Below are 72,089 nucleotides of genomic sequence, written 5' to 3'. Positions count from 1 at the left end.
AACACTGAACTCTGAAGTGATTTTTAATGAGCGCAAATGGAAACGATTGTGTTGAATTTGCCAATTAGTAAATGCTTGCAGTGCGTTTTGAAGCACATCCTCAAAGGCCTTTACACACTAGTAATTACAGGCCAATAAGGACCACCACCTCTCCTCAAAGGCTGGATTCATGAGTTGGGGGGGAGTGATCAGAGTCCGGCCTCAAGAGCTTAGTTTAGACTCTGCTGCGGCCGGTGCACACTGGGCCTCCCTGTTGTGGGCTTAAACTGAGCAGTTGTCTTCAGGTCAGCTCTACAGTGTACACTGAAATGCACATTCTTCTGTATTTTCCAAGCCTCCACACTTCCTTATTTTGCCTTGAGAAAGCGCTGACCTTAGGCACAAGGGCGCCGTGTGTGTGTGAGTGTCGCATGCTCTTGGCAACGCGCCGAGGGCCTTCATTCACCAACACAGCGATCTTTCAGTTGCTGGGACTGAAAGGCAACTTCTACGTATCCGGTGGCTGTTTGGGAGTTGAGTCTGAGTGAGTGAGCTCAAACATCAGCTGCTGGCGCATATCTGCATTCATGAGCACCTTTTTGCTCTATAAGAGTCACATGTCTTGTCATTGACCACTTAGACCCACAGACCATCATATGAATGAACCCCTTCGCTTAGACCAGAATGTTCCTTTCTGCAGCGGATACCAAATAGGGTATTTTGAAATGTGTGCACCTAATAATAAAAACAAGGTGATCTCAAATATATATTTTCCTAATAAACCGTTTATTGAGATTCAAACTATATGAGGGAGTTTAACTTGTAAAAAAAAGTCGCATGCAACAGAAGTTTCCAGCTCATGTCTTCCGTAGACTAAATAGTGATTAAAGTCGAGTATCAAAAAAATCTGCACAAAGGACACACGTGACCACTAGATGGCGCCAACTACACTCTCGGTAACGAGACCCACGGCGTTTTAAGTTTGTTGGTTTTCGCGGAGTGCAGCTCAGGTGAGCCGCACACAGCAGCCTCTGAGCAGACCCAGTGAGATCTGCATGGTTAGAATTCAGCTCATGTGTGGAGGTCACTGCTCCGCTATGCAAATCCGCCCTCTGCTCCTTAAGGGCCCTCTGTTCTGCTCTGGGGGTCACCGCGGAGGGCCAGGCCGCCGAAACACCAGCGGTTGTCAGGGGAAGCTCTTGAGCAACACGCTCGTGGAGGAGGGAGGCTGAATCTCATTAGATTGTCTCCGAAGAAGAAGGTGCATTGTGTGGGAAGTCCAGCATCCAACAAGACGAGCTCTGGAAGTCAGATGTGGAAAATATTCAAAAGAAGCCTGTATGCCCCACAATTCTCTTTTATATCCATGCGCTCACCCGGTTAGTATTTATTGCAGCCGGCGGCATCATAAAGCAGCGGCATGTTCACAGCCAACACTAATCATAAATGTGGCATGACGATCAGTGCGCATGGTGCTTTTCGGTACCTGCGCCACGTGTGTCATCACTGCATGCGCGCAATAACGCTTTAGTAGAAACAACAAAGCTGCAGTTTTGTGAAAACATTTTTTGGGTCAATATATTTGTAAATTTAGTGTCACCATCCGTAGCAGAGTGGTATTTTAATTACGGAGGGCTTCAACTTCAAACGCCTATAGAAACCTCCCCGTTCAGAGGCCACTCGAGCCGGAGCAAAACTGTGAAAAGCAGTTAATTGGCGCGGCGGAGCTTTGAAGCTGAGGTCTGAAACCCGAGGAGACGAACTAGCGAGGTGCCACAAAAGGTAGAGAGGAAAAAGAAAACCCACAGAGGAGAGCTGAAACGCGTTCAGGATCATCCCAAGCGTACATGTGACATAAAAACAAAGTTTGGGAGTTGCGAAAAATGTAGAGAGAGAGATAGAAAGGGATGAGCGAATTGGTGCGCGCTGGGAACCATCCGGACGAGAGCTGAGAGACGGATATTCCCTGCCTCAGGACACACCCTCGATGCTCTCTCTCTCTCTCTCTCTCTCTCTCTCTCATTGTTTCCCACACTGACTCTGTCGCCGCCGGGCTTTGTATCGGGTTCCACCGGCTTAGATGAGAGAAGCGCAAAGTGGAATCATTCCGCTGGAGAGACGCAACTTCGGTGCCAGCTTTCATGCATTCATCGCGAAGTAGGACGAAACATTGATGGGGTATTATTTATTTTTTAAAGTCTTTTTGCGCGTGAATCAGGTTTGAAGAGAGACAGAAGAAGAGGAAGAAGAAGAAGAAGAAGAGGAAGAAGAAGAAGAAGAGTGTGAGCTAATTTGGATGAGAGTTCAAGTCAAGTGAGCCGGCAGATTGGACTATTAAAGCCTCTTAACTCAGGTGGTGGGAGGAAAGCAGCGCAAAGGGGAGCGTGTTTGTGTGCATGTTTCATTCCCAGTGGAAATCCACCCCGGACACAGCGGCAAGGGGTTGATCGGGTGTGTGTGGTTCGGTGGGTGTGCGGGGGACGAATCCAAGCGGAGACAGAGGCAGTTATGGTTTCTCTGACCTGGACGCGATGAAGTGGCTCTGCGTGAGTTTCAGGGTTTAATACTGGAGAGGAGGAGAGCTGGGCGGACGGACGGACACGGGGAGGAGGAGGAGGAGGAAGAGGAGGAGGAGGAGGAGGACACACCGCCAAGGCGCACAACACGGTACCCAATCCCCTGACGCAGGGATGGAGAGCACAGGAGCGCACAGGGTAACTCGACTCGATCCCAGAAACGGGAGCGGAAAGATCACTGCGAGGCCCGGCATGAGGAGTCACCGACACCGGGGACACCTCCACCTGCAGCGGACTGTGGTTTTTCTCGTCTTGCTCACGATACAACCGCAGGTAAGCCACCGATTAAGTGCTATTTCGGGCGGCATGTACCTAAACCCCCGGAGCTGACTTTTAATGTGCTTCAGTCGGTATTTCTTATCACAGCTGCGTGGAAACAGTCAATAATGGAGTCCACACACACACACACACACACACACACACACACACACACACACACACACACACACACACACACACACACACACACACCCTCACCCTCCGTCCCTTCCCTCTTTGTGCTGCCCTCATTCTGCTCCTACATGGCGCTGTGCCCACCTGTTGTTTCTGCCCGCTGGTGTCTATTATCCCACGCAACACTAGAACTACTGTAATCCTGTTTTAGAAGCATGGGCTGCAAATATCACAGCAAAAATGTGTGTTGGCATATGAATATTTAAGCAAAATCACGTTTTTTTTTGCATTATAGAGGTCAGTGTTTATTACTCCACTGTTTGTAAACACATAGTATAAAACGAGACAGACACAAATCAAGCATAATAACAGAATAATATTTAGATAAAACCATTTTTTTAGGGACTGTGATGCCTCCTCAGTGAAAACGATAAATATCACCTTAATTACGCACCACACACCCTCTGTCCAGTGTCCACTGCAGTGACTGCATCTTCTTTGCTTCTCCATCTTTAGCAAGTTATTTATTTTATATTATCTGCATTACAGACACTTCCCTCAATCTTAATTTCTCATTGACTTTCTTCTGTGTGTTACAGTGCTTTCTAGAACATAGCATCACTGCAGCAACTTGTAGGTGATTCAGACAAGCATTAGCTTAAGGCATTTTGGGCATTATTTTGAAATGCTTTGGCGATGCCAACATAATATTGGGCATGAAGGTGCAAACACAAAATATCTGTTCTGTTGTTTGCCCTGCGAGCTGTCAGCTGCTATCAGGATGTGTGACAGGATCCAATAGTAGCAAGAACAAGCCCAGAGGTGCTCCAACCTGTGTGTGTGTGTGTGTGTGTGTGTGTTGTGTGTGTGTTCTTCTTCTAAACACTGAGCTCATACAGCATCTGTGTCTTGGGTGTGTGTGGAGCCCGGGGCCACAGCCGAATAAACTCCAGGTCGTGTGAATGTTGAACGTTCGGGCAGCTCTGCATGTCTCTCTCTGCACCTCTGCAACCTCCTCACAGCGGAGGAACAACACACTCCACTCCCTCCATTCTCTGACTGCACTGCAGTGAGAAACACACACTCTGGATCCTCTGCTGTTGGGGACTATTTATCAATGCTTACAGCGTGAAGCTGTTGCCTGTCCAGCATGATGTCTGTTGTCCAGGTGTATCATCCCCAAGGCTCAGACTGCAGTGCAGTGTGAGCCTTGGGGATACCGTGACAATGTGAGTTTCAGTTTGTCAGATTCAAAAGGTTACATTTGGTTATCTCCACTTCACCATCAGCTTTCTCTAAGATGTGTCACGCATCAGGAGCATGAACTGTTTCACATATACCAGAGCTTGTATTTGTCATAAGTGATTTAAATTCTGAAACCTGTTCTTCTAACTGGAAATCCCTCCGGACATAGTTGTGCTGAGGTGTTGAGATGCTGACTGAAGCTCATTGGTACATACTGCCAATATTTGTATTATCAATAAATCTGCCAAAATAGGATATATTATTCGTTCAATAAAATGTCAGTAAATAAAATACTGACACAAGTCAAAGGTAACTTCTTTAAAAAGCTAATTTTAGCTGAACAATACTTCTAAACTCAAAGATATTCAATGACAAGGAAACACATTCAGTCTATTTCTAACCATACATTTTCAGTTGATCAAACAATAGATTAAGGAAGTAATTGTTTCAGCTCATTGACATTTAAAGTACCACCATTTTTTTTTTTTTAAAGTAGTAATGTTTTTCCAAATAGAATTCTATGTATTTACACGTATGTGCATAGGATCTCAGTTTAGCTGTTCACAGCAATGGTCTGTGGTTTATTGTGTAGCCCTGTCATATGCAATGCACTTGACGCATATTAAACAGATTTAACATTTCATCTTATTTTATTCTGTTTGTTTGCTCTGTACTGTTTGACTGTGTTGTAATGTGAGCAATAGCTGCAGCCCTTTTCAACTTTTCCTATAGACTTGCATTCAAACTGCTGCTTTCTACCGGTTCACCTACATGCAGTTAAAGAGAGTTCAGAAAGAGGAGTTGTTTGTGAGCCACTCTGAGTTTTGAGTGTAGTGATCCTTTAACTACCCAACGCTCCTGCAGAGATTCAGCTTTGCCTCTCTCTCTCTCTCTCTCTCTCTCTCTCTCTCTGGTGAGACTGAGCGCTGAAATGCTGGTATGCAGGGAATGGCTGGGGCAGCGAGAGGAGGAGAGGAAGAAAGGAGGATGTAGAGTGATGAGCGCCACTGTATCTCCACAAGCCTTTTGATGTAGACCAGTTCCCCTCTGCTCTCCATGCCTCAACCCCTCCCACTCACCCCCTCAACCCCTCGGCTCAGGGACAGGGGCATGAGAGGGACACACAAACCAAACACAATGGGGCGACTGAGATTCTGGCTCGATGTTGGGCAGCAGACACATGAGAGCTTGTTGGTTGGAGTGATTTCTGTCCACGGTGAAGCGTAGAACACCGCTGGTGAAACATGACTCTAATTCCTGGACTTAATGAGCAATAATTAAGCTCAATGATTGTGCGAGGATGCCGGAAAGGGCTGTGAATTATTCAGATTTATTCATCACTTGAGGTTTCATGGCCAACTGAGATAACAGTGGCTCAATTTGTTTTGCGTTTGCAATTGTTGGAAGAAGCCAAAGCTTAATTCTGCTACAGTGACACACACACACACGCACACACACACACACACACACACACACACACACACACACACACACACACACACACACACACACACACACACACACACAAACATGCATGCACGCACATATCTGACCCCAATGCTCTGAGCCTCTCAGGGGGTCTTGTTAACTCTAGTGTGTGTGTGTGTGTGTGTGTGTGTGTGTGCGTGTGCGTGTGCGTGTGTGTGTGTGTGTTTGTCCCCTCCACCCATCTTTAAACAGGGAGGGGACACAGAGAAAAGAAAGGGAGGTGGATGAAAAGGAGCAGGGCAACAATGCAGAAAAGAGTTGATTACCACAGAAAGAGAAATGACAGGAGTGTTATAGCTCGTTAGAGAAAGGAGGAGGAGGAGGAGGAGGAGGAAGAGGAGGAGGAAGAGTCTCCTCAGTGTCCTCTCCTGGGAAGAGAGAGTGAGAAATAATAAGGGAGTGGTGGTGACACAAAGGTAGAGTGAAGAAAGAAAAAGGAAGACAAGGAAGTTGAGAGATAGATTGTTTAATTTCAGGCAGTGTGTCTACATGATTTGGATGGAACAGTTAGATTTTTAGAGCTGTGGGAATCAGTCATGTCCACATTTGTTTTCTCTCTCTCTCACTTGGTTGTCTGACGACTGTTGTCTTGTTACATACTGACAAACAGAGGATACAGAGGAGACATGCAGGCTGCTGCAGATCCACAGAAGTAGTGACACAGCACATTGCAGGAAACATGAACATTTAGAAACACTATCAATTGAAGTATTTTTTATGATGATGATGAAAAATTGAAGTTTTCAGGTGACAATGAAGGACAAGATGGACAAGAATTCTGGTTCTTGTCTCGGTTTACAGTGTTTGGTCCCATGCATCATTAATAACGTTGCTGATTTTTGTGTCATTGTGAAAAAAAAGGATGGTTATGCACAAAAGTTTCCAAATCACCATCTGAAGTTTTGTGGCCAAAATGGGATTTAGTGTCCTGGTTGTTGCAAGAGACCACTGCAACTGAAGGTTGGCATGTCCTGGCAGTGGTCATTCATTATTTCTGATGAGCAGCAATACCAGTCCTCAACAACAGCCTCCATGTATTATTACACACCAACAATTAGAGGAATAGCTCAACATTTTAGGAAATACACTTATTTCCTTTCTTGTGAAGACTTCGTTAAGTAGTTTGATGCATGATCTCCTGTCTGTACGGTAAATATGAAGCTACAGCCATTAGCTTAGCGTAGCATAAAGATTGGAAACAGTGAACCAGATTGCCTGGATCTGTCTAAATCTGTTTTATAGCACCTCTGAAGCTCATTAATTTATACGTAAAATCGGTTGTTATGTGCTGGATATGACTTGGCCGATGATTATTCTGTCATCACTGCTGAAAGTCACATCTTCACATCTAACTCTTGGCCAGAAAGCTCAAGCGTTTTCCCAACATGACGCAATATTCCTTTAAAAAAGTTCTGTTCTACAGAGACTAGAAATCCTTTCCATGTTCTCACTGAAACCTTCTTTTACCTTACTTCTTAAATGTCTTCTGTCCATTTTCGAAGCTTAATGGGTATCTACAACCTTCCTAGACAGCCACACTCGAATAGCTCTTGCTCTTAAAACCCACACCACCTAACCCACAGCCTAATCTCCTCCAACATCAATGCAGCCATCTTTAAAATGTCCCTCCGCACTCCAATTAACCTGACTTTAAAGTGTACAGTGTGTGTACTGCCCTGCATTTTCACACATCCTAAAAACACCCGTAAATTTCAGTTGTTGACGTTTGGTCATTTTGCATCAGTGAGAACTTGCATATTGTAATTGCTTGTGTTTCCATGCATGTGTAACGCCAGATACTATATTAATGTAACTTTCTCCTCTCTCTGGACTCAGGCTGTGTGTGCAGTCGGCATGTTCGAGCTTCAGATCCATTACTTCGAGAACCCCCTCGGACTTCTGCTGAGTGGAGACTGCTGCGACCTCCAGGCCAGCGGCGGGCAGCGCTGCTCTGCCAGGGACCAATGTGACACTTTCTTCAAGGCCTGCCTCAAGGAGTACCAGGCCCGGGTCATGCCAACTGGAGCCTGCACCTTCGGGTTGGGCAGCACGGGGATCCTGGGTGGAAACTCCCAGTCGCTCCACCACCGAGGACACGATAGAGGAGGAGGAGGAGGAGGAGGGGGAGAGGACGGGACTAATGGACACATTGTCATTCCCTTCAAATACGCGTGGCCAGTAAGTACAGGGGCAGTGCTGGTTATCAGTATGGTTACCAAGGGAACAGGCTAAGCTTCAAGTACAATACACTCAAACTGAAGCTAGCGTTGAATAACAATGACACTCAGAGTTCAGACTCACATGCTTTTACACCTTCTCTGTCCTTCTCTGGGGACGGGTGGAAAAAAACCATCTGAACCAGAGCACCTTTTTTAAATGTATATATGGTGTATCACAATATTTTTTTAGGTATGGGGGATACCCTTGTATAGGGATGGGTATCGTTTGGGTTTTTCCCGATACCGGTGCTAAAACGCTACTTTTAAAACGATGCCGGTGCCTAAACGATGCCTGAACCGATACTTTAAAACAAAGAAGCACAAAACGATGATTGACAACACTAAGAAAGGCTTTTTTTTAATCGCCAAGGCAATTGTTTTTCTTCAAATTGAACAATATATTAACTGTTTAAAGTATACTGTAATATAAATAAATACAAAACACTTGACTTCAAACTACAGCTTCAAACTTTTTAACTTAAACTATGAACAATCAAAAAAAACAACAGACACAAGCATCATTGGGACCGTGTGCAACAGACCTCCACTCAGAAACTGTTGGATTCTACAAACTGCTGCTCTCCTGGACTACACGTCATCATTCATATCGACTGAGAGCTTTTCTGAACCAGACGGAGCTGCTCTTGAATTCGGCAAACACCAAATGAACCGAGGAACAAACACGTCTCCTAATAATCTCACTTTGTGTCACGGCTTGGAGCGTTTCTCGTCCAGATTCCAGCATTTAAAACAGACGTTTCCTCATTGAGGTTTGGTGGAGAAAACGGAGTGTTTGTCTCTTGGAGTTCGTCTTTTCTTCTTTACACTCAATGGTTTTGTTGCATTTGCTGCACGTCGCATTGTTCGAATCGTTTTTTGCGAAATACAATAGCTACTTTAGCTATTCTAACGGTAGGCTATCGTTAGCTGCTGTCAGGGCGGACTCATCAGAGTAAAAAAAGTATTTCAATCGGCTCAGGAAGCACCGAAATCTGCATTGCGTTTCGGTCCGTTAGGTACCGGTCGTATAGGTTTTCGGTACCCAACCCTATAGCGTTGTAGAGTTAATGTCCACGTGTCACACTGGACTGTAATAGAAAGTCAAATTTCAGAAATCATTCATGGAGAAATTCGATTTTTCTTTGTGATTGCCTTGATTCATATAGTGAAAACCAAATTGTTGCAGAGGTGGGCCATCTTGCCAAAAACAAAGACCACCACCACAAAGAATGAATACAATTTCCTAAAATCGAATGTATGTCCTCATACAGTTATACTGGTGTACCTGCAAAGCCAATCACATGAGTATTTAGCTCAAAGCACGACGTCATTTTCTCTTCTTCAGATCTCTACAAATCATTCACATGAAACCATTTTGGGGTTAACTAAGTTAACTCTTTGCTCACACTAAGGTCATAACCGTGTCAAGGGATCATAATCATCATTCAACTTTCTTTTAAAATGTCAAAAGCAATAAACCCTTTAGATGTAATCTCAATGATGTAATCCTCAGATAAACATTTACCTGGATTCACAAAAGATTTATAAAAAAAACCAATTTGATTACAGTGATAAATGATAAAAGAAATTACTCCACAATATTACAGAATCTCAATAGTAGTTTGCTATTTTCAACCATCGAGCAATGGCTTCGATCAGACATCCCGCAGCTGGCTGCTTCATCTTGTGTCCTAATGAAAGAGCAGACCAATTAATCTGAGTGTGGCCGAGAATCAAATCGATCATTCAATCCACCTCTCTCCTCCTCACGCCCTCCCTCTCTCTCTTCTTTTGGGTTTTCTCCAAATTATTCAGGAAGAAGCTAAAAAAAACAAACGTGAGTAAGTAAGTAGGGGTGAAGGAGTTTTTATCTGGCCGCTTCAAACTAAATAGTGATATCTAAAAAAAATGAATATTGATCCCCCCCCCCCCCTTCAATAATACAGTCCCTCTTAAACCATGCTTTACAGTTATGGCTACAGACCATTATTCAATTAACTATTTTTATAATCGCTAAATTGTTTCAGTCAATTTTAGCCTCTCAAACTTGAAAATGATGTTACATTTTTGATGATACAAAACTGAACCTTTTTGGGGTTTTTGGTTGTTGATTGGACTAAACAAGCAATTTGAAGACATCAACTAGGTTTAACTATTTTCTGATGCTTTACATATCAAACCCTAAAAATAAAGGGTAATGAAAATAAGATGCAGTCCTACTATATATATATATATATATATATATATATATACATATATATATATATATATATATATATATATATATATATATATATATATATATATATATATATATATCTTTACACAAATGATCATATGACAGAGCTCTTGAAGTCTAAAAATCCACCAGTCCATCCCTCCATCATCACCAATTATAGCGGCTCCTTTACTGGACTTTAATGCTTCTCTATCAATAACAATAGAGTCAGAGAGTCAGAGGAAATCCCTTCAAAGCGACTTGGCAGGGACAAGAAGGAGGGAGCCCTAATTTTTCTGGGGATTGCAGAGGTTTTGTTTGCTTCTTAGTTTTCCCTCCTGCAGTCTTTCCTTTCTTTTAGCCCTTGATCGCTCTCAGCATGGTTGACTTCTTTCTCATAATGAAAGTATAACAGAAATGGCAACAAAAGGCCTCGTGGCTCTGATTTGATTCATATTGCAGTGTAATGATGTTTCTGCTTCAGCACATCACACTCTCACACACACACACACCTAATGTCTCCAACCCGGCATGGACACACACACAGTTGACTTTGGTTTCTTCTTCTCGATTAGCATCAGCCCATTTACCTGTGAGACTCTCTGTCCCAGAGCCAATTATCTTCCCTTATCTGTGTGTTTGCTTCTGTGTGCGCTTCAGTGTGTGTGTGTGCTTGATGCATACTGCGTGTGTGTGTGCCACACTGTGTCTCCCGTATGTTGGAGAGGTGTGTGATTGGCAGGTAAAAGAGTGTGAGAAGGTTCTCCATCAGAAAGTCTACCTGGATCAGTTTCAGGGATGGGCTGCAGGGAGGGAGAGAGGGAGAGAGAGAGAGGGAGAGAGAGAGAACACACAGTGGCAGCATGCATTTGGGGCTGAAAGACTCCCTTTATCTGCATGGCCATCTCTGAGAGGTGGAGGAAGGGAGGGGTGGATGGAGGGAGGGAGAGCGATCCCCTGCCCCAGGTGAGGGGATGAACAGGTGAGCGTAGTCATGATGAGGAAAGGTGAGCTCTTTCTGTCCCCTGCCCTCCCTCACTTGTTCTTTCTCCCACATTTCTCTTCAGGGAAATGTGCGCAATGTGCAGCTCTGAATGTGAGCAAAGTTGTAATTCGTTGGGTTTGTTTGCGTATATTGTCATCCAGATTGCAGGGGGGCTTTATCCCTGTCAGGCTGCTGTAAGTCTGTGCTGTGATTGCTCTGGTGACTGATGTCTCACTTTTACCAGCCAGTTACTGTAAACAACTGGTTTTCTTTGTTCTTCTGTAACATGTGAGTCTCATAGTCTTAATACACCAAACTAAAGATCCGGTGCCCTGTCTTAGGCAACGGCAGTAAATGAACACAGTAATGTATATGGGCAGTTAATGGCACTAATATGCTTGTGTAAGAATACTTTATATTGAAAATGGAATAGTCTGTATAGGCTATGATGATTGATAATCATTACTTTTCTCTGGCCTCAAAAAGGGACTCTTTTTTTAAACTGTGGACTGAACAAGTCAAAACATCACATCACCCTCAGTAGCCTCTTAAAGACAGTACTGGAAGACCAGTTTGATTTAGACGAGATGACTGGCATCACTCTCATGTCCGTGCAACGGTGTGCAGCGACAGCCAGCAGCTGGTTAGCCAACACAGCAGTGAACAGCGAGCCAAGCTCTGTCCAGAGTTTAAAGACTGGCTAGAATCACAGACAATCAGATGTCTGGGATGTTTTAGCTACTGCGCCTCCGCTGAGACGGAAAAAGTTCATAAATGTAAGGTCATTTCTTTAAGCCCTCTCTCTGCTGCTGGTCTTACTGTTGAATCTGTTTGGATGACGTGGGGAACGGAGCAAACTGCCAAGAGAGAGTAGAGTGCTCAGTGTGTTACAAAAGTGTTCACAAGTCAGTGACTGAATCAGGAGGATGAATGGGAAGTTAAAGAGAAGGAAAGCTGCCAGGCACACAGTGCAAAACAATGGTGACCAGGTGGTGCTTATTCTTCTGTGTGTCTATTCTGCGCATTGTGGGAACTAAATCTGATGTTTCCTCAACTTTGTCCTTCAGAAGTAGTTCATCAAGCTCTGGTTAAGGCCTTCTCTTTTTAAAAGGACCTGTGACAAATGACAATATGATAGGCGCTATAGAAATACTGTTAACGGGAAATGAATGGAGTGAAGTCCCACCATTTATATTATCCTCATGTCAAGTTTAAAACTCATCCAGCTTCACTGCCAGAGGCCATAGCTGACTGTGTGTGTGTGTGTGTGTGTGTGTGTGTGTCTGTCTGTCTGTCTGTATGTGTGACCCTTGTCATTAAATGTCACTTGTGCCTTTGCATAGATATGAGTCTTATATATTTGTGTTATCACATTTTGAGCCGAATGCTAATTCATGCAACACATTCGGAACATGAAGAAGAGAAATACATTTATCATTTTGTTTGATGTTTGTTATCCATAAGAAAAGTGGAGTTTTAGGCCAAAATATTAAAAAAAGAAAATCTTTAGAAATGAATAAGGCTCAGGTGGCCAAGTGTTTCAGTCAGAGATCATATACACAAGTCATCCTCACTGAAAAACGGCTGTATATGTTGTCTCATATACTGTATACAATTTAAATACCGAGAAGTACAGGTGCCTCAAAATACTATGAATAAATAAATGAACCTTTACACCACTGGGAGGGATTTCTTAACCTCCACGCCCCCATGTTTTCTCTCTCAATCTATACTGTCAACAATCCAATAAAGACAATTATACTAACTTGTGCAATTTTAAAAACTGCAATCCATAACAAGTTTTCCTTGGAACTTCTTCACTGTTTTTCCAAGCAGGTCTCGGTCTGTAGAATAGTATTGTCTCTGAAAAGACATTGTTGTTGAGTTTGTTCCACGTTGATGCTTTGAGCTCCACAGATCACATTCCTTTCATTTGTGTTGTGTTGCCGTGTTAGATGCAGATCACTGGGAACCTCAACATATAAAATGTAAAGCAAACAAGTTATCTTAGGTTTGCATTTAGGTGAACTAAGCACTTCCTCTTGAGTGAAATTATTGTCAGGCAGCTTCTTGTCGCAGCGCTCTGAGTTCAACATGCAAAGTGCGGCCATCATGCAAATAAGTTCAGGTGAAGCTGCTGTGAGTCTTCCTATCAGTCTGTGTGCTCTACTGTTATTCTACTTCTCTTTTGTTTCCTGAGAAATATAAATAGAAAAAATCCTATAATAAATCCCACTTCAGTAAAAGTACAGAAGTAGTATCAGCAAAATATTATTAAAAGTATCAGAAACGGTCCCTATGATTGACTGATGTATTATTGTATATTATGATATTGTTAAAGCTGATGCATCAGTGCATATTGTATGTAATTTACTTCTGTAGACGGTTGAAGTGAAGCAATCTTTTATTATTTTTATGGTTCGCTAATTTAGAACAGTTGTTCCCTGCAAAGTGTCACAAGACAAATCTGAGCGGTTGTGAGATAATTAATGGGGTAGAAAAAAAGGTTTTGTAACACAAACAGAATTATAACAAACACATTTCATGTGACTACCTTATAATAAAAGTCAACTTATGTTTCCCCAGTTAAATCCTTCAAATGTGAAGCTGCATCAGTAGGAAATGTTTGGTTTGAATTAGCAGTAGCTTTGCCACAGACACTGGCTTCTTAATACTGCAAATATGTAACCATTGCAATACTTTCATCAGTGGTGCATAAGCTCAATCACCATTGTTTTACCTCCTTTAGCGTGTGATAATGACTTAATAGACATTTTTTTCAATGAAAATCATTTTGATTGTCATTTTATTTAAGTTTCAAACTGTTTAGATTGAATCATCTGAGATGTTTATAATGAAATGCTCTCTTTTGGTGGAGCTGCTAACAGCCCAATGTAGGTTAAATAAATTCAGAGACAATAAATATTCCGGCACCTTTTTATTGAAATGAAACAAATGATATATATATGTGTTGAGTTACTGATTAGATGAGCAAGTCGGTGGATTCTGTTGCCTTTGCACAGAGCCAGGCTCAATGTTCCAGTTTGAATCCTTCTGGCGTTCGCTTCATAATACGCGTAGAAACAAGAGAGAGGTGTCAATCTTTTCATTTAACTCTATGCGAGAAGGGAAATAAGCATTTTTCACAAAATGTCAAAACTTAACTTGAAATGTTAATCTAAAAGTAACCAACAGGCCTAACTATAGTTGTCAGGTAAATGGAGTAAAACACACAATCGACCAGTTCAATATAGTCCCTGAGTTAATGTTTCCTTCCATCACGGAAGCTGATCAGAAGAGACTTGATCATATCAGACACACACACACTCTCTCTCACACACACATGTGTAACCTGTGCATTCCTGCTGTGTGGGAGCCGAACAGGAGGGAGTCAGTGAAGGGAAACGAAAGGAGAGGAGAATAGTTGGAGCTTTCTTTCTTTCCTGAGTCTCTCTTTCACTCTTTCTCCTCCTGACGTTTGTGCTCTCCTCTCTTTTGTCCCCTAATTGACTCTCCTACGCAGCCTTGCATACCTGCATGTACGCTGATACTGTTGTGCACAGCGGTTGTACACACACACACACACACACACACACTTTGAGTCTACTCCCAAACACACAGATGAGGAATTCATCAGCCGACAACACACAAAACACAAAGAAGGTTAATTCTTTTGGGATCTGAGCTTGTGTTTTTTAGAGATAAGTTAATAACTCGGGGGGTAAACGTCTCAAGGGAAGCGTGTTTTAATGATTTCATTTGTGTGCAAATTGGATTGAGGTTGGGAGTTTCTTTATTAGGAGATAAAAGAGGAAGAGGTACCTTGATTTACATGATTCCAGTGAAATTACAGTCTCTGGACGTCATTGTGTGTCATTGAAGGGATACGATCATTTAAATGGCTACATGGATGTAATCGCAGCAAAAAGTTGACTTTCTTCGCTATCGATCTCTTTCTCTTCTTGTCATATCTCATCACCCTCCTTCCTCCACCTCTCCAACATCTCCCACACACATCCTCCAACGCTCCCCCTCTCTCCTTGTAAGCCCTCTGTTCTCTGTGTCACTGCCCTCCAGTGATGCTCAGCCACATCACGTCCCGGTGGATTACACTGAGCAGGCAGAGATATAGTATAGCTGTCATAGATCCTCCATCTGCTCTCTCTGTGGTTTCTTGTGTTGCCCAAAGCTTGACAGGAGGAACCGCAAACATTTCATAGAGCCGTCATCACAAAACATATTCTGTCCAGAGTCCTCAGTAATGATTTTAACGCGGTCTCATGATGCCTCTCCACCTCCGCTCTGTCATTCCACTGAGATACACAACGTCCTTATTCACTGAAGCGAAATACAGTAGCACATACAAACTAATCTGTAATTAGCCATCTATCTACTAGTTGGTTGAACAAAGCAAAACATTTAAAAACATCACTTTCGGCATGAGTATTTTTCTTATGCTGACAGAGACTCTCTATGTTTTGAGAGGAGGTGCAGCCATTGTTTAATGGAGAGTAGGTGACTGGATTCCCAATCAAGGAGAATAGTTTCCTTGGCGATAGCGAGAGACGAGCGTAAAGATGTAATGCTCGTTATTATGAAGTCTGACAGGTCGCCGGTAAGGCAGATGGATGATTTGATGAAGAACACAATCGTTGGTTGCAACCGATATCTATATATTTAAACCAAGTGGTGTTTTCATGCAAAGTACTTTGATTCCACCGTTGTTCTTTTCTGTTTTTCTGTCAATTTGAGACCAACAAGTTTAGGTTGTCATAGAAAATTGTTGCGCATCCTTTTAAAAAAAGATAGCAAACGTGTTGTTGAGTTTGGATTTCACAGATTGGCTCAGACAGTCAAAACAACACATGCCCATCTTCATAGAGATCCCTTAAATGTAAGATTCCTGCTTTTTGTTTATCAAGAGTGTGTAAACACGAGCACACACACTGTGAACACACACTGTCCTGTGCAGACACACACCACTCCCAGACTATGTTCTCACTCATAATGTCTCTCTCGGAAAGTTCAGCCGTGGATGTGAAGCGTCCAGACATGGTCATTTCCTGTGGAAGTCGGAGAAGAGGAGGGACGGGGGTTTGGAGGGTATGAGGGCGATCGGTCTGGGCTGCGCCGTGAAGGAGGGGTGGAAGGTGTGAAGAGTTGAGAGTAATGAGCCAAAGGGGAAAGTTGATTTAAGCGCTGTGGAGGGGAGACTGAGTAGCGAAGAAGGAAGTGAGAGTCGGGAGGGTTTAGTGGACGATCTCAGTGTGGGGCACAGGTGTCTAGGGTGGGGGAGCAAATGTGTGTCTGTCATAACATCTCACTCCCCCTGTTCGAGAGCAGCAGGAGGTAAAGCAGGGGAGAGATCATGGGAAGGCCCGGCTGGAGAAGGGGCAGGACGACATGGCGGATGAGGGTACGGTATGTTGAGAGGCCTCTGTTGTTCCACAGCATAGTTTAGTTTAAGTCAATTAACTCTGCAAGAATGTGACCGTCAGAGAGGGGCAGACAGTGGTGGAAAGTAACTCAGGGATTTACTCTGGTACAATTCTGAGGTGCTTTGTACTTCTACTCCACTACAGGGGAATATTCATTCAATACTCAGTACATTTATCAGCTTTGGCAGCTTCTAGTTACTTTAACTTAACTAAGCACTCTTTAAAGAACCTTCTGATGCCTCTGAGTTGCAGTTCCACTAGAGTGGGATTTCCTCTTTAAATGGTTTAGACAACATGTCCTCAACATTAAATTAAATAATATGTACTTTGTTGATTCCCTTTAGAACGACATATAAATGTGTTTCTTTCTGACAGTTTAAGGATGTGACAACTCTCTCCTTAAAGTTTGGCGGTTTATGAAAAGATAATTTGGGTTGAAATACGTACTTTGTTGAGGTTCGGGGACCATCGTCATGGACATGACATCTATTGCTGTGTCCATCCGGGGAGAGGAATCCTCCTCTGTTGCTCTCCTGAGGGCTTCTTCCCCTTTTTTCCCTGTGAAAGGGTTTTTAATATCTTCATTTGGGGGAGTTTTTCCTGATCCGATGTGAGGTCCCGGGACAGGGATGTTTGATTGTAAAGCCCTCCGAGGCAAACTTGTATTTGTGATGTTGGGCTATATAAAATAAACTGAATTGAAAAAGTTACAATAATAACCGGTTAAGGTCAGGGAACTGTTCATGACTTAATGATGTAAAATTATCCAATATTTCTAAAAACCAAAAAAAAGATTTGGAGGAAAGTCCAAAGGTGAATACAGATGTGTGCAGCAGAAGTTAGATTTGTATTCTTTACAACCACGTTAATCATTTCACAACTCCTCAAATATATCCGGTGATTCTTTGGACGGGCCGATCGGTTGAAAGCCGCTGGACTAAACCTAACTAGTGAAACGTAGATTTACCTTCAGCAGCTACAACAATAAAGGGCTTACACAATGAAGAAGCCATCTCATAATGTTGTGTTTAATTATACAATCACCAGGGAAATTGTACTGCAGAATGAATACTTTTACTTTTGAAACGTTGATGTCTCTGACTTGTACTATTCTAATTAAAGTCTTCTTCAACTACTGGGTACGGAGAGTCTGAAGGATTATGATTAGGATGGGATCTAGTGGTGGGTCAGTGAGGCCGAAGAGCGACTGCTAATTATGTCCAGAATAAAAGAAAAACGTCAAGAATGCGAGAACAGAGACATTTCATTATGGGGCCGGGGTCGTGGGAGCAGGGCGGGGTGCGCGGCTGCACACCGGGGGTCTGATTCCACATCTCATGTGTTTTTCACCTGAGGGCAGGGAGATGGATAATACCCGCAGAGACTTTGGAAATTCACAAACGAGCCACCCTAAAGTCGCGTCTGTCTCGTTCTCCTCTGCACTGGACATGCCTTGATACAAAGAGATTGATTTTTCTTCTTTGTCATTGTAAGCAAAGAATCGATTGACACGAGGCTACTTTGATCATGAGGGGAGCCCGAGTGTCCGTGATATTGTATTCTTCAGTCTGAAATATATTATAATTTCAGCTGTTTGCATCATTCTTTCACTTCAATATGTATACCATGAAACTGAAAACATGGTTCTATATCTACTGTATGAGCTTTGCCACTGGAATAGTAATGGCATTGTTACTGTGGTTGCCTCCGGCACTAATTTGCGGTGCAGGTGAGGTGTCAGCCATCCAATCGGGTTCAGGCACAGCTGCTGCCATGACAACCGTTTGCATGTTTGTGTGTGTGTGTGTGTGTGTGTTCATGTGAGTTGTCTATTGTGTTTGTGAATGTGCGAGTCTGTAATTACTTGAGCTTTCTGATGGCAGGTGCACGAAATTGACAAATGCTCACCTGCAGAATATGAGTATTAAAAGTTATGTGAAACATTTGCTGTAAGTTAATTGTTTTCCTTCAGCTGCACAGCGAGTATTTAATAGTAATTTCGTCTCCTGCCTGTATGTGTGTGTATGCGTAAAACTCATTTTATGGTGCTGTTTGACTGCACTGATGTTTTATATGTACACAAAGGCTTAAGTGCATTTGTTTAATTACTGTATGTAGACTTTACTTGATGCTTCTGAGTTTGAACCTGTGAGATGAGCGTTGTGTGTGGCAGTTGATGATATATTAGAAGTTATGCTGTTTGATTAGCTATAGAGACCCGAAGCTGGCCAAAATAAATACAGCTAAATAATAAGTCATTATTTCATAATAAAATAATAGTTAGCTAAATAATTAAAATTGTGTTCAAACTAATATAAAGACTTCTAATTTTCCTTTAAACTCTTGTTTATCAGGATTAGGATTGGTTTTATCAACTCATTGTTTAGCTGTGCAGCTGCAGCTTTACTGTTTTGCTTCACTCTTACCGGCTGTTTTAAAAGAAGCAATGAATAAATCAAGCTCTAAAAACCATTGTACGCTACACCTGCTCAGCTCCAATCAGCAGACATACGCCGTTAGCAGCTAGCTGGTGAACATAGTGGAGCATTTAGCAGCTAAAGAGTCAGATATTTCCCTCAGAAGTTGGTGGAGACCAAAAATGGAGCTAAAAGAGAGTGAAATATTGGACTTACATTCACCAGGTGTACACAAAGAAGAACAGACTGCTCATGCTGCTCTGCAACTACTTGATGTGTGAATAAGCAGCTGTTTGCTAACAAGTTTGCAATATCAACCGTGGAGTTCATTATATGCCAACTCACAGCTAGTTTCCACTGCCCCCAAAATCAGTCTTTCTAGGTTTTTACGCGTTAAGTTTCTTCTTGAAATAAATAGCTAATTTAAAATTCAGCATAAGTAACTGAAATAACACACCGTGTCTGTCTTCTTCATAGTTTATAGCTGGTAGCTAATTTTAGACGATTTAAGCACCAAATCTTGTTGTCTAAAATGATGAATGATAAATGGCACATTTTGTGTACTACAATCTCCATTGTAGTATGTAGACTAATATTTTCAGGGCTGAATGACAGCATTGTATACGGAAAAATAAAGATTAGCAATCTAGCCGGGTAATATTGGATGCCTGTGTGTGTCTGGATTGCGTGTGCGTGTGTAAGTGTGTATGCATTAGTGTGTGAGCTCTGAGGGGAAATTCCTCTCTCAGGGCTGGGAGTTCTTCCTGTCGTAGAGTTGTGTTTGTACAGCCTGGCTTTGCCGGATATCCTACCCTACCCATGTCTGAGGGAGAGAGAGGGAGTGATGGAGGGATGGCCGGGAGCAGGGAGGGGAGAGAGGGGCACCGATTGGGGAGTTGAGGGGACAGAGAGTGAGGGGTCAGGCTGAGAAACTGGAGGAGTGACACAGGCAGTGGTAGAAGTTTATAAACCTTCATTAAATAGAATTTGACATGCCATCACAAATGTCTGCACAGTGGTTTGAATTAGCATCTAATCCAGAGCTTTTCTGCTGTTAGACTGATGTGAGGCTGGAGGCGAAGGGACAGACAGCCTGCAGCCTGAAGGGAGGGACGATCCTCCATCAGGACTAACGCTCTTCTTGCTTTGATGTATTGCTTTTTGGAAAACCCTTGTTCTCTCCGGCCATGCCAGGCTCAGACCATCTGCAATGTCATGACTGGCAACAATCAGAGTGAGAACTGATTAAAAATGTGGTTGTTTATGTGGTTGTTTCTAAGAGTGGAAACAGTTTAGATGGAGAGAAAAGGAAAGAGACAAAAAAGTGCATTAAAAATATCCACTTACACACAGTCCTGTTCTTCTAAACACAAAACTGATACATGTATCTAATTACTTGTCTGATTATCTGATCTTTTTTCTACAAATCAATATTTGGACAGATTTCAAGGTTATAAAAACGTATTGAAAACACAATGTCTCACACAGTTTGACATAAAACTGTAAACAGTCTTTTGAGAAATTGTGCAGTGTTTAAACAGGATATTCCACTGTATATTTCCCCATTAAATAGTCAAACAAGCTATGACTGCACCAGAGTGGAATCCAGTGTCCTCTTTCCATCTTTTCAGTGAGTGAAAATCACGTTGGATACTTTTTCACAGGAATCCTTTTTGATTTGTCAAACACAGGTATAACTAGTTAACTGATTATACATTATTGCATTGCATTGCCTTAATTGCTGGAACAGAGCCGCCAGTAATGTTAGTTCCACTTGCGCAAATTGTCTTAATGGTCAATGAATACTTTAAATTTGGAAAAGAAAAAATAAACAAGAGGGCTCTGATGCTAGCAAGGATGTATTGATAAAGTGTGGTCATATTTATTCAGGGATTACAATATTTAAAGTTTGAGGCTGGTTGGAAAAACTGACCTATTCGTTAGTGCCACTGAATGAATAACCAGTCATTCATCCTCAGTTTTCAAAGGTTTTTCTTTTTAATTTCCTGGGGGCAAGTCATTGTACAATTCAAATCATACTTTATCAGGAAAAGAAGGCACATTTTATCTCTGTGAAAGAAAACATAATAATAAAGGTAACAATGTTTTTAGAGGGACTTTTGTCCCCTGCTGGACCAAACCTCCATGTTCTCGCTAATTATCCCTTCACACACACACACACACACACACACACACACACACACACACACACACACACACACACACACACACACACACACACACACACACACACACACACACACACACAGTACGCACGTTCCCATGATGTTATTTCCCTGCTGTCATCACTTTGGCCATTATCTCCACAATTGGCCCAAATACCACTGCGGTTTGGTTTGTGTCAGACTGAGGTAAAAATATCCCTTCATCATGGACTTTGATGTTATCAGCTGCTTCTTAGTGATGTTTACTGAATATCTGTTGTTCACTTTTCCTTCGCTCGGCCTCTAATGGCCACAGTTATCTCTGATGTCACAGACTTTGTGGTCGCAAAACAAATTGCTTTGGTGTCCGTGTGAATGCGAGTGTGTTTTGGAAAGGTTGTCAGAAAGGGTTTATCGTGGATGATTCTCTTAATCTTTTTACTTACATATTCTTAGTCTTATCAGCGGCTGTTGTGGTGAGTTTAACTTGGTAACCATGGTTAGTTGGACCCCTCCGGGCTGCCATACGTAACCACCAACCTGAGCAACAGGGCTTACCATGGATACGCCCTTCCTGTTTCAATGACAATATCATAACTTACCTGGCTGTGTGCACTTGTGGGTGCAGAGGTGAGGGTGTGAGGGGGCTGAATGAGAGAGAACAAAAGAAAAGCAAAAGCCTGGACTTCCCGCAGGTCTTAACCTGACATAGCAGTTGGCTGCGGGCAGAAAGAGGGAGAGGCGCATACGGTGGATGGAAGGAAGAGCGAGGGAAGAAGGAGGGCGATTGGAAAGATGATAAGGCTGAAAGGTCTGTGAGCAGGCCAGCAGTGAGGTAATGCTCTTTGGGCATTTTGTTGCAGCGGCCGGTTCATCATAAAAAAAAAGAAAATCGTTCCGACTCGAGCAGCATTTTTGCGCAGTGTTGAGCTGAAGAATACAAAGAAAAATTCCGGGGTGTGGAGTTGGAAAGAGGAGAGTTTAGAGTTTTTACAAGGAAGAGATGGATATGAAATGCTTAATTGTCATAGTAGGCTGAGCCTTTTAAAAATTGAACCAGTGTATTGTTACCCTTGATCATAAAGTAGTCTAGTTATAGTTATTTCTGATTATTTTATTGAATAATTGTTTGAAGCCCAAAGAGGTCAAATTATAAAACATTTCCAATTTTTTTTCAGTAAAGACTGACAGATTAATGCAAATTTGTCTATTAAAATATATTTTTTTCTTATACCACATTAATCATCTCATGACCCCTCAGATTTATGCTTTGACCCAGTGGAGGGCCTCAACCCTTAGGCTGGGAACCACAATCATTATTTATGAAGTGGTTTAAACAGCTACAGTAAAATCTGTTTCTTCTGGTAGACAAGGTGTGCGATACTTTTAAGTACCTGAATACTCCTTATGTGATTATAATGGACTGCAGGATCTCACAGTGTAAAGATGTTAATCATGAATACTACACCTTACTTCAGGTGAGACTTGTAATGACTCCAGCTGCTCTATCTGTGGGCGACCTGCTATCTGCCGGCCTGAATGAAGTGGCCTCTGCAACCCAGCACATCTCATTAGCTCTTATCTTATCACCTCTCGTTTCTTTTGTGATCTCTCTTGTATCTTGCCATCCTTTTGTTTCACCTTCCTCCGACCTATTTGTTCTTCATATCTGAAAATCCGACAAACCACAGGAGTCTCACGAATCGTTACTTCACCACAGCTGCCACAGTTGCATTTCTCCTCTACCTTTCTTTGACCTTTTTCTTTACATACGCCCGACATAATTAGACTTTCTACCCCTTTTCTCAGTCATTTTCTCCTTCTATACATCCACTTTTCCTCCCATCTCCTCTGTTGCAGGACAGACATACTGGATGTACCTCCACTTGGAGAAAAACCCTGACTCAGTGTTTTCCACTCCATCAATTTTCTCCCCTCTAAAATGTTGCACCTTCCCTGCAACCCTTCATCTTCTCTTCTCCTCCTGGTGTGTCGTCTCTTTTTCGCCTCTAGCTAATGGTAGCGTTGCTGCCGATCTTCTGCCTTTAACCTCCCTCCAAATCCTTCACTCACCTCCTGTGTCCATCACCTGCTTACTACAGTATTTATCTCCCTCCCTCAGTAAGACACCCCCCACCTCCCCTGGCAGTTTATGCTCTCGCAGCAGAGACGTGACTACACATCCATTTAGGAGGAACTTTACCCACAATGCACACGGTGGAGGGATTTGCATGACGGGCGCTGGTGTGTTTCACAGAAGGCGGAATAGATGGATGGATGGAGACAGAGAGTTGTAGCGGAAAGCGTTGGTCTGAATTATTCATTAGTCTATAAGATGAGCGAAAGCATCAGAAAAGAGAAAAGCAGAAGAAAAAAACACCTGTCCTCTGTTATCTCTCCAGAGTGTGATATCCCTGAAGCTGAAAGTCATCATTTGAAGATGTCCAGTTTATGCCGGACTCCTCTTTTTGTGTAATACACTTTGTATAGGCTGACTTTATCTTTACATAAGGCTAAGCATTTTAATAAATTATCAAGATTTAGTCACATGGACTGTAAATGCTACACCCCTACATTCAGAAGTGCAGGACACAAAGATCCTCATACCTGCGCTACGAGTGTAATCTTCACATTTCACAGTTGTTGTTATTTATTTTCATGTCCTCTCTCACCACACTGAACCGATTCTTGAATCGGCACCAGACTGCAGCCTTGACTTCTTCAGGCAGTGAATCATTTCTGCTTTTTTTTTCAAGGCTCAGGCAACGATCGAAACACACAAACACTTTCCACAGCAGTGGACTCTGTATATTTACTCAAGTACTGCATTTAAGAACAGTTTTATAGTCATCAGCTATTTTATATTTCGACTACACTTCCTTTATTCCACTGCTGTAGTTACTACTTACCTTTCAGATAAAATTGTCAAACAGCCAATTAGTTTGTAATGTATGATCCATTTGTACAGATGATAGTTGATGTAAAGCTGTACAAATTAGCTTCATGTTGTAAACCTCAAATTGTGCTCATATGCATCAGTACAAATATATTGAAAATTACTTTTGCTGCTAATAATTGTGCATTTTAATCTATTAATACTTGTAATCTATTAATTATTACTTGTAATAAAGTAAAATATCTCTATACTTCTTCCACCACTTTATTTGAATCCTCTTATTACATTGGATATGAAGGACATTATTTAGACAGGATTCCATTGGGTACAGAGAAGAGGTCGTATACACCCACAAACAGAAAATTATGCCCTTTATTCAACCAAATATCAGTATCAGTAATCAACTTCAATTTAGGTTATAGCACACTGATATTTCCCATCAGGAACTGGTACATCATTTTACTTGGAAAAGGTTAATCCGTAGGTCAAAATACATCTAATATCTATGTTAAAGACTTATCTTTGGCCTCTATATAAAACAATTAAAAAAAGATAAATGATTTGTGTTGATTAATGCAGTGATTTTCAACCACTGTGATAATTTTCCATTGTTGAGCATCTGAGCCTGCAATATAGTGGCTGGCCTAGTAATTAAATACTCTTCCATGCCAGTAGGTAGTGCAATAATTACCTACCATATATGCTGTGTTATGCTACAATGTGACATTTTCTAACTTTTTTGTGTGCCGCAGGATTTTTTTTTTATTGTAGAAAGTGTGCCGCGGCTGAAAAAAGGTTTAAAAACACTATATGATATAAAACCCCAAAGTGTATATGTGAGTCACATGTTAAACAGATTCTCTCTGTGTTTTCTTCACAGAAGTCCTTCTCTTTAGTGTTGGAGGCTCTGGACTATGACAACGACACATCAGAATCAGGTGAGCTGCAGTGTGTGTGTGTGTGTGTGTGTGTGTGTGTGTGTGTGTGTGTGTGTGTGTGTGTGTGTGTGTGTGTGTGTGTCTGTATGTCTGTATGCCTTTCTACACGTGTCAATGTTTTGAATGCGTGTATGATTATCTCCTCCTTCTTAGACATGTTCTGTTTCTTTTGAAGTTTGAAGGCTACTTAATAGCTGTGTAAATTCTAAAATCTCAAATGTAATACTTTTCTGGATGTTTAAACCAGATACTGCCGTCAATGTATGTTTGGTCAATCTGGTCCAAAAAGACATCTAAATTAAGCAAATTAGCTTTTCGCATGATTAGTCGGTGTTCCCTTTTTTTCTCCTTTACGATTGAATTTAGCCTTAATGATGTGGAATAACACCTCAGCTAATCAAACGTTTTAAGTTTTAAATTGTGGGGGGGATGAAACGCCGAGATTAGCTTTAGCTACGGCTAACTCTGACTTCACATCGGCTAGCTTCAACCAGCCGGAGTCATTGTGTTTTTTTTTCTTTTTCTGGGGGGGGTTCTATTTATTTTAATTTAAAAAAAAGTTAAAAAATCAGTTTCTGGTCAGAACTCAATTTTGACCAAATATGTAGTAACCTTCCAATATATCCAAATTTGTATATTTGGGCATAAGTCAGCTTTCATATGACTAGCTGATGTAAACTCCTTTATCCATTATAAATGTGTTTGACCACTGTATTATTTGTGGTACTCCAAACTCAAGCTGGTTTAAAAAAATAAGCTTTATTTAGCTAAGGCTAGCTATAGTCAGTCACGTCTTTTTGTTTTTTTCTCACCTAATTTATGTTTTGCATTGTACATTTCTATGGCATAATACGTTGCATATGGGATTCTTGTCATACATGAATTCAGACCAAATATGTAGAATTGTATTTTGGTTTTGTCAGGCAGTATACTAACCCATCAGGTGACACGGTGGTGCAGTGGCTAGCACTGTCACCGCAGAGCAAGAGTGGCCCGGGTTCGATCCCCGACCTCGCCGGTCCATCCGTGTGGAGTTTGGACGTTTTCCTCGATGGTTCTCTGGCTTCCATCCACAGACCAAAAACATGCAGCTTAGGTTAATGGATGACTCTAAGTAGGTGTGAATGTGTCTCTATATGACCCCTGCAATAAAACTGTCCAGGGTGTACTCTGCCTTTGCCCAATGGGATCAGCTCATGCACCCTAAATGGTTTGGAAAAAGTATACTAACTTTTCCTGAAATTAAATTGTCAACAAGCAACATTTCCATCGAGGCAAACTAATCACGGGCGCTTGTTTACGGTTGTTCAACAACGCGTTGTTCAACATGGTGAAGCAATGTGAAAATATCCTCGAAGGTTTTTTAACCAGACCCTTTAATTTCCTGCTCGTCTCCTTATTGTTTCTCCTCATAATCAGGAAAAGCTCCATGACGAGAATGTGAGCTGCTTGCTATAAAAAGCACAACACATACACACACATACACATCCATAGAGGGAGACAGATGTTCCTGTGCCTTCCTCATTCCTGTCATACCACAGTCCTCTCTTTCATCCTACACTCCTCTACCTTCCTCTCAGCCAGTCATATCCAAAGGATCCAAAAGATGGCTGAGATAATGAGAAACTGGGAACCATCCTTCTCCCTGTCTGTGTTCGTCTTTCCTGTCCTCTCCTTTCCTCTGCCCTCCAGCGCTGCTCTTACATCTTGTTTGCATTATCTGTCGTTTCCACCTGAGCTCCTGACAGCCTTTACATTGGGTTAAAGCCGTTCACTAGGCGGGCAGTTTAGCTCTGCCCAAACAGAGGCGTCCTGCAGCAGCCTGACTGGATTTATCGGGACCTGCTGCTAATCAGAGGGGATTACTGAGCACAACCGCACCCTCTGTAACAATCCTTGGAAATGGTGAGGAGATATGATGTCCTATGAGCACCGACAGTATGACCTTCACTGAGGTTTGTTTAAATAACATGCAGCTTGAGTTAATGTGCAGGTGCATACCTTCAATTATTAAAGTATGATTCCAGTTTTACAACTTATTTCCACAGTTTTGGTAATTTTTAATGGTTATGATAAAATTGTACTTAATAAAGTTATTGCTAGATCGGAGAACACGTAAGAAACACAAGTTGTCAATCAGATTGAAAACAGCCAGATTATTTAAACCTTTTTGGAAGTTAACCGCAAGTGAGTACACTTGAAATGTTGGTAATAATCCCTCATTGCACATAACAACTGGGTACACAAAGCTACAAAAAGTGGGTTGAACCAGGATTTCGGTCAATAATATCTCAGGTTCTCTCCCATAAAAGTTTGGCTAATGTGGGGCCCACTTCACCAAAGTGATGTATATGTATATGCACTGTATATTTTTGTTTTATTTGCATGTATTCTCAGTTGCCAGGTACACTAATGGCTCAAATAAGTGCAGTCTAGTACAACAGTACAGCAATACAACTAATGTTCATTTTTTGTGAGTTGTTGATTCAACTTTATAATAATTGTTGAGGATGTTGTTTGGGATGCTGTCAAACTGTAATCAATTATAAAGAGAGCAGTTTTAGTTTTTTAGCCTAGCATCATTGATATAAATGGGATGGACAAAACAAGAACAAGAACATTCAAGTGTATTCAGTGTATTATCGTTGTGATACTTGTCTTCAGGAGAGAAACTGTCAAAATGAGCAAGTGAAAATGATTTAATGTTAATGTTAAATGTTAAATGTAAATCCATGAGTAAATCACAGCTTGCATGTGGAAAAATGGTTAAACGGGCTCCTGGAGGTTTGTTTTAAACCTGTCTGATCCTAGTATTTCTTGCACCGTCTGACTCCTTTTCACCAATGTCACCGCGGTTCTCAGCAGGCACCAGGTAGAGTTATTATTAGAGTTTTTTCTAGCATTCGTCCTCTTTTTCTCTGTCTGTTGGCATATTGCTACATTCCTCAGCACATTCACACCACCAACGGTTGAAGAGTGGAAAAGCATAAAACCATTCACACAACTTGGTGAAATGTGTGTGTGCCAGCCCGTCACATATGGCAGCCTGGTCACTGGCCCCGTGCTTCAAACTTTGGCTCTCTGAGCACAACCTCTAGCTTCAGTTTTGAAAGTTTCTCTTTTCAAAATAATCAGCCTTTCATCACATGACACAACTTTGTGCCATGTAGGAAAAAGATGGTGGTTTGGGTTAGAATGAGCATGTTTATTACATATTTGGCAGCTCTGTACAGCTCCTTCAGCCACCGGCTGATTCATCCCCGGTGTGTGAAGGAGAGGTACCGGAAGTCCTTCCTTCCTGCTGCTGTCAGGCTGCACAACCAGCTCAGCTCGCAGTAGACCACAAAAACACTTCAAACACTTCAACCTGTGCAATATTTATATTAATACACTGTTCAAAATCATTGTTATTTTTTAATTCTGTCTGTGTGTATATATATGTATATATATATCAAATTCAGTATTGTAGATTTTACAGTTTTTTTTGCCGTTTATTATTTATATATTTTTTACTTTGTCTCTTGTGTGCACTTTACCCTGTTTGCTGCTGTAATCCTGAAATGTCCCCACCGCGGGACTAATAAAGGAACATCTAATCTAATCTATCTAAGTAGGTTACGATGCATAAGCAATGCAACGTAAATGATTTAATCTAACCCACCTAAGATAACTTTGAGTAACTTAACTTGCGTATGTAACTTAAAATTATTGACTTTTGGTCTCACACAGGACACAACTACTGGTCTCCCGGAAGAAAGTCATTCGTCCCATCCATCCATCCGCCCCCAACTCCTCCATTCACAGAGTTTAGCACGCTTTCTACAGTGTCACCTGACTTCCTCCCTTACTCCCGACTTAACTGCAGCCACGTAGAGTGTCACAGTTTGACACATAGGACCACTGACCAAGAGGCCATATTTGACAACTTGAGAGTGAACGGACTGCTTGCACAAGATAAAAATGAATGCACCTGAGCTTTGCTAGTGGTCAAAAACCTCCACACAGAGTACTTTTACCTTTTCTAATCAACCAGAATTATCTTCAAAGAGCAGAAGTTTAAATTGTCTCTCTGTTCTTCCTCTGGTTGTATATGTGTCGGGTCATTTTGAGTGCAGGTTTGCTGCTGTGTGATTCAACACTATTGATGGAGCATCAACAGTCACAAAATTGACACCCTTGCTGGAGAGAAAGTCAAATTCAATAGAAGAATCATAATCGAGACCAGCTTTTCTATAATGATTCAACACGTTCGGATTTAGTGTTTTTATCCAGATGAGAATCGTTTCACTGGAACATATTACAACAGAATCTCTAAGAATTACTCATATATATCAAATATAAGTGAGTCACAAACCCCATCCAGCTGATTTATTGGCTTCCATAGATCTACTGTATTGATTTGTCGCTTCTGGTGATGTGGAATAGCGAGTCAAAAGGAGGCGTTTTCGCTCCTGCAGTGTCTTCTCAGCCACTGTAAAGGGCAGGCACTTCACAGCTAGCAGCCGGCAGCGGGGGACAATCACCGGAGGCCAGAGAAAGTGATTTAAGTGTTATGCTACCTGCAGACACAATCCCTGTGTGCCCATTGCTTATAATGTCTTTGCTTTTCAGTGAAGTGTGATTTCAACAGACCTTCTTGTTTCTGCTGGTTTTTGCCATCTAATATTGGAGCTTTTTGCCGCCCCCCTCTCTACTTGTGCTCACTTGTTGTGCCATCACATTAAAGAGGAAATCACACTCTGTTTTACACCTTCCCCGCTGTGTCGCCTGATAACGTGGTTATTTTTTTCTTCTCTCCTTGTGTCTGCTGTGACGATGAAATTAGCGAGTCATAAAATCCCACAAAGCACTGCAGTAGCATAATAAGCGATTGGAAACCCTCAATTTGACTACAGGCAGAGGGCCAGTGGAGGAACGGGACAATGGCTGAGCTAACACAGCGCTCAGCGTTGGATCTGTTCCCAATCCTCTCTTACTCTCTTAAACACACACACTCATGCACAGAATCACACACGGACAAACACATTCATAGCGGCCAGTATGTGACTCTGTTTTCATTCCTTTGTGTCCAACTAAAGGTGATCTCATCTCCCCATCAGGCAGTTTGCTATGTGTGTGCGCTAATAGCTACCTCTCTTCCTCTTCGACTCTGTTCGCCTCTGTTGCACACACACACACACACACACATATATATTCTCAGTGCTTTGTGTGTGTTAACACCCTGCCACAGGAGATAATAGCTGAGTTGGGGATGACAGTGCCTCTGGGGTCAGGAGTCAGGAGCCCCAGCGCTCGTCTGGCTCTCTCGTGTTCAGGCTGCCCTCTCTCTTCTTTGCAGACCCGGACCCCTTTTCGCTGGTCCTACAGTCTGCTCCTTGTCTACATCAGAGACTGTGGCTAAGTGGTTAGCATGCCTGTCTTTCAATCAGAGGGTTGGTTGTTCGCACCCTGGCTCTGCTAGTCAATGTCGCTGTGTCCTTGAGCAAGACACCTAACCCCCATTTGCTCCCTGTTGCTGTGTCTACGGTGTATAGAGAGCAAAAATGTAAGTCGCTTTGGATCAAAGCGTCACCTAAATGTAATCAGTATTTATACTGGGACTGCTTTTCAGTTCACTTCCTGTATCCTTGCTGTCTGGTTAAGTACCTTGATGCTGATTTATGTGCGTGAACTCACCTAGGCCAAAACACACATATATTTGAAAATATATGTTGTCCTCTTCATTTTGACTTGTCCTCAGCAACATTGATAAAAAAAATATTTAAAAAATGCCAGCTTCACATTATTATGTAGATGGAAAAGAAACTATTTTGAAAACATAAACATTTGATTGTCAAGTGATTACTTGCTTAAAAGAACTGTGAATGCCAAGTGGCAACTTTATAGCTGCACTATATGTAATGTTTGAGGGGGGACAAACCCACAGAGAATTACCAACCCACTCTGCAGTTCCCCTCGGCTCCTTTTAGCTTCTCATACAGTTTCAGTTTTATGGCAAACAACTAACGAACAAACTGTTCTGGTTTAGCCTAAACATGCTCATCAGTGTTGTTTCCTGCAGCAGGAATCTGTTTTCTACAAAAAAACCTCTAAAATCCAGCTGTACAATATTGAACAGGAGACATACAACGTTTGCACTATAGCTGATGAAGATAGTGGGGCATTTAGTGTAGGAAAGCCAGATATTTCTCTCAAGAGTTGAGCTAAAAGGAGAGGGTAAAGGGCTTATATGGGACAGATGGAAATCAATTTTACGCCCCAATGAATGTTGCTCCAAAACCTCTGATTGTGTAACATCATGTTCAACAACTCAACATGTCAGCGTTGTGCTTATAGCTTCTGCTACAAGTTTGAGCATTTCTTCTCTCACAATATCAACTAATGTGTTCTCTACATCTTTCCTTTCCCCCCACTCCCTCAGGCCAGCTGATTGAGCGAGTCCTCCTCTCCTCCATGTTGAACCCTGGTGAACAGTGGCAGGCGTACCGTCACCACGGACGGCCTCTCAGTCTGGATTACCGGCTCCGCTTCCGCTGTGATTCAAATTACTACGGCCCTTTCTGCAACAACTTCTGCAGGGCCCGCGATGACTTCTTCGGTCACTTCAACTGTGACCCCAGCGGCTCCAAGGTCTGCATGGAGGGCTGGACGGGGCCAGAGTGCAAAGAAGGTAAGAGAGGACATTGAAGTCTGTGGTGTGTTACAGTACAATATGCCCTGTATGACCCCAATAAAACCACAACTCGTTATTTTTGCGCTTCAGTTCATGCCCAAATTAAATACATTATAGTTGCTGAGCTTTAAAGGTGCTGGTAGAGGCTCAGTCATTTATGACAAAGCTTCACATGTTATGCTTGAGTTTCATTTAAAATGCTACATATACTGTATATATTTGAGGAAATGTTTGTTGCTTGAAAATATTCAGCTAATATTTTCCTCAGGATGACTTGAGGCCACTGGTGAGAAAAAAAACAGAAAATGTTTTTGCTTTCCATTTATTTTCCTACTATCCCTGCAGGGGGTTTCCTCTGTAGTGATCCGCCCCAAGGTTTGTTAAAAGGTTTTCCATGAGGGTGTTCTTGTTGTCCTTTCTGATTCTGACCTCTGAATCCTTTAAAAGCTGTTATTGTGGTTAAGTGCTGTCAAAATAAACTTGACGTTACTAGATGTGTTGTTTTGGAGTCTCTCATACACATGCATGTACAGTACTAACCCTAAAACAAATCAACATTGATCTCAAACAGCCCATTGACCAAGTAAGGATCGGACTCATGAATATCTTCAATTTCCAAAACTCTTTTGGCCGCTTAAAACTTTGCTGCACATCAGTAAATACGCGTCGGTTAGCTTCAGTATGTGTGTGTGGGGATTATTCTCTCGTCTGTGACTCATCAGCTGGATGACCTCGTTGCGTGACCTCTGAGTGCTGCCTTCGTGTTGCGAGGGTCAAAGTGAACGAAGGAAACCAGAGTGGAAACCATTGGAACCCTGAAGGACACGCAGCTAGTTTACGGACATCCTGCGGCCTTGCCCATCCCGCCGCTGTCTCACTAAATGTGACTTCCTCCTCAGCAGGTCGCTGATTGGAATGCAGACAAGCAGGAAGTCAGGAAAAAATAGCGAAGGTCCCTCTTTTACCCCCTGCAGGTTACTGACCATGACAAAGTAGAGGGAGGTTTTTCTTGGGCTCTCCATCTGGAAATTTTGAGTAGCTGAACTGTACAAGTAAATAATCTCAGTCAAATATTGAGGTGATATTGAGATTTCGTCAAGGGGATGTAGGTGCTGTCAACATATCTGGCAGTGATCCAGATGTATTCAGTGTAGATTGCAGGTTTTAGTGCCCACTGACTCAGCTGAACGTCACTTCTGTTCATATTAACTGTTTCTCTAGTCTCTAAGGATTCTCTTTTTGTGTGTTTTGTTGACAGCGGTGTGCAGGCAGGGGTGTCATCAGGCCCACGGCTCCTGCACTGCACCTGGAGAATGCAAGTAAGTCCAAGGAACGCTTCATGAGATGTAGTTATTTTAACTGTAGGCACTAGCATAGCAGACACTGAGGCTGAATCAATGCCATGATGTACAAAGTAACGGCAATATAAGGCAGATCCAATCACTACCAGATGACACAAGAATTCAGCTAAATGATGCTACGCTATGCTTTTCTAAACACTCTCTTCCTCCAGTCATTCACAGATGCCACTTTCTTTCTGATGTATTGCCAGAATGCTAAATTCAAATCAAGTTGTTTTTCAACCGTCGTCAGCAAACGTTTCTTTGCTCTTCCTCTTCAGGTGTCATTATGGCTGGAAGGGCCTTCTGTGTGACCAGTGTGTAACGTTCCCCGGCTGCGTGTACGGAAGCTGCGGCGAGCCCTGGCAGTGTGTGTGCGACGTCAACTGGGGAGGACTGCTGTGTGACAAAGGTCAGATATGAGACACAAGTTGAACGTTTTCAAGTAAGAATGAAGGAATGGCCCAGATGTATTAATATGTTTTCCTTATTCTGATCAATTTAACATCCCAAACAAACAAAAACTACCAATGTGTTTTTCCTGTTAGGAAAACAGCAGACCCAATATTACAATATGTGATGAAAAACAGAAAGATATGGATAGCAGGATTAGTTACCGACCAGACTCGCAATCTACTACCCAGTGTGTGGCTCCTAATGTTTTTATTTTATTTTGACAGTAAGCACTTAATAGAAACACTGTTTTCAACAGCAAAACTAAATAAGTAGAGAACTGTGCCATCCACATAGAGATAAAAGAGGTAGGTAGGTGAGAGAGAGACAAAGAAACGTTGTGTGCGCAGTAAATTAGTTTGTCAGGCGTGGTTCTTCACACACCTTCCCATGAATGGCGTACTTAGATCATGAGATAAGACACAGCTCCTTCAGGGCTTTACCCGCCAACTTTTCCCACACAATGTAGCAAAGTTCCTCCATTATAATCCCGGAATATACCAGCACACCTCCCGCCTCCATACCAGTGTGGGAGCTGGGATCTGGGAGCCCACGGGACGGTGTATTGTGCAGAGGAAAGGTGATAGCCTTGGGTAAGGTGAATGTGAGCTCTTAGGTGGGGTCCTAAGCTGTTTATCTGTATTCTGAAAGGCTCTTTAAAGAGCTGGTGTGAGACACAGAGGCTGTAGGCACAGAGGAGATCATTGGAGAAAGCTTTAATCAGCCTTAACACAGCGACAACAGGCCCTGCAGCTACTGCTCTGCACAGTCAGCACACAGAGCCTGGACCTGGACTTCAGCCTCTGTGTGTGTGTGTGTGTGTGTGTGTGTGTGTGTGTGTGTGTGTGTGTGTCTGTGTGTGTGTCTGTGTGTGCGGTCTGAGACAAAGTCAAACTGAAGTGAACCTGGATCCATCTAATCCTTATTCCTGTGTCTTTTGTTGCCTTTATAATTTTGTTCTGCTGTTTTGAGCTGTGAACTGAACTGAAATATATATTATAAATATATCAGTAGTTTACTCATAATTTTGTATGACTCCAGATCTAAACTACTGTGGTACCCACCAGCCCTGTAAGAACAGCGGGACCTGCACCAACACAGAGCCAAATGAGTACCACTGTGAGTGCCGGGAAGGTTTCAGAGGACGTAACTGTGATATTGGTGAGTTTGGCTTCACCATACAGCATTTAAATTTGGTATGTGGATACAGCTGATAAGAAATGTGGAATGAAACCTGGTTGTTTGTTTAAAGGAAAGAGATGCTCATGCAAAAAAAGTCAAGTTTATCAAAATAACAAATACATCAATATAAACAACAAAGAAAATAACTAATGCAAAAACCACTATATATGCAACAAATGGCCATAAATATAAAATATATACCTGAATACTGTATTTTTGTATTACTGTATATAATTATATATATTTTTTGTTGAATCAAATGTGTTTTCTTCTCAAAACACTGACTGGGAGAGAAAGACAGAAAGTTGAAACAACCTCTTTGGTGGTTAGAGGAGTCTGTCTTCATTTTGAGAGAAAGCAACCTTTAGTCTGCATTCTAGACTGCCACGATAATAGTACCTTTAGGCCCCTGTGGGGATGTGCAGGGCCTTTACATTTCTAGTCATTCTTGTCCTCCTCTTCTCCTCTCGTCAGTGGAGCATGCGTGTTTGTCGTCTCCGTGTGTGAACGGAGCCACCTGTGTGGAAGACCCAACGGGCTTCAGCTGCACTTGTACCGATGGCTGGACCGGACACACCTGCGTTGATGGTGATTGCCAATGCTACACACACACACGGTCCTCACACTCAGTACTGAGCTGATGGGCTGGGCAGTGTTATGTTGTCTGTGATTGGTCGTTATTGGATAGAAGCCAGTCAGTTACTCTAATCAATCAAACAGAGGAAGCTAAATTAACCTGAACACAAACGGCAATCAGTGGTCTGTCTCTTCCTGTTTCTGGCTTTGTGTGTGTGTGTGTGTGTGTGTGTGTGAACAGTATTTACACTGCCAAGAAAAGGTGAGGTGGAGCATCTTTGATCAACTCTATTGATTAACTGTGAACTATAAAGGTGAACCTGTGTGTTAATGGTGTTTTTGTAATGGCAGTGAATCAAAGGCTCATTGTCTAATTCCTCGTTCAGACATAATGTCCTGCATCAAAGTACATCCAGACTTTGATCCAGACGTTGAATTGGATCCGTCAAAGAGTTCGTCACAAGCCCAAATTGCTCCTGATGCAATGAGAAACAATGGAGAAATTCCTCGATCTGAAACACAAAGCAGATCCTGATAACTGGCCATAATATGAGATCAGAAGTACAAAGGTTCACTAGTCTTCTCTCTGTAGAGTCGAACCATCACACACGAGCAGACAAGTGAATATCAGCAGACTTTAATCCCACATGTGAGAATTTGTGCGGCGACATCCTGTTCCCTCGGGATGTGCGTTCATGGGGCAAACAACGTTGTTTTGGGATCCAAGTGTCTGCCAAATGAATGTAATGTTATCCGATTGTGTTTGTTCAGCGAGGAAAGTGAGACCAATGCTAAACATTAAGACAATACACACTTGTGTTTGGAACAGGAATGATATGTTGTTGTTGTTGTTGTTGTTGTTGGCATTTGTCCTCATCAGTTGTGGCGACATTATTTTGCTGTACAGTTGCCTGATGTTTCTCCTAAAATATCCAATGCTCAACTGACTATGACAAAGACTGCAACCAGTAACACAAGCTGCCTATAAAAGATAAAGCAATTCTCAGCCCAAAAAATGACATTATGGCATTCGAAATTTCTCACAAAAGACATAATTTTTTGACAGGCTGAGTATAGTAATCTTAATTACAAATAAAGTGACCATTCAGTGTAAAAAAAACACATCAGTGAAATGTCACTTTAAAGTTCAAACTAACACCAAGTAGTCTCTGGAAGTCTAAATAAGTCGGCTTCTACAGACACATTTGTAAAAATCTTCAGTTCGAGAAATATTTTAAAGACATCCATTGAGTCAAAACAATTGATCTGTCCACATCTCAATACCAGGTTCACACTTTATTACATTTAGCAGCCGCACTCACACCATGTATGATCTCCCACTTCCATGTCTTCATGCGTGGATAAAGGTCAAACATGTTTGACCTTTATCCACGGCGCTTAGCAACAACTGAGCTGTCACAACCGTCAGTCATGGGCTCGATCCTGTGGTCTGTGTGTGTGTGTGTGTGTATATATGAGAGACTTGTGTATACAGCAGGTTTGAGCTTGTGTTCATGTGTGTGTGGCTACAGGTGCGATTGGATCACACAGGTTAGGGTCTGTCAAAGCTGTGTGTGTAAACAAGCAGTGTTCCACGTCTACTGCTTTCACCTCGATCTGGATAGACAGCGCTGGCATGTAAACACTTTTATTTCAGAGAGAGAGGGACAAACGTTATGTGTGCTCTTGTTATTTGTTGTTCACAGTCCTAGAGGCGGTCTGTCTCTGTCTCTGTGTGTGGTGGGGTCTCTGGGGAATACACAGTGAGAGGATCGTCAGGCTTGCAGAGAATGACGACCATAACCACAACATAGCTCTGCTTACAGACTTAGATCTATATATACATGTAACTGATATTAATTAAAGGCTTCTTTGTTTATAATGGATTCCTCATCTAGTTTTGGTAGCTTGGCTGGGTTATTATTGGAGTCAGGGTCAGGAGCATTTTTTCTGCAGGGTTAAGTACGTATATGCTAAAAGGTTATGAGACAGAGAGCTCTTGACTAAAAGATGTATATAGCACAGAGTCGTGCATGGAAAAATGATGACGGCACACATGCACAAATATGCTATGTGTAATAGGAAGTCATGCATGGTTAACCCCTCAAATGAGAGCTTCTCTCTGTGTTTGTGCTCCTCACATTTCTTTATCTGTTCGTAATTCCTTCCCACAGGAGTGGAATCATGCATGGCAGCCCCATTTTTCTATTTCTAGTTAAACCGTCTCTCTTTTTTCCCTTCATCATGCTTCCTTTTATTTAAATTCCCTCTTTCCTCCCTCCTCTCTGGGAAAGGTTCGAGGTGACAGCCATGTCCGTGCAGCAGATGATTTGTTTATCACTGTTTGCACAGGAACCAGAGCAGCAGAAAAGAGAATGAAAACATGGACCGCTAAAGCGTCCGCATACCAATGGCATCACACAGACTCAGTGACACACACAATGTCTGTTTGATATTCACACACACATTCCCATTGCACACTCCAGTTGTTCATGTGCCATATTTTCTCTTCCCAGCGGTGAGGCAGTGTGATCGGAGCCCCTGTGGCCGGGGGGCAACATGTCAGGAGGCTCCTGGAGGTTACCGGTGCCTCTGCCCGCCCGGATGGTCCGGCAGGACATGCCAGCTGGGTCAGTGTCTGAATTTACTTCAAAAGACTAAATCAAGACTAAAAGAAGGGCAAGGCAATAATTCGGTATCGTCGTTTAGTGAACCCAAACAAAATCATGGTGATAATATTATCTTATGACGTCATTTTAGAAACTTCTCTTTATTATTAGCTATTATTAGCTACAAAAGGTCCATTCAGTAGCTTTCACGAAAATGTAAATGTTCAAATTTCTATTTTCTTCGCGCACTTTAAGAACTTCTGGTCCCTGTTGGCTTCAAATGTGATATTGAAAGTTAAAGGTTCCTTAAAAAAAAAACATCTCGCAAGCGATTCAGGAGCTTTCAATTGGAAATCCAAACTTTGAGGGTTTTGTTTAAAAAGGTTTAGCCTGATGCATACTGGTGGGACACAGTACACTGGTTTCACAGCGGTTTAATTATTTTATTTCATTTCACTTTGCATATACTTTCCTTATAGTGATATAACGTCAGACAATTGTGGTATTGATTTGAAGCATTGTTCACAGCCTTAAGTAACAACTGAGATGGAGGAGACCAGAACTATGTACTGTACAACTATCTAAAATATTACATTTTAACCTCAACAGATGGTGTAATGCATACGTTTTTGTAAGAGTGATCATTTTTCATCCTTAAAGTATGTCACTACGGTTGTTTGTACAAAGTTCTATTAATGAGAAAATCTGATATTTATCATCCTCAAAGGAATCTATTCATTGGAGTTTCAACACTGATCCTCTAAAAAGTTAAATCAATCTGAGCTGTAATTCACAGCTGGTTTCAAAATCTGACTTTCAATGAGCAATATGTGATTATGTGTACCATTTGAAGTGGAATATGCATTTAAAGCACAAATTAAAAAGGCAGAAAAGGCCAACGGCATGTTAATTCTTGTATTAAGCCATCCTGACTGAGAATCAGTATTCTCTAAATGCACTGTCAGGTTACTTTGGGCCGCGTTCACTCATATTGACAAATATACTCCCACAGGGTTATTGTGTGTGTACAGCAGAGGGAATAGTGTAGGATCAGGTCACACACACACACACACACACACACACACACACACACACACACACACACACACACACACAGGATACACTATACACACACTCCAAATAGAGGCTCGCGGGTTATGAAGTAAAACATGAGACATATTTCAGGATGACAGCCTCTCCTGCTCCTCTGTGTTACAGTGATATGTCACTCTGACACTTGATAATCCCCCATAGTTCCACATCACAGGTCAGTAACTCACAGTCACACACACACACACACACACACACACACACACACACACATTGTTCAAACTCAAGTGATAAAACTCTTTATAGCCTGAGCCAATAGGCAGAGCATCAATAGTGCCTCAAATGGAGAAAGGCAATTATACTTTCTATCAGTTCCACTCTTTTATTAGCCGACTTCTGTCCTCACATTTTATCCACAGGCTTTTTACATAGATAAAACACACACACACACACACACACACACACATACACTGTCGGTGCTAAATCCTAATAGGCCTCTCACTGACTGTAACAGGTTTAGATTACCTCTAACGAACTGACTACTTCCTCTATTCATTCAGCGTGTCTTTCTAATCCTCCTCCTCTTGCTATCAGAGCCAAGCCCTCGGGGGGTTCCTGGCTTTTTACACTCCCAGTGCGACAGAGGGTGGGAATAAGAGGCTCACTGAACAGAAGCAGTGATGCAGCAGGGGGGTCTGTGCAGGGAAGATGGAGAACGATGCTGCAAGGCATTACTTTGTACGTACCGTGCATTTGTAAACACATTTGATAAAGGCAAGCATTCTGTCTCCAAGTTCGGCTGTGCGTCCTGCTGGCGTCTGCCCAGCGATTTCCCCACTCCACGGTTCAAATCAAGCATCCACTTCAAAATTGAATTGAACAGGTGGCTGAAGATTGTTGGGGCCCAGTAGGAGACATCCGGGATTAGATTCAGTAGTTTTATGGGATGTTTTATCTCATTTCAGTGAGAGGTTTACAATAAATTGTGTAGTTTGTAACAAGATTACAACGGTATTTTGGTGGATTAATAAATTGGGTCAATAGTGGCATTCTGTGGAACTTGTATCTTAATTTCCTGTATAATAACTGCCAAAATAACAACATATAAATAATAGTACCTATTGTATACTTGGTAATATAGAGTGATGGCTTTTGCTCAATCAACAGAACAATAATACATTTCTCTAAAAAAACTAAAAAAGGAAATTATGATATAAAGTAATCCAAAAACATGTGAGTGAAATACTTCTGGAGATTATGTTGGCATGGCAATCCTGCTGGGTCACAATAGTCAAGTGCGGTAGAAACGTTGCGATGTCCATTTAGAATTCAAGAGGAACTGATGTAGCTCAGTTTGTCTGGTTTAGATCTATCAGAGACGTTTGATGTGATGTCTGAAGTAAGGAGGAAATGTTCACCAGATCTGTATTTTTAAAAACTTCTTCTTTCTCCCTTTAGACACCAACGAGTGTGAAATGAGTATATGCGTCCACGCCCGCTCTTGTCGTAACCTGATCGGTGGATACCTGTGTGACTGCCTTCCTGGATGGACGGGGCCTAACTGTGACATCAGTGAGTATAAAAGGAAAAAGAAAGGAATAGAAGAAGAAAGGAAGGAAGGAAGGAAGGATTGTCCTGTGGCCCGGAGAGTAAAATGAAGACCCTCGGAGGATTGTGTTTAAACAGCAGTTCCCTGCAGCCCAGAGTCCCTGTGGGCTGGAGATCATTTGACTCAAAGGCCAGTTCTATCAATCTTTTGCCACAGGGAAGCACTGCAATACACCAAAAATGTAACACTCACCAAAAAGAGTGTGAAGTGTCTTTTTTTTATTGTATCTCCTTCGTGATGTAAAACATACAATCTGACATCCTAGTTGCACAGTATATTGCGACATCAATAATCACAGTCTGTTCTCTTTTTCCTTTGTATACTGTTGTTGACAATAAACACAGACATCAAATCACCACGTGACATATTAATATGTGTTTGTGCTTTCTCTTCTTCTAGGGAACAGCAGCTGTCAGGGTTTGTGTTTGAACGGCGGACGTTGTGAGGTGAGGGTCCCGGCTGTTATTAATGCGCCTGTCCTCTCTGCACATCAGTGTCATTGTCTTCCTCTCACTCTCTCATAGTCACTGTAGTGACATTGTCGCCTTCTTTATATCATTCATTATCTTCAATCTTATACATTAAGATTCTCACACAACTCAAGAAACAGAGTTTTAATCATCGTCTGCCCTTCCCCCCCACTTTATATAACGTTGCTCTCTCTGTTTCACATGTAAATAACACACACTATATACTGTTCCTTGTAGGACCAGATGTCAGGGTCCAGATGCTTGTGTCCACCTGGTTTCTCTGGGAAATATTGCCAAATTGGTGTGACTCCCTGTGACAGTGCCCCCTGCCTGCATGGAGGACAGTGTGTGGAGCGGGATGGAAGGACCGGCATGTGCAACTGTCCCACAGGATATTCAGGAGTCTTCTGTGAGGTTGGACAACCTGCATAGATGTTAGCTTAAGGGTAGCTGAGTCTGCAGAATGAAACATCATAAAGATATACGTAATTAAACTCAATGGATATGTGCAGCGGAGGAAGACGTCCAAGTCCCCTTCAATCTGGAAAACATCATAGAGTTTAATCAGAAAAATAAATGTAAAACATTCAAACACATATAAAATGATTAATGAAAAGTTCAAATATATATATGTTATTTTGATATTATTAATTAAATCTTGAAAACACATAAAGATGTCAATCTGTTCCAAAGAGGTGGACCTATATATATATATATATATATATATATATATATATATATATATATACATATATATATATATATATATATATATATATATATATATATATATATATATATATATATATATATATATATATATATATATAATGGCATATTAATAACAAAAAGTGCACCAGTAAGGTAAATAACACCATTTAAAGGAATACTTCAACCACTAAGTGATTGTAGAATCCAAAAATGGAGAAAATCCATGATGAATAGTATATAAGGATCGCGTTTAACAATAGCAAAACTAATCTGTTTGCAAACTCTCTTTTTTCCAGTCGAATGCTCACTTTGGTTGACTGTAAATACAGAAGTGTCTTAGTAAGGTTCAGCGAAAATGCATGTGTTTGAAAGTAGAGTACTAAGCATAGACTGGATAAATGAGCCGCATGATATGTAAAAGATATACAAAGAAAATTAATACATTTAATTTGTTAAACATTTAGGGAGATGTCTTAAACACTTAAACTGGTTGCACAGATTAGTAGCCGAACAATATCTACAGATAATGCTCCAACAAGGGAAGTAGATTAACGATGCCTGTCACTAATTGCTTGGTTACAGATCTGACAAAATGGATATAACTGCAACTGTTTTGTTTATTTCCATTATTTCAGGAAGCGTTGGATATGTGCAATCCCAACCCTTGCCACAAGGGGGTGCCCTGTCACAGCATGGAGGGCAGATACTTGTGCGTGTGCCCCGAGGGTTACTATGGTGACAAGTGCATGAACCTAAAAAGTCCTTGCATTGGTCAACACTGTCCAGGTAAAAAGAAATATGTGTGTGCCTTAAAAAGTACAAAATCTGGATGAAATCTGGTCTGACTTCTCTGTCTCTGCCTGCGTGTCTGTAGGTGCCGTGTCTGACACAACTCACGGGGGTGTCAGCTTCTACATGATCCTGGTTGGCGTCTTAGTTTTAGTGGCGGTTTGTGGCTGTGCGACCTGCGCCTTCATCCTCTCACACTTCCATCGAAAGCGGAAAAAGCAGCAGGCCGTCCCGCAGGAAGAAGGCATCAACAACCAGAGGGAGTTTGTGAACCTCATCAGAAACGTGGACCGTCCCGTGCCGCTCCCGCCTCCTGCCGCTGCACTCGCACACCCTCAGGCCCCTCCTACCCCGGTCTCACGCTGCTACGAGGAGATTGAACTGACACTGCCGCCCTCCCCGGCACCTTCACACCCGTCTCCGGCACTAAAGCCTAAAGGCCCCAAACTGGACATTTCAAACCGGGAGAGGGAGAAGTTGAACCGCTTCCACTACACAGACAACCAGGAACTGGAGGCCTGACTCTTGAACTTTTGGGTCTCGAAGGAGCTTTTTTTTTAGTTCTATTTAATGTTGTGTTCTTCGCACTCTTTCGCCAACAGGGACCCTTTTCCAGTTGCACTGTGGCACTGTTGCAGTTATGAAAATGGGGTGACCTTATGACCTTTATGTGCTCAAAAAGCCGCAGAAAACCCCTGAGGAGTAAAGGCTGCTACGTAGAAGGGTCCAAAGTCTAACTGTGTGGTCGTCTTTGACTTTATTAACTACGAGAGGCAGCCGATGCATGATGTTTGATTGACAGACTCATCAGACTCTTGATTTATTCTTGAAGCTTAAAGACTTGGAGTGCCTGAGATTCTGTCAAGGGGGAAAAGAGGATCATCCACTGTGGGAGCCTTTCAACCTATTTCCTAGTCCATGATGCCATTTGATTGGTGTTCAGACCTCCATTTCTGTTTCTGACTGAACTCTGACAGACGGAGAGATCAATGAATAGACTCTTATTTAACACTCAATGTGTGTGTCTGTGTCTGGTCGTGTGTTAAGTGTGTGTGAGAGTGAAAGAGAGAATGTATATTATGAGCGTATGTGGGGAGAAGGACAGTTTACTTTAAGAAAAGAAAACCAAATAATATAGTTAATACAATTAATATATATCAACTTGGTTTTCGTGTGTGTGTGTGTGTGTGTGTGTGTGTGTGTGTGTGTGTGTGTGTGTGTGTGTGTGTGTGTGTGTGTGTGTGTGTGTGTGTGTGTGTGTGTCAGTGGGTGCATACTCCTGCTCCAAAGGCTTTCAAGCCTTTGTTTAAAAATATACACTGTTGCCTGTATTGTCTTTGTAATACTGCAGTTTGTTGAAGATGTATGATTGTTTCATACCTGTGTGTAAAGTAGCTTTTGTACATGAATATGTTGTACATATTGATGCCCTTTTTGTACTGTGGTTTGGTCTGAAAGTATCACTGTATTGCTTTGCTCTGTTTGTTCCATTTCACTTTCCACTTGGAGCAACCAGCACATGTGGATTGTAATAAAAGTGCATTTACCAACTCTATTTCATTTTTGTATTGCCTGTAATCAATAATTACCAGAGTTACAGTTGCTGCTAGTGGGAGGTGTCAGCGTTGCCACACAGAGATCATTGACTATTGTCTGCAAGAGTAAAGTGCATGAAGCGCTTCTTACCCTTTGTGTTTTTGTGTCCATGCTATGACAAGCTGTCTTATTCAAATAGTTTTCAGAGTCCCAAGGGAGGATATTTAATGAGGGAGCACAGCTCACAGCCTCTCTTACTCTCTCTTTCTGACGCACTTTCACAAACAATGTTGCTGACAGTGCAGGACAAATATGGCAAACCACCTGATTGACCCTTCCAACGACGATGTGGTTGTGAGAAACGTGTCTGTTGTTGGAAAGTTGGCAAAACGTACAGAGTAACTTATTGTAACCTCAGTGGTTCCAAGTGCAACACTTGTAACAAAAAATCTCAAATATTCTGTATCCAAACATGTAAAAAAACATGTAAAAAAGAAAAATGACACGCCCAGTATGTGGCAGTGTAGTTTATGTACGCTGCAACCCACTCCATCTATGTGTGTTGTGCTGTTATTGAAATTCTGAATTTGCTGTAATATGTGAAAGGAAGGGTTTTATGTCGGGGAAGTGTAAAGTGGCTGCAGGGTCACAGCAGCAACAGTTATTGGCAAATGGATGTGACAAATGTGACCTTTGGCCTGTGCAAACAGCAGCAGGCTGCAAATGAACACATGCTTCCTGTCACCACCCTGGTCAGAAGGACATTTTTTAGGGGGAGTTTACACAAACTACTCTGGCCCTCTCTACACCTGTATGCACCAGGATGTCAGGCAGCAGCCCGCTGACTGCCTCAGTCAAAATGGTTCATCTCAATACCTTATATATCCCCAGTGATGCAGCTGATACTTGCACGTAAGTTTGTCCCCTCCAGCTTTGACGCCATGACCTGACGTTAACGGCAGACTCACACAAGGTAGTTTGTCAACTCCTCTTTGAAACAGAATATGTCTAGTGTCTTTCTTTGACTCTCCTGACAGCCAGTGGGTAGTAGTAGAAAAGTAGGGTAATCTGGGGTTTAAGCAATGATTGACTTTGAGATCAAAATGTCAGCATTTATACAAGAGCCATTGCAAACAAAATACTGTAGACTGTTAGAATAGCATGCTTTTTTGAAGGAGCAGCATAATTTATGTCAAACATACTGTTTGTTCGCATTTTATTTCATTAGACCAGGGTTTAAAAGTGAGGTTGACTTCGGAAGTATGGCCATTTCTCCTGTTTTACGGGGACATCTTGTGGCCGCAGCCGTTAAAACCCCTAACATGTTTTAAATAGTGTTGGTTATGACAAGTGCTACCATTCTCACTTTCTAATATCACAATCAAGTGATTTGTAAACAGGTATTTGGCATGAGGAATTAAAAATGTTCATATATCTTTCAAATATCATCGAGCACTGGCATGAGTAAACAGAACCAAAGAACATGTGTCAACTCCTGGGAATAACAGGCTACTTTGAACCAAAGTATATTTACAATATGATTGCAGAATGAACATGTTTTGACCAATGAGGAAATAAGTATTCGATCTTTAGTCGTAGCCTATTCCACAGTACAAAAAGTCCGTTACAAGAAAAGTCCTGCATTCAAACTCTTACTGAAGTAAGAAACCTATTAACATCAAAATGTACTTAAAGTACTAAAAGTAAAGGCACTTATCATGCAGAATGACCCATTTCAGAGTCATATATATTGCATCATTGAATTAATAATGAATGTATTTATGTATATCTGACATGTTCTTGAATGTTTCAGCTGGTGAAGGTCTTGAAGATTTTCCAACATACTGCAAAAAAAAACAAAAAAACGCTAACTTATTCTCTGGAATTTGCTAAAACAGACATTAGGGAGCATACGAAATATTCTAAATATGTTTTTAAAGGTATCAGGAATAATAAATCCTGATTCTAATTCTGATCCTAATTCTAATTCCGATTCTAACTCTAATTCTGGTTCTGGTCCTGATTCTGGTCCACACTCCGGTCCAACAGGTGGCGGTAATGCACCTTGAATGTGGTTGCCAACCGCCATTAAAACTCAAAGAAGAAGAAATACAAGACGAATGAGACGAAGAAGAAGAAGAAGGTGTGTGACACTCTGCTAACGTCGCCCTCGGCCGATCGAAAACAACCCAAGTGTGTGTTGGTGGTCAGTAAAACAGGTACGCCGTGAGTTGTACAGCCACACTGAAGGCGTTGCGCAGCGGTATGTGGTGTCTTGTTGGCGTTAACGAGTCTGTGATGCTCGCGTTGCTCCTGACGTCTTTGAAGACGAGCTAAACTAAAGCTAAGCTAGGCTAGCTGTGATGCTAACGGTCTAACGTTAAAGGCCCGCTGCTGCACGCGCAGTCATCAAACTCCTCTCATTCAGAAGACTGGTGTTGGACATCTGGAAGTCCTAATATTGATATGAAGTGTGCTTTAATATCCGAGTTAAATGAAGTTAACGATGCACAAACAGTGCTCTTGTGAAACTGAAATGAGCCTGATGACTAGCTATAACTATCGTCCCCGTTTCACAGCAGCCCACTGCTCCTTAATTACTAAGGATGGGTAAAATGCAGAGAATAATTTTCCCACTGTGGGATTAATAAAGGATTGTAAATGAAATACGATTAGACCACCTTAGTTTGCTCTGTTAGCTCATTGGCTGCAGTCAGTGTAGCTGCTCCTGTAATGTTGATCTACTAAACACAAATGATGCTGTGGCAAAACTGAGAGGAGATTAACTAAAATAACGTAGATTATATACAGTAACTGCTGTTAATATACAGTCACCAACGGTGGTTGTATTGAACCCTTAAATTGATTCTTAAATTGAAAATATAGGAAAGTATTGGCAGTAATGTGCAAACAAGTATTTAAGTAACAGTTGTAGTTTGTTAGCTTGAATGCCACTTTCCCTCTGCAACGCCAGATATTATGATATGAGCTGTAGACGGGGCCTACAATTATTAGTCTGAGCTGAGTGACAAGGATAGCATACCAGTAGGTATATGGAAATAACGTATAGGCCTCCTTTTGATATCAATGAATGATTCATATCAATTGATTGATTCACGTTTTCGACTAAAGTGAAAATTACATGAGTTTACACTTGACTTTACTGTAGTTCAGTGTGTGACTTTCATTTTTTTATTTTATATATCTTAAATCACTGATTTGTTTAAGCAAAATGTCCCGCAGTATTACTAACACAAGTACATTCTGAGCCTCTTTGTTGTGCTCTTAGATGTATTGGTTGTGGATCATGGTTTATTCTTTTGGTAAGAAATGGTGTGGGAACCAGAAGTTATGTGCAGTATTCTCTGAGCTCTATCTGGGCAGCTTGTCTCAGTCAAATAAATATTTTACGAAAAATAGTCTTTTTATATTTTCACTCTCCCCCTCTTCCCTATCCGAATTCGTCCTTCATTTCTTCATTTCCCTGTGTGCTCTTTCTCCTCTCTCCCATGTTTCTTCCTCTCTACAGCAGCCGTGCCACGCCGCGCCCCCACCCCCAGCGGAGCCGTCATGTGGCAAGAGGCCCGCAAACATGAGCGCAAGCTCCGTGGCATGATGGTGGATTACAAACGCCGAGGAGAGCGGCGGAGAGAGTACTACGAGAAGATCGTAAGCGAATTCTATCATCAATATACCTGAGCGGTGTATGTAGAGACGCTTGAATATGATTTCTGCTCCAATCCTTCCGAACCTGATCCTCCAATTTCAGTGTTGGCTTTCTTTTTAAAGGTGAAAACTGGAGTATAGCCCAATGCAACACTGCCCTCTCCCTGTCTTAAATGCTGGGGTATTGAAAATGTTATTTTAATGACGCGCATATATTTATATGCTGTGGCATTGGCTAGATGCAAGTAATGAGAGACTTTAAACGTCTACAAGACAACTACCGTTACTTGCTCCGATGAAGACATGCTCTATGCTGCACCTTTCATTAAAAGCTCTTACTAGTTATGTGCTCCAGATCTCATCTTTCCTGATCTTGCCTCGGTTGTTCTGTCTGTTGAGGCACCGGTTTGAGCTTTAAGTAGGCTGATGCGTTGGCGGAGACTCCTTCACCTCCTGCTAGCTTTCTATTTCTGCTAGTTGGTTTATGTTCTGGCTGTCGACATGGAGCCTAATCTAGACCTAAGATGACAGATGAATACAACTCTCTCTGAATTAACTCCCTTGCATCAGCATTTTGCACAATAAAGAAAAGATTTGTGGCCAAGTTTGGCCCCACTTTACTAGACACTGTAAAGCACCACACACACAAGCATATGTTGTCCTTGTGGGTTGAATTGAGGAGTTTAATGTTTATGCCGTATAATATATTTCACAGTTTGCTTAGTTATTTTATTTAGTTAATAACAAGATGCCACTGTGTATTGTCTTCAGACTGCTTCTCATTTTGTCGTAACAGAAAAAAGATCCAGCTCAGTTTCTCCAGGTTCATGGCCGAGCCTACAAGATCCATCTGGATCCTGCTGTGGCAATGGCTGCGGAGAGCCCCATCAACATGTGAGTGTGTGTGTGTGTGCACACACTCACACTAACTACACACACTGCATACACTCTAATGGACCATTCCATAAAGCAATCCAAGAAAAATGGGGTTTAAACCTCAAGGTCAATTCAAATTAGTTTCAGGTTGAAATGGTCAAGATAATTGAGTGTGCACACTATTCTTGAGCAGCCCGAGTGCAGCAGTCCACTCAGATGATGAGAAACACTGTCAAATAAAGAGTCAGGGAACAGTTTTCGTAAATGAAAATAAAATATTTTGATATAACCCAACTCAATCTTGGGCACGATAGAGTCAAACAGTTAGTAAGAACTGACAACCTGTACTTATACATTATTTTATTTCAATTAAATTGAAGGGAAAGTGAAATTAATGAAAGCTACAAACCTTGTAGCTTTTAAAAGCCTTAACATCAGCAAATGTTAATGTACATTAACCAATACATTTTTCAACATTATTATAGGATTAAGATACTTAGTTTTGATCTCTATCTATCTATATATTGTTAACTATTTATATAGCTATCAATAATTATGTAATACAAACCTTTAGTAGGTTTTGTACGAACTTTAATTACTTTGACTGATCGTTGTCAAGGAAGTCAAAGAACATGGCACCGCTCCAGAAAGTCAGAGATGAAATCAATGCTTTCCCGTCAGGTCGGTGTTACAGGAACTCTTGTTAAGCAACACCTGACACTTAGCCTGCCTCCGACCAGGTTAGTTTCTCAGTTTACGTTGCTATAGTAACTGAGCTTGAACTATGTTGAATTTGCTTTTAAAGAACCGAATTAACTGAAAATGACTGACTAACCAAGACGTGCTTGGTTTATCTGGTGAACATGCGTTCTGTAACTTGCCCCAGATGCTCAGTGCTTGTAGGATCTTGCTGATCAGGATATCCCTCTTGCTCTGTCAACAGGATGCCATGGCAGGGAGATGCCAACAACATGATTGACAGGTTTGATGTCAGGGCTCACCTGGACTACATCCCCACCTACACACCTCCACTGCTCAGCACATCGTAAGTCTTACACCCAATGTCACACTTAATCCAGAATCTGTCTACCGTGAACATTTTAAATAGTCACGTGTTCTTCACAGATTATTCTACATTACGAACTTTGGGGCACTTGATTAAAGGAGAACACAAGTCATGGTGACAAGAAAGTACCGTAATTTACAGAGGGCTATAGCTTGTTTATTCAAAGGTTGTCAATATTTAACGTGTTATATTGAACGTGTTGCATTTCCAAATTGCACCAACTTTGACGCGGAATATCCTCGGCTTTTCTCAGCAATCGGCTCTGCCAAATGTGATTCATGAGATGAACGGTTCTGGAGATATAATGCGAATGACGTGGACAGACGGAGAGAGATTCCTTGCTTTATACTTCGATGTAAATTAATAGTATCACGTAGTATGCAACAATCTCTTGCCTTGTTTGGTCTGTAAGTTTAAATGCCTCTTGTGACGTTTTCATTGTGAAAATCATGGTTTTTACATTAAACAATTCTCAGTGCATCATGAGGCTAATAATTGTTAAATGCATTTCTTGGTAAACATAAAATAAACCTTTCAAAAAAAAAAGTTTTACCTCTGTTTTTTATCTATATCTCTTCATCTCCTACTCTACTCTTATATTGGTGCATTATACCACCAGTGGTGATCCAAACTCTAGTTGGTACTGTATGTAAAAAAAACGGTTAGTAAGTTATTTAACGGATCACCCTCTACACTGCTTCAGTGTCAAATGTGTCAGGTTCAAATGGAAGCCAACAATGCTCATTAAAGTGGTTAAAATACACAACAACCTTCTTCTCTTTGTGCGTACAGAACCCCAGATCAGGAGGCGGAGGAGAGAAAGTGCAATTATGAGCGATACAGAGGCCTAGTGCAGAATGACTTTGCAAACAGTGAGTATCACAAAAAAAAGTAGAATTTCATTTGACTTTTGGTTTCATGTTGCACCCTGTCAAGCATTACATTGTGTTAATGCTTGTGGTCTTAATGTGCCTAGAATATGTCTGTTAATCGGCCCTCAGTGGGTATATTTTGCAGTCGTGTTGTGCTCTTAAACTCCCTGCTGTCCTACAGTCTCGGAGGAGCAGTGTTTGTACCAGATCTACCTGGATGAGCTCTACGGTGGACTGCAGAAACCAAATGAGGACGAGAAGAAAAAGTATGTCACTATAATGTTATTCAAAGTGCATTTGAATCAATGATTCTTAGAGTTTTGGGTTTGCTTTGCATTTCTAAATCTTTGTTCCTGTTGTGCAGACTGGCTGAAAAGAAGGCAACTATTGGTTACACTTATGAAGACAGCACTGTGGCGGAGCCAGACCCCGAGTCGGACAAAGATGAAGACAATTCAGAGAGTGAATCTGAAGAGGATGAAGGCATCCCAGATATTGGTGAGGAAATGGTTTTGACACGAATGAGACTTGCGCAACAGGAAAATAAATACTTCAGATTAATCAAAAAGCTTATTCAGAAACTGAGCAGAAATGTTTGTTTTAGACTTTGTTAGTTTTTATCATATGTACCGTAGTCAACCTCAAGTTTGGTAGGTATTAATATCTAATTAGAGTCAAAGGTAAACATAGCTGGGTTTTCACTGACTAAAGCTAGTATAGTTTTAGTGTTAACGCGTAAGTCTTTTTTCAGTCATGAGACTATATTGAACATTTCCGTCAATCTACTCCGTTTCAGTCACAGGAAAAAAAGATTGTTTACTGACCTATTTAGTCTTAATCAGTCAGTTTGTAGTACATCTAGAAATTATTACATGTTTTTGTGTTTGTGTGCAGATGTGGAGGTTGATGTTGATGAGTTGAACCAGGAACAGGTGTTGGACGTAAACAAAATGGCAACCCCATATGGAATGGCTGAAGGAGACTTTGTTAGGTAAAATATCAGTGATTTATATCCCCATGTGTCAAACTTAAAGCAAAGGCTTTAAGTTTGGATTCTCTTGCTTTTATAATTTCTCAATTTACAAAGAAATAAGAAATTCAGGGATGAGTGACCTCATGTACAAAAGGTTTAGTTAGAACTTTAGATGAGCAGATGTGAACTACAAAAACAACTCGTACAATTGGCATCTTTATTATTTGATATTTCATAAATCCCTGAGAAGAGCAAAACCATTTTAATTACTTTACTTATTTTTGTTCTTGTAGCCACAACGTCATTGAGCTCCATGGCATTGAACTCCTAAATCAGTCAAAAACATACAAGAGTCATACAGTTCCTTGAAGGGAAATGTTGCATCATTGCAGTGAACAATGTAGTCTATTCAAAGAAATTCTGTGAATGCGTTTACGGGCTCAGGCAATTGATTTACTGTCTTTCAGACATAATGTGCAGTTAAAAATACAAATATGCAACTACAAATTTGACTTTGTTGACACGTTTTTTTTATTGTTGTTTCACAGGATGTTGAGGAAAGACAAGGAGGAAGTGGAGGCCATCAAACATGCCAAGGCTCTGGAGGCGGAGAAGGCCATGTACTCTGTAAGATAACACCTACTGAGAAGTATGAGTGTCATGTGACTGGTATTTAAAACATTTTAAGTGACACATTTGATCATTTCAGGGCCGCCGTTCCCGCAGACAAAGGAGAGAGTTCAGAGAGAAGAGACTAAAAGGTCGACAGATCAGCCCACCGAGGTAAAATATGTTCTTTTCCCTGGGTTTTCCTCATTAACATTCAACTTGCCTGAAAACATGTTTAACTAATAACATTGTTCTCCTGTATTTTTAGCTATGCAAGGAGAGACAGCCCAACATACGATCCCTATAAACGGTGAGTTGAATATTTTGTTAATTTTCTTGATTTGTGGATTCTGTGTTTTTATATCTGAACTTTTAATTTTCTGATCTTTCTTTCAGGCCAGAGTCGGAGTCTAGCTCTGAGTCGCGGTCACGCTCCCGTTCTCCTGGTCCAGAGAAGATCACCTTCATCACCAGCTACGGAGGCAGCGACGATGAAGCGGTAGCAGCCGCAGCAGCAGCCGCCGCCGCCGCCGCTACAGCTGCCTCCGCTGCAGCAGCCGCAGCAGCAGCCGCAGCAGCAACAAAACAAACGAGCGCTCCTCACTCTGGACACGTCTCCTCCAGCTTGCAACACCCTGCAGGTCATAGCAGGGGCTCCCGGTCGGTAACTTTCCGTCTTCCTTCCATTAGTTATTTTCCTCGCACAGTTGAATTTTTGTCTGTTAAATTGACCACAGCTGTTGAGGCAGAAAGAATACTGTCGATGAAATACTGATTTTGTGGTAGGTGAGGTGGATCCCAGTTTTTGATCAAGTAACAATGTTGCTGTTGAAATAACAAATCGACTTATTCTGCATGTACTAATAGAAAAAGGGTGAGGTTGGATTAGTTTATGATTGTGCATGTCAGATAATGGCAAAGCAACGAGTATATTATGTAGTATCTGCAATCATGTACTATGCAAGTATATGATATTTTGATATTTGCTTATTTATACCCGTCTACAAAGTCCAGCATGTGACAGGATTTAAAAAGAAGAAGAAAAGAAACAAAGTATTATGAAAATAGGCTAGGTGCTGGGCTGGTGCTGGCACTAAAACTGCATGTCTCTGTTTGTCCAGGAGACGAAGGTCCTCTTCCAGTCGCTCCCCTTCCTCCTCCTCACGCTCTTCATCTCAGTCCACCTCTCGCTCTTCCTCGCGTTCGCGGCGTACCCGACGCGGACGCGGGGGAAAGGACGGGCGCAGATCCCGGACTCGATCCCGGTCGAGACGGCGTTCCAGATCTCACTCCCGGGGCAGAGGAGGGAATGGAGGGGCCGCATCCTGGAGGAGACGAGAACGGACACGATCGCGGTCCACCGACAGAGAGAGGGAGCGTGAGAGGGAGAGAGAGAAGGAGCGAGAGAGAGAGAAGGAGCGAGAGAGAGAGAAGGAGCGAGAGAGAGACCGAGACAGGAGACGATACTCGGCACGCAGACGGACGAGGTGAGGCTCCTCGGTGTCTCCTGAGTTAGTGATTGTTTTGCAACATACATGGCGGTGACACATGCTCTCTTTCGGTTTTCTGTCAGGTCCCGTTCCAGCTCACGGCAGGGGGGAAGTTTGAGGCGAGGGGGTCGGAGCAGTGGAGGCCACCGGAGGGGAGACAGCGGCAGCTGCAGTCCCTCTCAGTCGCCGAGTCACCTCAACCACAGTCCCTCCCCTCACAGAGGAGACCTGCCTACCAACAGCGTCCGTGACAAGCTAAGAAAGTAAGAAGATCATTGCTGGGAACACCCATCCACTGTGATCCTGTGCTCTTTGGGAAAATGTGCATGCAATTAATGAAAATCATAACCATTATAAGTGTTTTCCTCCCAGCGCCAATGAACAGAAAAAAAAACTGTCACTATGATTTAAGTTTAATTTACAGGCGCACTGTTTCTATTCTCTGTGTCAGTGTTTCACAGAGAGAGAGGCTCAGATCCTCCACACAGTCATGTCCAAGAGGCCCTCTGAGACGGCTCGCGTAATTCAAACTACGCGACTTTAGCCTGATTTTTATACTCGCTGAAAGCTTTTGGAGCTTTCTGACAAAAGCCCCAGATCAGAGGCAAGTTGGCATTGGCTCGGCGCTCGCTGCTCAAAGGATCACCTAGCAGGCTGAAGATCTGACCCGTCGTGGAGCTACAGCCAACGAGAGGGCAGAGCACATGTTGAGGGGAAAACCTGGGGAGGGGTCGCCTGTTAGTCATCCAAAAAAACTGAGGAATTCAACACCAGCCGCTAAATTTAGAGCACTTTATTTTACGAAGGCCGCCTTGTTTTATAACTGTATTGACTATCTTTTTATGAAAACATTTTAGTTTTGTTCAATCAAATTCATTGCTATCGATGAAATGTTAAATTAGATGTTTCTGAATGTTCTTAAACATTTAAACTTTCCATGTAAAAGTTTAAATGGAAAGCCCAGAATCTGGAGTAAATAATTGAACCTGTTTCATAGAGCCCTACAGTGTTATCAGGCCATAGGAATGATGTAGGAATGCATTATCATGTTTTTAATGTATTTTTATGTATACCATGATGAAGAAACAGTCATGTCTTCATCACCCCAGCTAATTGTCTTTTCTCTGTCTCTGTCTCCAGGCCTGATACTCCGGGTGGTAAAGAGACGGGAGCTGCCAAAGTCAGTAAGAATTTGATCTAGCTGGGTTTCTTGCTAAAGCCTACGCCTCCCTCATCCCTGACAGGCTGACATGGTTGTCCACCAGACTGGGATGTAGAAGCCATTGTTGCCCACAGAAAATAAAATGATGTGATTTTTTTTATTTTTTTATTTCGCAAAGTGGACATGCACTGCAATCAAAGCCTGTCATCTATTTTGCAATTTCCATTCCAGTATTCTTCACCTTCTCAAGTGTTTGGCTGAGGAGAATGTGAACTTGCCAACACTGAGACATGACAGACTGAATTAATGCTGCCATCTCTGTATGGAGGGAACATTTTAGGGCCCTGTGAAGTCTTTACTGTCTTGCTTTTAGTGTGGGTTGTGCATGCATGAATACATATGCGTGAGAGAGTGCAGCGTCTTTGTATATGTTTTTAGTCGCATATACAAGTTTGTGCATCACACATCAATGGCTCTGAGAGGCAGAAGATTTCTTCTTTTTATTACTGACCATGTGTCTTGTTCCAACTTGTGAATCAGTATTGGCCAAGAGGTTGATTTAATCTCTGAAAAACAAGATGGGCGTGCTATGGACAGCCGTTTTTGGGCTTGTTTTAACAAGCAGCAGAGTGCGTTACTAAAACTGAAATGCTTTGTCCCACGAACAGATGGAGATTACAGTTAAACCAGTAGCTGGACTTTTTCCTGTCTGTAGCCTAAATATGAAGCCACTGGGAGCAGTAAATTGGCATAGATTAGAGCAAAGACTAGAATCGGTTAGCCTGCCTCTGTTCAAAAGTAACAAAATACGCTTTCCAGCATTTAGGAAGCTCACTAATGAACATGTTATATCTTGTTTCTTGAATCCGTATAAAACTGAAGTGTAAAATGAAAATCACTTTTTTATGGGGGGTTGTGTGCCAGACTATGTCTAAAGCAAATAACGTGTAAATTACTGAGCTTCTGTTTCCAGTCACGCTCAGCTAAGATGACTACCTCCTCATGGTAGCTCCATACAGTGAACAGACAGAGTTGAATCAATCTCCTCCTCGAACTCTCGACTACAAAGGGAATATTTGTATTTCCCAAAATATCAGACTATCTCTTTGAGACTAAATAACACATTTATTTGTTAAATTCTAACATTCTTGACCATTTGCAGACCTGAACAAGCTGCTCGCTGCGTTTCCTGGCAAAGAAGAGAAGTTTAGAATATTCTCCAACAGACGAATAGAGTAGAAGTAATAATCTTGTTCTCTGCAGTGTTGTGACCTGCCGTTTTTCTTGCCCGGCCGGGTTCAAACGGCCCAGCGATGGGTGTGTCCGTAACAAAATGCCACTGGCTCTTTCCAAACTCACCAAACCTGAACTTGTTCTTGTTTCACTTTTTGACACTGTCCTCCTCCCGGTGCCCCCCTCCCCTTGATCTCCCTGCCGGGAGTTCATACTATAAATATATTTAAGTGTAAAGGTTTATGTGACTGGATCCTGTCCTGCTTCTAAGCTATACTATGTAGCAGCTTTGAGCTACAGCAGCAGTTTGCCTCTCTCCTCACACGCGCACGCACACACAACCACGCACACACAACCACGCACACACAACCACGCACACACAGTCGGCTTGTTGACTCATCAAACATCACACTTAATTATTGAATCTGCAGCCTTTTTATTTCCACAAGCTGCTCTACATAAAGGTGATAGTATCATAATTGAATGACGGCATGGCCTTTGATCCTCTCTTAAACACACACACTTACGCTGACACACACACACACACACACACACACACTTTTGTCAGGCTCTGAAATGATGTGCTAACACAATTGTGTCACCTGCAGCCCAAGATGACCCCTCAGGAGCGGCTAAAGCTACGGATGCAGAAGGCGCTCAACAAGCAGTGTGAGCACAACTGAACAGGGTGCATGAGGCATCTGTTGGGAATTTTGTCACATTATGCAGTAAATAAAGTTAGTTTTCTCCCCAATTTCCATCGCTCTTTTTTTTTCTTTTTTTTTTTCCCGTCCTGCAGCCAAGGCGGATAAAAGAGCCGCTCAGGTGAAGATCGTGCAGCAGGAAAACAAACGACAGGTGTGTGTCCGTTTTCCGTGTGTGTGTGTGTGTGTGTGTGTGTGTGTGTGTGTAGATCATATCAGACAGCGACTCCGTCATCCTGTATCTCTCCTCATTGCTGAGTGTTTATTTTACAGGAGCGGGAGGGAGAGCTACGAGCCATGGCACGCAAGATACGCATGAAGTAAGTGTGTGTGTGTGTGTGTGTCAGTGGACTGTTTGGTGTTTGTGTGTTGCAACCGTCTGACCCAGAGGCTGTGCGTTTAGGGAGCGAGAGAGACGTGAGAAAGAGAGGGATGAATGGGAAAGACAGTACGGGCGACAGAGCCACTCGCCTTCTCCTTCTCCTTCCAAATATGGTAAGACTTTAGTTTTCTGGTCACAAAAATCCATATGGAGCTAATATAGTGTGTGTACAGTCTTGTACGCTTAAACAGAAGCAACCAAAACATTATCTGTCTCACTTGCTTGATTTTGTTTCTGCTCCAACAGGTTTTTAGACTTTAAAATGCTCTGCCATGATATTGTTTAATGGTGTCTCTGTGTCTCTGTCCTCAGGCCGAGAGCACAACTCGCACAGAAGGTATGTGAGAAGCCACAAGAATCTACAGCGCTCTGATGAAGCAGAATGAATTATGGGAGTCTTTTCACATTAATGCACAAACACTCTCAAAGGCAGCTCATCACAGTGCCTTTACATGCTACATGGCTTTTTCTTTGTTTAAAGGGGACATATGCTCTTTTTCAGGTTTATACTTTTTTTTTATACATGTTTACATCCTTTAACGTTCACAAAACGCATTATTCTCCTATATTGTCTGTCTGAATATACCTGTGTTCACTCTGTCTGAAACACTCCATGTTAGACTTTAAGACCTCTAGCCAAAAAAGTCCAGTTTGCTCTGATTGGCTTGCAAGAAAAATATGGTTCACCTTTGCGAAGGTAGTTCTCAAACTGTGGGTGGCTTCTTCAACAAGCCTGCATGTGACTGAGGAAGTGGTTTGGAATTTGACTGCCTTGTTGAATCACAGGTTTTCTAATCTTGGCAGCCCTCAAAAAAACTGACTGGCTTGTCTTAGTTTCAGTTTGTGGGACCCAAAGTCTTACGTTTTTCTTCACGTGCCTCTTAAATCGAGACTAAAGTCTATTCTTATTCAGTAAATCTATGTTAAGCTTAACTGTCATTAAAGGCACAACTTCTTAGTCACGTAAAAACATGAGTGGTCAAAATATAAGGAGCTCTTTAATACACAGATTATCACTTAACAACTCAGTCTAAACCTGTTGATGTTGAATGCTGCTGCTAAAGGCTTGTTTACATCAGTAATGTGTGTTTATATTCAATTGTGATCTGTTCAGAAACTAAGTTTACACCCATAAAATGAACTGAGGCTTTTAAGACATAAAAGAGGCACTTGCATATGTATTTATGACTCCTGTGCTGCTTTCACCTTCATACTGCTTATTGTGCATTTTTCTTCCAGGAGGTCCCGGTCCAGGTCCCGCTCCAACTCCCGGTCTAGCTCCCGGTCCCGGAGTCCACACTACCGGCACTGAGCTGTGGAGAACATGGACGCACCGTACTACACCTTCAGTACGAAACCCTGTCATTAGCACATACTGTCAAACAAGCAGCCTATTGCAACACGAAGAGATGGACTGAATGTGACACAACCCTTTACCATGTTCTCTGGTGTGTGTGTGTCTACAGAATATAACATTTTGAATGTGATGCCTTTTAGTTTCACGAACTACGCAGCCGATTGGTTGAGCCAAGCAGAGTTGGATCTGCCCTTTTCATTTTTGCTTCATCTTGTAAAGAGACTGCCGGTTTATTAAAAGAGTTTCTGGTTTCTTCTTCTGCATGTTCCTTTTTTCTGCCTGACCGGACCTTCTCTATTTCAAAGTACATAATACTAAGCAATATCTCACCTTTTACCTCACATGCTCCTCTTGCTTTTCTTTTTCTTTTTTAATGTTCACACTCGCACTAAAGACCATTTTAAACAGTTTTTATGAGCTGATGTACAGGATATTTATACACATCCATCAAAACTTCTTTATTAAAGAGAATGAAGTTAATGTGTGAATTCAATCTATCCTCTCCTCTTTTTATACTCTGTCCTCTGCCAACCGGTTAACAGCAGCAAATGGCTTTTTTGTTTTCAATAATGAATATAAAATACAGAACAACCAATAAAACACACTTTGAAATGATTTGCCTATCTTTTTTCCCCCTCTAAAATCTCTTTTACAGGTTGTACCCAAATACATAGTTTAGCTAGATATTTTGGTTTTGCATTTGTCCTGCAAACCTTAAATATTTGATCAAATGTAGGTCACAACAATGCGACATGCATCATAATATGCTCTGAAGTGTTTGACTTATTGCAGTTTATTTTATATCAGTAGGTGGCGACAAATCTCGGTTTTGCAGCGAAAGGTGGTTCAGTGCATTTACTTGTCCATGACAATCTCACTTCTGGGTCATTTTCCAGAGATGTTGCTGTGTTTGTGGCTTTAAAGCAGTCACAGCTGGTCAACGAGAAAAGGAGAAAAACGTGCTCCTCTTGTAGTTTGTCTTTGGAGACACTTGTGGGGAAATCAACCGGGTAGTTCCTCTGAGCTGCTGGGGGAGAAACTACATGTGGATTTCCACTATCTGATGCGAAAACCTTAATTTAAACCGACAGCAAACGCTTGTTTAGGGGAGAAACTAACTCTAAACGGGGAGGGGAGAGCTTTAAAGTGATAGGCGAGCTTGTTTGCGGAGTGTGTTACCCGAGGAGGGCGGGGTCAGGGTCGTCGCAGCGGGCGGCGCCTGCAGTCGCCCATGCCCCTTTCGCCCTCCGCTCGCTGCGGGGGAAGACGCGTGAACTTGAACGCAGCCTTCAGAGCTCAGTGTGGTCCAGGCAGCGGGCAGTCGGTCTTATCAGCGGGTCCCCGCCGTCTGGCTTTCGGTCAACTTCTCGGAGGAGACGGACTTTGGCTTTGGAGGGTTTTGTTGTTTGGGACCAAGGAGAAGGTGCCAGACGCTCGACGCGATGTCCAGGCGCAAAGTTGGAAGCAGACCGCAGCACCTGAGTGCAATTCAAGGTAAGCAGGGGGAGCCGCGCCGCGCGGGCACGCTGGAGTCGCTTGGAGGCGGATGTGATGTTGTTTTCAGATTAAATTGAAATTAATTCATGTCACAGTCAGTTTGCACGCATGGTTTCAGTTTGCGGTGCCGCCAGTTATCAAATTATATTGGTGTTATTATTTTTAATTTTTACAAGCATGGGAAAAAAAATCATCCCAAGAGGATCTTAATTATATTTGTGTATACATATACTTCAATCATGCCAATGTGGATGTATTTTAATCTCTTTAAGAAATATTTAAAGAAGGGCTCATATTCCTTCCATGTTTGTGTACTGTTGTTGCAGTCATGCTCAAAGGGGAAGGACCGGTTTTTTTGCACGCTGTTTTCAGAGGCTACAGGTCCGAACACGATGATTAATATATCCACGTTGGACCATGATCAAGTTTCTCGGTCGGTTTCTGGCTTGTCTGGGGCAGTTTCACTCATGGCCTGGGACTGGCTCCAACCTCCTTGCTTTTTATATATGTATTGTTTTTTTAAAGTTATTTTTTATTCAGAACATAATTTAATTGTGTGTGTATGTATGTATGTATGTATGTATGTGTGTGTATGTATGTATATATATATATATATATATATATATATATATATATATATATATATATATATATATATATGACAGTTAAATAATGTTCTGAATAAAAATGTAGAATAGATCCCATTCAGACTCTCTATTTGATCCCATTCAGACTGTTCAAACATAAAGACAACAGTGCTGCTCACAAAGGAACATGTGATGTGTGGAGGGAAATAAGAGAGAAACTTGAACACATTTGTTTTTTTACAGTTCTCTACTGGAGACCAGTGGTGCGTGTCTGGTGTGACCACAGGTCCTGACTCAACTCTCTCTCTCTCTCTCTCTCTCTCTCTCTCTCTCTCTCTCTGTGCAAGTGTGCGTGCGTGCGTGAGTGTCGAGAGACCGCGCCTTGCAAGTCTGCACAAACAGCGCAGCCCTGAAACAGGAAAGGTGACATTTTTTAGTAACAACTGGCAAGATCCAACTCCAGACTGTACTGTCTGTACCTGTCCTGTATGTTAGCCGGGGCAGGTGATCCAGTCGAGGCATCAAGGTGTGCCCATGACCGCCTTAAGCAATACTGACCCCTCCTCCTCCTCCTCCTCCTCCTCCTCTTCTTACCTGATCTGAGCTGGAAGCCTTTCTTAAGAATTGACCAAAGTTGACTCAGACTCTGGGTTTGGTTGAAGTTGTGTCCACTGCTTGCACCTGCAGCATTTCAAAGTGCTGCCTGCTAACCACATACAGGTTGTTGAATGAGATGAGCTGAGCTGTCCTGTACATATTTGTGAGCACACAAAAACAAAAAAACCTAGGGGCTGTTCTTATCTTAAACACCTTCAGTCATTTTTTTTAAATTTTGCAATCAACTTCCTGTTGAGAAACTCTCATTGCTTGTGCTTGATGGGGCACGTTGTACTTGTGAGTAAAATAGTAAAAGCTTTGGTCATAATGTTTCTTTTTGAAATCAATAACTCTACCTGCACATAGTGATTGTCACATGTTAATCTGGGGCTATATGGACAGTTGGGCGTCTCTGCAGCGACCTCAGAGAGCGGATCTCTTTTAGGTTGGTTAAAGGAAGTGGTCAGTATTGGCTGAGCAGATTGGCCTCATTGCTTTAGAGCTCACAACTGAAACTTGCACTTTCGATCACCACGCCTGCTCGTTCCACTGAGGTCTAACAGCACGGTTGCCACTTTGGGTTGTTAACTCATGAAGAGAGAGAGTATTTTGGAGATAAAATAAAGTGATGTGTGTAAAAGTGAAGAAAAACAAACACTCGTTGGCAGCTAAATGTTTGAGAGAAACCTCTCTACTATGGACCTGTTTGATCGACACTGCCCACTATCTACGCTCCATGTGAAAGATGATTACACCCATCAGCTGTAGAAAGAGAAGGGTGACAAATGGATGGCAATGAGCTCTGCTTGTGTGTCCGTCTGTGTTAATTTGTTGCTCTGTTAAACCGTAAAAGTAGGTAAGAAGAATGTAGTCTCTGCTGGTAACTGAATTGTCTCTCTTCCCTCTTCTGCATGTCATGTTTGTCAGATGTCACAGAAATGGCGAATGGCACCACTTGCTCAGACGAGCGGCCTCCTCCTGCACCACAGGTCCAAGCTCCTGGCGAGGGTCGTGACCTCTTGACCTGCGGCCAGTGCAGCCGGGCCTTCCCCCTCGCCCACATCCTGGCGTTCATCCAGCACAAGCAGGGAGACTGCCGCTCCCGAAACCAAGACCCGAGCGCCAACGCAACGCCGCCCTCACCTGCCAACCGGGCGCAGCAGTACACCGGCAACGGCGAGCTCGGGCCAGCCTTCATCGAGCTGAGGAGAGGGGGCAGCGCCTTGAGGGAGGAGCCTGGCGTCAAGGTGAAGGCCGAGCACGGCAAAGCAGGTGAGTGCTTGAAGAAGAAGAAGAAGAAAAATATATGGAAGGCAGGTTGCTAATTAGTGACTCTGTTTTTTGTTTTGTTAAATTCATTTTTTTCAACCGCCCTCTTTTCATTTAACAACTGTCTCCCCCCCTCCTCCCCCCCTCCCCCCTCCCGAGTCCAGCTCATTAGCTAGCCGTTGCCATTAGCAGACTTGCGTGAGTTAGTGACGCACAGGCTAATTGTGTGGAAAGGATAGGCGTCAGGAGCGTTCGGAGGGTACCGAGGGTCCCCGAGGGCTCCACACTGAGCACCTGAGCTCCTTCCCATTTCCCTGACTGTCAGTCTCTGAGGTGGAATGGCCAGGTAAACATGTTTCTGCATCTCTGTCCTCCACTGCGCCCTGGACAACAGAGACTGAAACCACGTCCTCCTAACACCAGCACAGGAGCATGTTTCAGTGTTTTTAAGGCCATCCTGGTTCTTGTGGAAAGGCATCTGTTGGTTGTAGTCGTGCACCACAGTGTGTGGAGGAGTGAATGTGACGATGTGTGTGCAGCTCTCCTGGCTGTCATGACACTGTAATGGAGGACGTTGCATCATGTGCAGCTCCTCTGCCATCTCCCTCCGTTCTGCCCCGGGCCAAGCCACCTGAGCTCCTGGGAATTTCCTCCTTCCTCTTTTTTATTCATCTTATGCATCGCTTTCTCATGTTGTCACATTTTTCGCGTCTTAAGCCATCCCGCTCTTCTCATTCCATGTGTCTGACATTCGAAGTGATCTTCCTAAAGGTCTTTTTCTTCATGCCTTTTCTGCTGCTGTTTTCTTTGAGAGAAGAAGAAGTGCAGACACCGTGATGGTCCTGCCAAATATGATGTCACGGTGGAAGTCAATCAGCAATTCATGAATTCTCATTACAATCCTTTTTTTTTTTTTTTTCACGTCCAGTGGCTAACAATGTGTTTGAGATGGAGGAGAGTTATTGTATTTTTCCTGCAAAGGTCAGATATATTTGAAGGTCATGCTGTATCTGAGGTGAAAAGGGGGAGAGTGCAGCAAGATGTTGTAAATGATTGCAGATTGACAGCATCTTGCTGCACACTCATATAGGTATTAGTGCCCCTTTTGAAACCCTCTGTCATGTGCACACACGTTAGCAGTTCCTTCCTTTGTGTAACGCTCAGGGGACTGGTGAACGCACCATTTCCGTCTGTCCACAATCTCTTTGTTTTTCTATTTCAGTCTGTTTTTCATCTCTCACTCACAGTCAGAAAACGCACAAGTTTGGTAATTATGTGCCCGCAGGATTATCCAACAAACCTAGCATGTGCACGAGGCGAGGGGGAGAGAGCATGACAGCTTGTGAATAATAAAAAAGTGGATAAGTTTGGATTAAAGTTTTATAAGCAAATGTATCTCCCGTTTGGACTTGGCACATACGTTTTACCAGCTTTTAGTGTTTTTATCTCCCAAGATTGTATAGTTTGCGACATCAAGTTTGAGTTCTCGTATGCTGGTGTAGCAAAGGGACAGTTGTATTTGGACATCCGGCAGCCTTGTAAGTAGTAGGAAGTCTTGTTTTTTCACGGGAGAGAAACTGAGCGTCTGAGATGACTGAAAGGGAAACGGCAGCTATCCCACAACTGAAAGGTCCTCCGTCTATTTTCTGTATTCAAGAGAAAAGCGGCGAGGACGGAGGAGAAAAGAGAGTGGGATGGATTACCGAAGAGCGGCGTGCATCTGTCTCATTCCTTTTTATTTATTCTCCTTGTTTGTTTTTTCCTCCTCTCAACATCCCCCCTCCTCATTTCTTCCCCCCCCCCATCTTCAACACACTTTCGCTTTGCCCTCTTTCAATTTCTCGCCCCCCACCTTCCTCCTCCTCTCTTTTCTCCTCCCTCTGCCTCCCAAGGGAGAATAGATTCTGCCTGCTGCTCGTTAGTGCTCCCAGCCAATCTGCATTTTTAATTAGTAGTTATTGCTTCTGCTTAATATTCAAGTGCTACCCCAGGCCAAATGGGAATCCTGACAGAAAAAAAAAAGAGAAAGCAAGGGGAGAGAGGGGAAGGAAAGAGAAACCGGCTGGGTATTGTGTTTCACTCCAGGACCCCGAGACAAAAGCCCCCCCTCAGGGAAAAATTTGGAGGTTTTTTTTGGGGAGGGGTAGAGGGGTGAGGAGGGCTGGGGTTGGAGGATGGGTCTCAAGTACAATCCAGAGGGGTGACATATTTCCGTGGTGTCTCTTGGCCCCCCGTACTACATTCTAATCTTTTTTATCTCATTTTCTCTTTATCTCCTGAGCCCTGACCTCTCTCTCTCTCTCTCTTTTTCTCTCTCTTTTTCTGCTCTCACTCTTCACCCTATTTTTAAAAGAAGTATCTCAACTTCTCCTGGGTTTCTCCTCAGGCTAGGTTAAAGGACATGAACACCACAGCTCCTCTCGTCTCCAGACAGAGGGAGGGCGGGCGAGGGGGGAAAAGAGAAAGAAACAGTTGCTCTCTTTTTCATCTTCACTCTCCTCCCCCCCTCCAGTAAAATACAGAAGGATTTGACTTGAGGAAACATGAAAGAGGCTTATACCAGAGTCTGCTTTGAACCTCTCCAAAAAAGAAAAAAAAGAACTGTTTTCCCCCTCAATTTGGGGATCTTCTCTCCAATTTTGATTTATGCAGAAAGGCCTCATTTGTCAAGCAGGCTGAGTCAGTGCCTGATTTGCATAAAGCGTTCATTTTCTACGTTCTGCTAATTAGCAATTTGCAGCTTAATTGGAGAGTGGCTCTCAGTTAGGAGACAAAGCTATCCACATATAAAAATATCTCCAGATGTACTTTGCAACACGACTGCTTCTCTGTTAGTCTTTCTGATTCTGCATCACCATTTCTCTATTCTGCTCAGGGTCATACTTTCCCACACACTTTTTCCTTATTTTGACATTACTTCATTCTTCATTTTCTTCTGGTAAATGTGGCTTTTATCATGCTCTTTACTCTGTTTTTATAACTTTATGGTGTCTTCTAAGTCATTTCTTTAGATTATTTGACACATCATTTGGGCTGTATCTGGCAGCTACTCTTAAAAACACACTTTACACTACCAGCTCAGCACCAACCAGACTGACACACTTTAAGCGAGTAGCTAGTGAACATAGCTAAAGATCCAGATATTTTCCAGAGTTGGTAGAAACACACAAATGGAGCGAAAAGAGGGTGACTTGAATTCATCAGGTGGACTCAAATACACCTTGAATTTCAAATTGGTGCATCTGCTGGGTCCGATGTTCACAGCTTGTTTTTCTGCCACCCAAAGTGGCCAAAAAAATCGACCTCATTGTTTCACTCCTAGTGGAAGTGGAGACATTTCAAAAGACAAGAAATGTATTTGTATACACTTGTTTTATTTACTAACTATCATGAATCAAAAATACTAACTCAGTTTTGTCCGTCTTTGTTTTCCAGTGAATATGGAGCCCTCCTACTTCACCTGCCAGCAGTGTGAATGTGTGTTTCCATCTGCATGGGTGCTCCTACAGCACGCTCAGCACACACACTCCTTCAGCATCTACCAAGAGGATGAGGAGGAAGATGCAGACATGAGAGGAGGAAGAAGAGGAGGACTTAAAGAGCACAAGTCCACGACAGCCACTCTGGACCCTCGCCACCTGAGCCAAGCCCTTGCCTCCGCCTTTCAGCCCTCCACCCTTCGCCTCAGTCGCTCCCGTCAGACACACACCACCTCCACCTCCTCCTCCAGTAACATGCAGGCTATGAACTTTTCAGTGCGGCTCAGGGAGCTCGCAGAGGGGAATAACAACACCGGCAGCTCCCCCGGAGGCCTGATGCTGTCTCCGTCCCCTTCTCCACCAACAGCTTCTCCCTTTCCTCAGACCAGTTCCCTCCAGTCTGACTTCCACTGCGAGCTGTGTGACCAGAACTTCCAGTCCATCCACGCCCTGTCCACCCACCGCCGGACTCACTCCTGCAACAGGCCCTATCACTGCGGAGTGTGCGGGCAAGCCTTCGGCCAGAGTGGCCAACTGGCCCGGCACTTAAGGAACCATCACATGGTGGCTGGAGGTGGAGGAATCGGGTATGAGTCGGTTGATATGGTCGTGATTGAGGAGGATGTAGGGAGGCATGGGATGAGAGGGAGGTTTCAAATGCAGCCAGCTGGAATCCTCATGGGAAAGGAAACGGTTGGTGCAGAAGTGAGAGCCCAGGGTCCCGAGTTAGACCTGACCCTTCCAAAACACCCGTCCATAGCTTCAGGCCTGATGCTGCTGACCTCACAGGTTAGACCGCCAGACCGGGAGCTGCTGAGGTTGTACCAGCGGCAGAGAGAGGGGGCAGAGGGAGGGGAAGAGGATGCAGAGGGGCCGGGGGAGCCTCGGCACACCTCACCCTGCGCCAGCCCATCTGAAGGCTCACTGGAGAGTGGAGAGACGGGGGGCAGCGGCGAGAGCGGCATCGCGAGTGGAAACTGCACGCCCAAACGGCCGGAGATGGGCGAGAGAGTGCGAGGAATCGGAGAGTGGGAGAACGAAACGGGGGAAATCATCGAGAGGGAGACAGAGTGGAGCTCAGCCAAAGTCAGCGAGGTTGTGCAGGAGTGGCAGAGGGAGAATGAGCGGAGGAGTGTAGGAGGTGTCAGCGGCGGCGGAGGAGGAAACAACAACAGCACTCCTGCTTGTTCAACTGGTAAGAAGAAGAAAGATGAAGCTTGCGAGTACTGTGGTAAACAGTTTAGAAACAGCAGCAACCTGACCGTGCACCGCCGCAGCCACACAGGTGAACGGCCGTACCGCTGCGGCCTCTGCAACTACGCCTGCGCTCAGAGCTCTAAATTAACGCGCCACATGAAGACCCACGGCGCGCAGGGAGCCAAGGCTTCCTTCTTGTGCCAACTGTGCTCGGTACCCTTCACCGTTTACGCAACTCTGGAAAAACACCTGAAGAAAGTCCACGGCCTGAGTCACGCCAGCGTGGGAGCGTACGCACAGGCCAGCGCCGCAGACACGCTGGCCGCCATAAAAGCTGACGAAGACGCAGTAGTGGTGAAAATGGAGGAGGATGAAGCCAGTTTGGATCAGATAGAAATGGAGAGAAAGATTCAGAGTGATGTGGTGACAAGCATGGAGCTAGAAGTGGGGCAAGTCCATGCAGAGTATGTGGAGAGCGGCCCAGTCGTAGCTGCTGATCTGCCACCTGAGAGCAACGCGGAGGTGAACTTAGCTTTGACTTCTGCGCCATGAAAGCTGTTCTCGTTCACTTATTGACATTAAAATAGCACTGTATAGGATTTAAGACGCCCCTCAAATAAAAATAATTAGTCCCATCAATGGAGTAAAAGTGAAATCTAGTTTAAAGAAGCAGCAGCAGTCCCGTCCTCTCTACCAGCGCCGAGGCACACAGCAGCCACGTTGTTCACGACTGGATGCAAAGCTGCTGGTTGAAACTTAAGTGCCTCCAGTTCTTTAGACCACAGAGCAAAAACAAGGCCATGACATTCAGCAGGGAGATTACCAGAGCTCTTGAACAGGAAGTGAACCGCCACAGTCCACACAGACACAGGAAACCGATCACCATGTTGCAGTGCAGGATGCAAAAGACGAGTGATTTATCTCTCTGGCGGGCGACCGGACAGGTGGAGACAGATATTAACTGCCAGAAAATATAGTAAAGGGATTCTATTGAATAAAAAAAAAAAGCCTCGCAATAGAACGATATTAATATATCTTCAGCATCAGCAGACGGAGGAAGGTCATATTGTGTTTTCTAGTGGTTGCTGGTTTTCTTTTGAGAAGACCTTTTAAAGACTAGAAACGTTTCAACAGACACGAGTTGAAAGGAATCCAAACACTGTCCGCCTGCAGTTTCTCAGACTCCTCTTTTTAAAGGCGCTTGGTTGTCACAACACTTGTCACTTACGTAATGTTTACAGGGCTCCAGGAGCCTGGCAAGGTTGTGCTCCTGTAATTTGTGACAGTATGTATGGATGATGTTCTGTTTTTCTAATTTTATAAATGTGAATTAATAACTTTAATGTGTCATCTACTGATGTTATTTTGTTTTTTTCATGATTTTGTTTCTATGCATAAAAAAAAAAACTGCAATTTGACCTACATGTGTGACACGAGTGTGTATTATTTTCTCTATTTGTACCCATTATTGTGATGGTATTTCCTCTTTCATTGTTTACATTTGTAAAGTGCCGGACTGCTTGAAGCTCGTGCATGTTCTGCAGCCATTTGTAACTGTTCCTTTTTTTTTCAGTTTTTGTTTCCTGTTTTTGAATTATTCCTAATTTATGGATGCTGCATGTTGGGAATTGTGTAACTGCTGAACAACAGGGTTGAGAGGTGCAGGATAGCTAGTTGATTGGTGGAGTTTTGCGGGAAGCACTTGGGTGAGTTTGCGTGAATGTCTTTGTTTGTCTGTGTGTAGATATTGGGGGGAGGGGGAGGGGGAGGGGCGCTCAGGTGACACTTCTACTTGAACCCTCTGTCCTGTGATCTTGTGTCCAGAGCATGGCTCCGCAGGTCATAATCACTGCGTCATGCTTTTGGCAGGTGTGTCACCGACAAGGATTTAAGAAACGCAATTTAAGGGAGAGGAACCTGCGCATTTAGCTCAACAAAAACCAGGTCAAAGTTGTCAAGTCGAGTGCTGCCACCGTTTGTGTGACTACTGTGATGACTTTGTGTGATCATATCTGATCTACTTGCATCTATGTCAGGGAAATTCTCGTGTGTGTTGTGTAATGAATGATCGTGAACGAGTGCAGTGTAACTGTTCAGGGATAATATTTTGTACATAGTTTGACATTCTTGCTGTTGCTATGCTAATTATTGTTGTTGTTATTGTTATTATTATTAATAATATGAGCTGCCTCCACTTTCCCTAGCATCTCGTCTCCTTTCCGCTGAACCCCGGCTATTGTGAAGCTCCGCTCTCTTTGTAAACTTGACACCATTTTGTAATTCACCTTCTCAAGAGGAGCCTCAATAAAGAATTGAGGTGAAATAGTTTGTATTGTGGAGTCTTTTCTGCTTGTGGTTGCTTTTCTTCTTCTGGTACCCAGAACAAAGCGTTTGAAACTATTTATAAGTATCTTTTCTCACCAGGATGTTGTCTTAGTTAGAGTGGGTCGTTTCTCTGAGGACCACAGTCGGCGCTGAGTTATTAATTTTTAATGTGAGTGTTTGGACTAGGGACCCTCACTCCTTGTTTACATCCTTGTGATGTTACTGGCTTTGTCTAGAAACGCTGTGTGTGTGTGTGTCTGAGAGAGAGAGAGATACTGTTCATGTTTGTGTGTAGATATATTTGAGTTGGCGTCAGTCTCAGAGTTTGTGAGATGGGTGCAGCGAGCTGTGATGGGACATGGGCGACAAGGGTTTCTCAGGATACATTGAGGAGGGCCAGTTTGGTTATTGTTTGTGGGCATGTTCGGAGGCAGAGCAGGGTGGGTGGGGAGTGTCAAGGGGTTGAGATAATTGCTGACTCCATTTTAAGGGCATAAAAACCTCTGCACCAGCATATCTGGCCTTAACCCCACCCCCTCTAATGAAAATGAAGTTCTATGATCCCTCTAGCTCATTAACAGCAGGTCTTTTAATGAGCTTTCAACAGGGTGGGGGGCTGTGGGGTTGGATGGTGTGTGTGTGTGTGTGGGGGGGGGGTATTGCACCAGATGCACACACGCCCACTACTACCAATTACCATTGTGTTACAGAGAATAAGGAGGAAGTGAAGACCGAAGCCCCTCAAAACCAGATGAGTCAGTTTGTCCGTTTCTCTCCACAGAGACAGAAAAAAACAAGGAGGGAGGACAGTACAGGTGACACGCTCTCTCCCTCTGGTAAACTATGCCCTGTCTGTCTGTTGGGCGCCAAATCAAGCGCCATTTGGTGCTCGAATTGACCCAATTATGTAAGGTAAGGTGATACACGGCAGAACACAGCACAGTAGCCCCTACAGCAAGTGGATATCTGTTCCACGTCCCAGAGTGCCCTTTGTCTCCCTGCAGTCCACACCTCTCTGAGGCGCTGTCAAACCCTGCACAGGACGAGGTCAGCACCCAAACCAGCCAATCACAACATGAAGAGCTTATAATGTCTGCCAATAGGAGAGTGAGGCTGTTTTCTGACCAGTGACTGCCCCTGGGCAGTAGTCACTTGGACTTTGAGATATAATGGTTGTGTCTCAGCTCCACAGAGAAAGCTTTTGTTGGTCTTGAAGTTGCGAGAGGTCGCTTCAGGACAGAGGCCCAACCGAGACTGTGACAGGGAATTTTAATCAAATACACACACTTTACCAACTTTTGCTAAACACATTCTATAGTGTTGTGAGGAGGAGAAGCATCTGGAATTTTGGTTTAAGTAACATTGCGCAGCAGTTTAAATGTTGTATTTCAACATCTGAAGGGCTGTATTTGTGGTAAAAAATACTGTTTTGTGAAACTATTGGTCTGTTTGTCAAATAAAAAAATAAAAAAACTGAATGCACCTATTTTCTTTCCTTATGTTAGAAATATTAATATATATATATATATATATATATATATTATAATCATTTAACATACTCTTATTGTTCATATATTTTATTTCACAATATAATTTAACAACAAATACACATATATTCTGGTGGCGGAATTACATCAATGTTCACAGAAATGTTTAGTTTGGCAGCTACAACCGGTAACAACATTACAACTCAAATATCATTACATTATCAATACAATTGTTATAAAGTTATTGAGACAGAAATACTGTTTTTGTCTGCCAGTTTTATTTTCTTCATCTAAAATTCTCAATCATTAAATTTGAGTCTTCATTTCAAACTAACTGAATTTGTGAACCTCCCCGTAAAGCAGTGAAAATGTCTGCCTTCATATTTTTTTGTATAGAGATTAGACGGTTTATGTCAAGTGGATAATTGCATTAGTGATATACCTTTAAAATGACTTATTCTCTGTCCAAGGGACAGCGGATACAAGGAGAACAGAATGGGACCCAGAACGGGAACGGCACAATCCAGATATTCAGATTAGGACTCCACCAAAAGTAACTGAGAAACAACTCATTGTCATAATATGATGAAAATATTCTGTGGCGTTCACCTGCATCATTGCCAGACCTATAAATGGGCCGACTGAGCCGTACTGCTCGACCTTGTGGTGTTCATAGACGCAAAGTCCAATTTTCTGTCAGTAGAGTGGCACAATCACAAATTCAGATTACATTTAAGATGACTAGCTCTGGAAATGCTCACAACAAAGGGAATGCCAGAGCTCTATGTTTGCTTTCCTACAGGGCAGGCCTGTGGCCATGAGAGGCTCTCACTTATGTATGAGAAGATTGTGCTTTATCATGGAAAAAGCCAATTAACTGGGATTTTTTAATTACATTTCTCATGGCGTACTGTGTGTAGCCTCCAATCATCTCTGCAGTCCCTATCCTGTTGTCCTCGTCCTCCACAGAATAGTTGAGAAGGAGAAGGCAGAGGCTGAGGATTAAATCATCAACAGAGCAGACTGAGACGGGGATAACAAGAAAGAGAAAGATGCATTCGGGAGCGCTCAGACAAAACGCAGGACTCCCTCTCTGCTCTTTATCCTTGCACGGTTCCCACAATCCCCACCTTCTCTCATCCCGCAATAACCGCAGAGTGAAATCTGAACCCTGGAATTACACCCACTTCACCTCTCCTCCCGCACCCTCCCCTCACCATCCTAACCTTAACAGAGAGAGCGAGGGAGGACGGGTTCAGGGGCAACGCGTACCCGGGCAGCCAGCCGTCAATCCAGTGCCTCTCTT

The 72,089-nt window shown here is 42.6% G+C and overlaps 2 protein-coding genes across 3 annotated transcripts; both read left to right on the top strand.

Annotated features, from left to right (window-relative positions):
• The first annotated feature begins 46,067 nt into the window (after nt 1–46,067).
• On the top strand, nt 46,068–58,942 carry clasrp (CLK4-associating serine/arginine rich protein). 2 transcript variants are annotated; one of them, XM_079224986.1, is made up of 21 exons: nt 46,068–46,174; nt 47,485–47,624; nt 48,418–48,515; nt 49,441–49,542; nt 50,356–50,435; nt 50,617–50,701; nt 50,800–50,933; nt 51,330–51,426; nt 51,957–52,035; nt 52,118–52,191; nt 52,286–52,327; nt 52,414–52,677; nt 53,139–53,504; nt 53,591–53,770; nt 54,648–54,687; nt 56,511–56,571; nt 56,702–56,760; nt 56,880–56,926; nt 57,010–57,101; nt 57,301–57,325; nt 58,228–58,942. In XM_079224986.1, exons 2-21 carry the CDS (start codon nt 47,526–47,528, stop codon nt 58,298–58,300), a joined length of 2,097 nt encoding a protein of 698 aa, XP_079081112.1. In that variant the 5' UTR covers nt 46,068–46,174; nt 47,485–47,525; the 3' UTR covers nt 58,301–58,942. The 2 variants fall into 2 exon arrangements, 1 of the variants encoding a protein (XP_079081112.1); XR_013771073.1 differs by lacking the exons at nt 57,301–57,325; nt 58,228–58,942 and having other exon boundaries at nt 54,648–54,691; nt 57,010–57,097.
• A 780-nt stretch (nt 58,943–59,722) lies between these two features.
• znf296 (zinc finger protein 296) lies at nt 59,723–68,691 on the top strand. The gene is made up of 3 exons (XM_079224657.1): nt 59,723–59,839; nt 61,954–62,298; nt 65,731–68,691. Exons 1-3 carry the CDS (start codon nt 59,788–59,790, stop codon nt 67,521–67,523), a joined length of 2,190 nt encoding a protein of 729 aa, XP_079080783.1. The 5' UTR covers nt 59,723–59,787; the 3' UTR covers nt 67,524–68,691.
• Nucleotides 68,692–72,089: the final 3,398 nt, after the last annotated feature.

This window comes from Taurulus bubalis, assembly GCF_910589615.1.
Source record: "Taurulus bubalis genome assembly, chromosome: 10".
NCBI classification, from domain to species: Eukaryota; Metazoa; Chordata; class Actinopteri; order Perciformes; family Cottidae; genus Taurulus; species Taurulus bubalis.
The sequence above is the reverse complement of the archived record's forward strand: the minus strand, read 5'-3'. Positions and strand labels throughout refer to the sequence as shown.

What these genes read in the sequence shown, in the direction of transcription:
- clasrp (XM_079224986.1), top strand. Translation starts at nt 47,526, where the DNA reads ATGTGGCAAGAGGCCCGCAAACATGAGCGCAAGCTCCGTGGCATGATG. An exon ending in GCTGAAGGAGACTTTGTTAG is followed by an intron (nt 51,427 to 51,956) that starts GTAAAATATCAG and finishes GTTGTTTCACAG; the next exon opens with GATGTTGAGGAAAGACAAGG. An exon ending in GCACGCAAGATACGCATGAA is followed by an intron (nt 56,927 to 57,009) that starts GTAAGTGTGTGT and finishes CTGTGCGTTTAG; the next exon opens with GGAGCGAGAGAGACGTGAGA.
- znf296 (XM_079224657.1), top strand. Translation starts at nt 59,788, where the DNA reads ATGTCCAGGCGCAAAGTTGGAAGCAGACCGCAGCACCTGAGTGCAATT. An exon ending in GCACCTGAGTGCAATTCAAG is followed by an intron (nt 59,840 to 61,953) that starts GTAAGCAGGGGG and finishes CATGTTTGTCAG; the next exon opens with ATGTCACAGAAATGGCGAAT. An exon ending in GGCCGAGCACGGCAAAGCAG is followed by an intron (nt 62,299 to 65,730) that starts GTGAGTGCTTGA and finishes TTTGTTTTCCAG; the next exon opens with TGAATATGGAGCCCTCCTAC.